This window comes from Schistocerca gregaria, chromosome 2 (assembly GCF_023897955.1).
Source record: "Schistocerca gregaria isolate iqSchGreg1 chromosome 2, iqSchGreg1.2, whole genome shotgun sequence".
Taxonomy (NCBI): Eukaryota; Metazoa; Arthropoda; class Insecta; order Orthoptera; family Acrididae; genus Schistocerca; species Schistocerca gregaria.
In genome coordinates this window covers 426,355,818-426,419,658 of record NC_064921.1, presented here as the reverse complement: position 1 = coordinate 426,419,658, position 63,841 = coordinate 426,355,818, and the positions used below count along the sequence as shown (strand labels likewise).

The following is a 63,841-nucleotide window of genomic DNA, read 5'->3' as shown; positions in this document are numbered from 1 at the left end:
ACAGAATTGCACTCGATGATTAAAGTCATCACCATGTAATTACTGATGTAGCGACACATGAAACGGGTGAAAGCGGTGACGATGCAGTATGCGCATGACACTACTTTGACTCAGTCCACCGGCTCTCGCATTGTCCCGTGTACTTATGTGTGGGTTCATGGCAACAGCAGTTAACACACCAACTACACCCGCTTCTCCTGTGACGGGCCTGTTACGGACCCGTTTGCGTGCTACGATCATACCTGTTGCATACAGTTGGCGGTAGATGTTTTGCAATGTGCGGCACGTTGGATGCTCTCTGTCCGGATACCGTTCTGCATACATCCTGCAAGCTTCAGCTGCATTTCGTCGACACTCACCATAGATAAGTATCATCTCCGCCTTTTCAGAGTTCGAATACACCATGGTCACAGTTCCTACAACACTACACTATCACAGACGTCTGGTAACACGGTGTACTACAGTTGGTCTGCGTCCGGAGACGAATGCAGAACAACAATAGCAGCAAGCGCTACATGCGGCCACTGCGACAGCTAAACCAAACCACAACAGTGCACTACAGCCACAATCGTAAACACGGTCGTCATCGTAAACATGTCCCTGCAGATGCTGCTCGCCGACCGTGGCCCGTGTTTGTTACAACACGCAACTGTACGTCGGAGGTTTCAAGCGGGACCTGTAGGTTACAATATCTTCGGATGTAATTAACAATTTACAATGCAACAAACTGCACTGATTACGTATTTGTTTATATGTTCAGATGTGCTAACAAAACTAACGTGGTTCCATTTAAAAACGTAGGTATGTGTTAAAAAACATACTTCTGTGCATTTTTGTGTGGTTTGTATTAAACAATTACGCTAGCCCCTCTCCTCACGTTAGGTCTGTGGAATCGGTTCGTCAGTATTTGATGTGGTTTACGAAATATATCCAGCAGTAACGTTAGGTGACTCCCCTTGTATATGATGAAGACTGCTTCTTGTGACCTTATATATTCGGACTCTGTTGTACCACACAATGGTGCAAACTGTTGCTTGCATGCTGTGATTATATATTCGTGTTACACGCTATCCACTGTGTTCGGATTTCTTAGCTTGTCCACCTAACTGAAACCCCATGTGGTTGACTGTTTTTCTATTAACTGTGTGGCTGTAAGTGTGATTGAAGCGCCCAAACTAGTCACTGATCGTTAGCGTTGTCCATTCCCAGTCACACCCAGCATACCTCAGTAAACCAATAATGAGATCAATTATTTTACTACAAAAATGGTTCAAATATCTCTGAGCACTATGGGACTTAACTTCTGAGGTCATCAGCCCCCTAGAACTTAGGACTACTTAAACCTAACTAACCTAAGGACATCACACACATCAATGCCCGAGGCAGGATTCGAACCTGCGACCGTAGCAGTCACGCGGTTCCGGACTGAGCGCCTAGAACCGCGAGACCACCGAGGCCGGCTTATTTTACTACAAATTTCACACTTGTTTGTTTAATGAATGTATTAAATTCGTTCCAGATTTTCCCTCCAGATCCCCGGCTCTGAGAGAATATAAGTGAATTACAAAATAAATGGAAACCCTGATGGTCATGCAAATGATTTCAGATCACCCAAACCATTGCTAGTCCTAGGCAAATCATCCCCCCCCCCCCGCCCCACCAGCCATCTCCCACCCCCTACCACCCAGACGCCGAGGCGTCCTTACACTTTGAATGTGGAGACTGATACTGGACAAAGTTCTGACTGAAAATAGGAATGCAATGTGTAAGGAAGCCGTTTACAACACGTTCCCTTCCCTGATTACTCTGCTCCATTGCATTATTCGTTCTGCTATTAACTGTGGTCCCATCACATACTGTGCTGATAGATGTGGTACTGTTAAATTTTATGGTGTCAACTGCAGTAATTTGATTACTGGGAGCGATCAGTGTAATGTTAAGACGAGCCATTAATCAGAGAACGTTAAGTGTTCACCCTCACATATGAGCTTACAACCTCTCAAAGGCTGTTTCCTACCAAAGCGAAGTAAAATCGTTGTATCACCTGTACACTACAACTGTTTTGTGGCTCTCTGCATAGGACCTTTTTGTCGGGTACTGCGTGTTTTGTGAAGCAGGCAGATATATATGATGTAATAATGATGTAATGCTGTTTTATGCAGCATCACCGTTTCGCAACATGAATTCATTTGCCACCACTCTGCCTCAACGCTTTACGTAAACTTCATCCCCTCCATGATCCCCTATCGCTCCCCCCCTCCCTCGCTGCGCAAATCCGCCTAGCAACGTGATGACCTCCACTATAAAAGCAGGTTGACACAAATCGGGCTGTGATTTTCACATGAGCAAATAACAGAATAAGGTCGTATTCTGTTATTTGCTCATGTGGACTTGAACGATCTATGCAGGTCTTGGAGTCACTCATCTCCATCTAGAAAGTATTTACTGAGGTTAACGAAGGCGATGTTGGTCTTATGTACTCGACGATGCCCCTTAGCTACACTGTCTAAAGGATCGTCCTAAGAAATACCGAATTAGGATCAGCCTGAAGATGCCTAAATAAGTTGAAACGCGTAGTTGATAAATAAAAAAACTAAAATTGCAAGCAAGACTGTTTTCTGCTAATAATACTAAACACTGGTTTTGCTGATTCATGCCACAGATGTACTGAAAGAGTTTCAACATCCCAAAGTTATTAAAATGCATGCAAATGGTCGCTTCGTTTCGTACGATTTTCAGGAAAACTGCTGCTGATATGCATCATGTTACTTTTCATTTCAGGATCTTACGAGTAGGCGATTATGTATTACATGTTTAATTGTTATACAGTGCTAACGTACTAGAATGACAAATATTATAATAGGTTTTGATCACTATGTTGTTTGATAATCGTCTTTCCGAGAAAAAATTTTACCTGTGGTCTTCAGAAAACTGCGTCATCGGTCCTCGCCCTCCGACGCTTCGCCCACTCTAGCTGTGGAGTAACGACGCAACGTCGTCCAGACTTTTACTAACATTTATCTCATGTACAAGGCTGTTCAAAATCGGTTACAATATTTATTCCTCTCAGATATTGGAACATGTTGCACAATATAGCGTAGCCAAAGGAAACTGTTTTCTGCAGCATCACCGTTTCACAACATAAATTCGTTTGCCGCCACTGTGCCTCAACGCGTTACGTAATCTTCATCCCCTCCATGATTCCCTATCGCCCCCCCCCCCCCCTCGCTGCGCAGATCCGCCTGGCAACGTGATGACCTCCACTACAAAAGCAGCACCTCGTTTATCAGGGCATCAGAATCCTACTGGCCTGCTCTAGCGCAAGAGACCACCTGCAAGACGCAGGGAGCGAAAAATCTTAAACTCAAATTTGCTGCTGACATTTTTTACATCTAAAGGTTAGTAGCACATGATGAAACACTTCTTAATTATATATTTACTACAACTAAATACAACGTTTTCTTAGGTGTGTTTTGTCTCTTCCTGCACTGATGTGTGAGTAGCACGATCGGAAAAACTCGGCTATATGGCTCGCGAAGGAATATTTTGAAATAGTGCTTAGTATTTTGGCTACGGGTTTATCCTTGACAATTTCGGCGAAAACGTGATGGGGGAAATAATTGTTGTGCCACTAATAATGCGATCATGGCCAGACGCTTTGTGGGAAATCGCTTAATAAGCATCTATATTAAATCCTACGTGTCGTTTTAGATTCATTTTACCTTATAAATAATCTCTAACTTACATTAGACACATGATCACCGAATTTAGAAGGTTTTAAGCATATTTAACTAAAATAACCTATTCCAATGTATGAGGAATAGCTCGTCTAAAATAAAGCGTTTTAGACGCTTTATCTGTCAGTGATTTACTCAGAGAGATGCAGGATTTAAATACTGAGCACTGTTCAGATAACACAGCAGCATCTTTTCTGTCAAAGTTATACTCGAAAATAGGTCTATAATCCAAACACTACGTGTATAAAGGAAACACTGTAAGTGTTTACTTTTGCAGTAAACATTATTAAAATGAAGTACTCTGTAATCATTATAATGTTTTACAAAATGACGACTGTGAAGTTAGATGGAGAGGCATTTGACAACAGAACTTAACTGCTTGCTCGATTGCACATGACATCCAAATTTAAGTGCGGGTGTAATGTTGGGCATGGTCATTAGTGAGAGCAGTATCCAGATTTGAATCGTTATTTCAGACAGTGCTGATAGTTCTCAAGGACGCACCATGAAATATTTAGGGATCTGAAAATACATTCATATGTCCGCATAAATGAGGCTGTGATATACTTATTACGATATAATTTGTTAAAGTTAATTTTAGTTACGTCACCCTGGGAAAGATGATTTGAGAGACGAATAGCAGTAATGGCCAGTAACGTTGGTCAAGGAGCTTTCCACCATCTAAAATTTGAAAATATATTTCGTTTCAAAGTCCAGTTAGAACTATTTTATACATTTAAAATAAAACAGGGTGTTTCAAAGAAAGTCATGTATTCCAAAATCAGGTAGTAGGTTACTGCAGTGACATGGCCGGAAGCCAATTCCCGACTATTGTGACTAATATTAAGTAATATTCGGTGGTGCAGTCTGTCTTACTGTTGCAGTTGATTTCACATGTTTGAATAATTGTAATTTTCAGGACATTGTTAGTGGTGCTCAAGTGAGTCAAAACAGTGCAGCAGTCTGCTACATCAGTCAATTTATGTTACACTGCAGATGCGTTACCTTAGCTGAACGACTTTGTTTTATGCAGTTCGCACATATCGTGCTGTAAACAGTTCAGTGGAGCACATTTGTTTTGTAAATAAAAAAGTCTTTTCTTGGTGTACTGTAATTTATTTCTCCCAGACGCGTTGCACCTTTTTTTACTCTAAGACATCTTGTTTTGATGTTGTTATTTTTACATTATCAAACAGTTCCCGTCGCGTTTTTATGTAAATAAGTAATTACTTACGTCTGTTGGCATTGCGATTCCTTCCATGTGGTCTCGAGATGGCAGGGAGTGCTGGTTGGCTGGCGGGGGGTTGGGGGGGCGGAGGGATACGGGGGAGAGGGTTGGTGATTTGAGTTGTAGAGTGTTGAATATGAATGTAATAGCTGTCAGAGAGTGTGGTTCAAAGCTTTCGTGGTCAGCTTATTTGAGTTTTCGTTTAAATGTTGTTTGGAGGGGTTCATGGACAAGTGAGTGAAAAGGTTGAAATGGCTCTGAGCACTATGGGACTCAACTGCTGCGGTCATTAGTCCCCTAGAACTTAGAACTACTTAAACCTAAGTAACCTATGGACGTCACACACATCCATGCCCGAGGCAGGATTCGAACCTGCGACCGTAGCAGTCGCACGGTTCTGCACTGCGCGCCTAGAACCGCTAGACCACCGCGGACGGCAGTGGAAAGGTGTTGGGTAGTATTATTATTAATATTATGATAACAATCTTTTTGGAGTGTTATTCTATTGTTTTATCTACTTGTGTATACAATGAATTATTTTTCATCTGTGCTTGATCATTCAGCAAAAAACTGAAGAAGCCTTAGAGTGGAAAAAAGGAGAAACGCGTCTGGGAGAAACAAATTGCGTGCAGTAAGAAAAGGCAGCTTTTTTTCACAAAAGAAATAATTCTGGGGTTGTTGCGGAGGATGGCAACGCGAACAAACTGATGGCCGTAATCGCGAGGTCCGTGAACTGTAGCCGGATGCCTCCTAGAACGCGCCAGGCTGTTGGCAGAAATGTACAGCACGTTCTTCCAGCGACTTGCACACAGTGGGTCATTCGCACCATGGACAATGGGCCATGTTAAGCCCCCCCCCCCCCCCCTACATTACGGGCGCCAGTGACGAAGGAGCAGGTATTTCGGTATGTAGGAGGTAATCCTCGAGCAAGTGTGCGAAGTACTGTAGCTGCTGTGCTGTCAGCCACGCCACTGCATGGTCTGGTCTGCACGTGCATGTGTTTTATCCCTGTCATATGCACTGCGTCCAATATCTCCGACCACCTGATCACAGTTTTGACAATGCCTTCTACAGCCGATTGCTGAAGATCCACCAGTTTAAAGCCTGCTTTTTATTTACAGATAAGGCAAGTTTCACAAGGTATTCTATAGTAATTATGCACATTTAGGCAGATGCAAAGCCTAGAGCAGTCGTGGAGATGAGGTATCACGTTCGATTCAGTATCAAAGTACGGGTAGGAATTGTGGGTGACAGAGTCATAGGGCCATACGATTTACGAAATACACTGAAGTGCAAAGACAAGGGACAGCGATGTGCACATATACATATAACGGTAGTATCGCTTGCACAAGCTATAAAAGCACAGTGCGTACGAAGAACTGTCATTTGTACTCAGGTAAGTCTTGTGAAAATGTTTCCGATATGATTATGGTCGCACGAAGGTACTTACCAGACTTTGAACGTGGAATGACAGTTGGAGCTAGACGGATGGAACATCCCATTTCGGAAATAGTTACGGAAGTCAGTATTCTGAGATCCACAGTGTCAAGCGTGTGCCGAGATTTCAAAATTCCATTCATTACTCTCATCGTGGACGAAGCAGTATCCGACGGTCTCAACTTAGCGAACTAGAGCAGATGCGTTTGCGTAGAGTTGTTAGTGCTGTCAGACAGTCAACACTGCGTGAAAAACCTCCGCAATCTCATAAGTTATTAATAAAATCATCAACAATTGCGCCAGAGGATTCCGCAATAAGAAATCACCCTAATTCAGCTAACGGTCTTCTAAAAAACGGCGGAAGAGCGGACAGACGTTCAGGGCACTCTCTTGCCCTTGAGGTGAGAAAACCGCCCCTAAACGAGGAAAAATCAGCAACGATCAACGGTATGAGGATGCAGAAGGCAATGGAAACTACTGCATTGAAGACACGTAACGTGTATCCAGATATCTACAAGACATCTGACCCGTAAATGAAAAAGTGTATGATGATCTCTGGATTGGCAAAAGATTTCATACTGGTCCCACATTCGGATCTCAGGGAGAGGACTGGCTAGAGGGACGTGACCGTGAGCAAAATATTGAATAACTAATGAAAGCACAGCGTTCTACGAGTCCTAGTGTGGAATAGCAGAGGTTTTAACGTGGTAGGAAACCTAGAAAATCTGAAAAGTGAAATGCTAACACTCAATGTAGATTAACTGCAGCCAGTGACCTTAAATGGCAAGAAGACAAGGACTTCTGGTCGGATGAGTACAGGGTAATACTAGCAGCTGCAGAAAATAGTATACAGGAGTAGCATTCGTTATGAATTGGAAAATAGGACAAAGAGTGAGTAAATGTGGACAATTCAGTGACTGGGTTCTTCTCATCAGAACTGACAGCAAACCAACCCCGACAGCGATAGATCAGGTACACATGGCGAAGCCGTGATTCGAAGATAAAGTGATAGAGAAAGTATTTTTCGATATTGAACGGGTGATTCAGTACCTAAAGGGTGATGAAAATCTATTAATGATGGAGGACAGGAATGCGTTTGTAGGGGAGTGGAAGAAAGGGTTATAAGAGAATATAGATTTTGTACTAGGAGTGAGACAGGAGAAAGGACGGCTTGAGTGGCCGAGCGGTTCTAGACGCTACAGTCAGGAACCGCGCTACCGCTACGGTCACAGGTTCGAATCCTGCCTCGGGCATGGATGTGTGTGATGACCTTAGGTTAGTTAGGTTTAAGTAGTTCTAAGTTCTAGGGGACTGATGACCTCAGAAGTCCCATAGTGCTCAGAGTCATTTGAAACATTTGAACAGGACAAAGACTAACTCAGCGTAAAAAAGCTGGTATTGACGAATACACAGTTCAAGAATCACATGAGGGTGAGGTATACTTGGAAAAGACAGGGAGATACGGGAGGATTTCAGTTAAAATACATCTTGGACACCCAGAGATTCTGAAATCAGATACTGGATTGTAAGGTGTACCGAGGAGCAGACATAAACTCAGTGATGAAGAGGAGGCTGAAGTTCAAGAAAGTAGGTAGGAAAAATCAGTGCCCATAGAAGTGGGATATGGAACTAGTGAGGAATGAGGATATACGATTGAATTTCTCTAGATACTGCAATAGGGAATAGCTCAGTAGGCAGTTCAGTTGAAAAGGAATAGATATCTCTATACATCGCAATCACATGAGCGTAAAAGAAGGTACAAAGAAGGTAACTGAGAAGAAACCATGGGTAAAACAAGGAACACTGCAGCTGATCGATGAAAGAAGGAAGTACAAAAACGAGCAGAGAAATTGAGAAATACAGACTACAAGTCGCTTAGGAATGATATAAATAGGAGTTGTGGGAAAGCTAAGGCAAAATGGCTGCAGGAAGAATGTGAAAAGATCCAAAAAGAAATTATTGTCGAAAGCAGTGACTCAGCATATCGAAAAATCAAAAGAAACTTCGATGAAATGAAACGCATTGGTGGTTTCCTTAAGAGTGTAATGGAAATTTCACTGTTAAATGCAGAGGAGAGGGCACATAGGTGGAGAGAGTACACAGAGGGCCTCCATGAGAGGTGTGACTTGTTTGATGACGTGATGGGAGAAGAAACAGGAGTCGATACAGAAGGAAGAGGAGATTCAGTGCAAACATCAGAATTTAAAAGGGCTTTGGGAGACTAAAGATCGAACTGGTCAAAGGAAAAGATAATATTTCATCAAAACTTCTAATATCATTGGGGTAATTCGCTATTATTCACGTTGGTGTATGAGCCTGGCGACATACTAGCTTACTTCCGGAAAAATATCATCCACACACAATTCTGAAGAGTGCAAGAGACGACAAATGGGAAAATTATTGCACAATCCGCTTCACAGCTCATGTATGCAACTTGCTGACAACAATAATATACATAATAATGGAAAAGAAAATTGAAGATCTGTTGGATGAAAGTGACTTTGGCTTTAGGAAACGTCTAGGTTCCAGAGAGGCAATTCTGACGTTGCGGTTGATAATGGAGGCAATACTGAAGATAATGAAGGCACTTTCATAGGATTTGTCGGCCTGGAAAAAGCATTCGATTATTTAAAATGGTGCAAGACGTTCGAACTTCTGAGAAATATCGGGGTTAAATGTAGGGAAAGGCGGTTAATATATTATATGCACAAAAACCAAATGATAACAATAAGAGTGGGAGAGGAAGAACGAAGTGCTGAAATTGAAAAGGGGGATGTAGTCTTTCTCCCCTTCTGTTCAACATATACATCGAAGAAGCAATGACGGAAATAAAGTGTTCAAGAGTGGGACTGAAATTTAGGTGTAGCATTTTAGTGATAAGATTCGGTGACGGCATTGCTATACTCTGTGTAAGTAACGAAGAATTGCAGGACCTGCTAAATGGAATGAAGAGTTTAATGGATACAGAATATGCACTGAGAGTAAATCGTCCAAAGATGAAAGTAATGAAAAGTGTCATAAAAGAGAACAGCGTGAAACCTAACATCAAGACTGGCGATGACGAAGTAGATGAATTTAAGGAATTCTGCTACCCAGGAAGCAAAACAGCTTGTGATTGTCGGTGCAAAGAGGACATAAAAAGCAGGCTATCACTGGCAAATAGGGTATTCTTGGCCAAGATAAGTGTAATAGTATCAAACACAGACCTTGATTTGAGGGAGAAGGTTCTGGTAATGTACGTTTTGGGCATGGTGGAACATCCCTTAAAACATTACGGAATAATTTCCGTGGTACTAGAGGGAGCCGTAGAGGGAAAAAACTGTAGAAGAAGACAGAGACCGGACTACATCAAGTAAATAATTGAGGATGTTGGTTGCAAGTACTACTCTGAGGTGAGAGTCTGGCACAGGAGAGGATTTCTTGGCGGTCGCATCAAACAAGCCAGAAGACTGATGTCTCAAGGGAAAAAATATCTGTAATTTACGAAGTTTCAGGTATTAGTTAAAGTCTAAGGTTTTGCCTTCCGTCTATCACGTGGACATAACATGAGGCACTCGGCGTCCGCGATGGCATGTTCCTATTGTGTGTGAGTGGCCGATGTTGGTTACTGCCTGTCGTACCTAACACCATGTCAAGTACAGACGGGATGCTGCAGTCAGTTGCGTCGGTAGCTCTTACCACTCCTAACGCTTGTGACACTTTCAGTGGCAGATGTCCGAGTTCCTCGATAATTAGTTCCTCCTGTTGCTTGCGGATCATTGTCTTTTCTTGATTTTCCTTCAACTTCGTTCTTGCACTTCTGATAAGTCGCAACTCGGTGCAAGGGACGTCCTGTCGGATGCCTCCTCTGCAATCTTTTGCGCTTCGCTGACTTTGCGTTCTATCTCATTTACTTTCTGTTTGATTGCTGGAGTTCCTCTACCTGTTCCGCTACTTTCGTAATTGTTGGTCCTTAAGTCTCTAATGCATCTGAAACTTTCTTATTAAATTCTGTCCCTTTCGTCTGGAAATCCTCGTTGGATTTTTGGGGTTCTTTTATGTCTTTAGTATTCTGATCCACGTGTTTCTGTGTCGCCTCAGTAAACGCATGTAACGTCGCCTCTATCCGCCTAGCAAGTTCCTCTTATGACATTTCGTGCTTCCTGTTGTGTTGGCAGAAGAGCCAACACCGTGTTACTACTGGGTGCCGAAATGCAGGCGTTTTAGCTCACGCAGGCTGGCGTGAGGAGGGAAGGACTATGCTGACGTCAGCTCTGGAACATGACAAGGAATTAGAATTCAGAAAGCGGACGTAATTAGTTTGATACTTAACTTTAATCCATTAATGATAAACGTCGCTCTTGACGGTACTTGATTCACAATATTATCTGTTCAGAATACATTCGTAGTAACTGAATATGGCGCAAATGACGTAGCTGAAGGCTATTCTAAACTGTCGGCTCTGCAAATGAGAGCGTATATAGGCAGAGAACCATGGCTAGCAAAGTCGGCTGTACAACTGGGGCCGGTGCTAGTGAGTCTCTCTAGACTAGACCTGCCGTGTGGCGACGCTCGGTCCGCAATCACTGATAGTGGCGACACGTGGATCCGACGTATACTAACGGACCGCGGCCGATTTAAAGGCTACCACCTAGCAAGTGTGGTGTCTGGCGATGACACCACACTTCCTATCTCTTTTCTCGTCTCGTTCTTTCTGTAACGTCGTAGTCTCCTCATTGTCAGCTGCGATTATCCGTAGTATGTTCACTGTGTTCTCGCCTCCGCATGTTACTCCTACCACTGGTGAAATCATCATCATTGGTTGGGACAAATGTGTTTCCATGCCCTGTGTGTTTTCTACATTACCGCCTATCTCGTCACCCTCATCACTCATTGTTGCTGCCTGATCCCGATTTGTATGCAACAAGGTACCTTCCACATTACTACTGTATTCACCTTGAAACTGCTCCCCATTTATAGTCCTACCTGCAGTTTCGCCTTCTTCCTCATGAACCAAACTTCTGAGTGTTCCCATATTTCAAGAGTATCTCGTCTGCCTTCTAGTACTCATTTGCTAAAAGATCCAATGCACCTGCATATTCGCATGCAGTGCAGTGCGCAGGAACACTCAATCGATTTATTACTGACATTGAAGAAGAAATACGAGAGAAAATGTGGACGGCACCCACAAGACGCTAGGAGAAAATGTACACAATAATGAAAAGCGATGCACTATTAACTAATGCAAAATATACCCCCCAAAATTTAAACACATTCATTAACAATTGCTTGCTCTAGTTCGTAATTCACCTGAGTACTCCATTCATATATTTACTTATTTGTGATTGAGACAAAATTGTATCTGATTATGAATCGAGGAAAGTAAGGTCGAATCCCATACCCTGACAGAAAAGAAATGGCAGGGACGCCGATTTAAGCCAAAAGCCAGGGGAGCTGTGAACACGATCTCTTCATCCTGAATCTATTACCCCACGTCATATAAAATGATACGTTGCTCACATGAAGGTAATAAGCTGTTTGAAAAAAATTAATTGCCGCACATGTCACCGTTATTTGACAAGTTCCAGAACTTGTCAGGGACCTCTTCCATTGATTTTGGATGGAGGACCCAGGCATTTCAGTTCAATAATTTACCTTAATGATTGCTGAATGATAGAGATGATCTGGTAAAATAATATTTATTCAAACCATATGCAAAAATAACTCAGGACTTAAAAAATGTGGAGTTTATAAAACAATTTGAGGATGAATTTACATAATTAGAGCATAACAATGATAAGAAAAAGAGTAGTCGTTAGGTGATAGCACATCTATGTAATTACACAAAAGAGGCATGAATACGAACAGAAACACACAACAAAACAATAAATATATGACGCATCACAAAGAAGCGCGAATAGGCGGGTGAGTTCCAAAGCGTTAATTCTCTTATGAAATAAAACATGCATGCTTACGAAAATAATCCCTTTTGAAGCAAGAATCAGGTCGCACAAAAACTTGCATACCCATGCACGAAGCGCGTAGTTAAAACCAGAGAAACAAAAAGATAGAAACCAGGAGCAAGCTCATCTACCCCTTCCCCCTTTTCGAAGGTGGGGGTGTGCACTGAAAATGCGATCTTACCTTAACCGCTACTGACGTGGTATTTCGCGGTGCGCCGAACTGCGGCTCGCGCTAATTCTTCCTGAGCTGAGCTGATGTGACTGCGAATGCCGGATCTTATCAAGCTCTTGATTACAGGTTGACGATGCGCGTATGTTCAAAGTAAGACTTCAAAGACTTGGCGGAGGGATGAAGTCCAGAAAAACACGTACAAGCGCAGAGTCCGTAGTAGCATCACCAAGTAGAGCTTCGAATCAGAATACTCATACAAATCCCAGAACCGACACTGACTGCCTGTCTCAGCTTTCCGTAGGCTTCCTTCAAACCTCGGAGAGGCACCTCGCACAATCTGCTTAAGCCTGTAGCAGAAAAGGCCTAAATGCTCTTCCATTATTGATCTGGAAGTCCGTTTCTTAGCTCTCACCATAATGTTAAAATGTGTCCGCGAATGAGATACCCGTATATGGAAACGCGAGACGAGTATCGGTGTATTCCCATGTACTGACCTGTTCGTCGGTAGTTCTGGGAACTTCACTGGGTGTTTACAAAGCGTTGGTGATGATGGTGTTTAGTTTGTGGGGCGCTGAACTGCGTGGTCATCAGCGCCCGTGCAAGGTCCCAATTTTTACACAGTTCATTTTGTTTTCACAATCCAATCTAGTCGCTCTCGCAAATGATGATGGTGATGATGAAATGATGAAGACAACACAAACACCTCTACATCTACATCTACATCTGCATCTACATCCATACTCCGCAAGCCACCTGACGGTGTGTGGCGGAGGGTACCCTGAGTACCTCTATCGGTTCTCCCTTCTATTCCAGTCTCGTATTGTACGTGGAAAGAAGGATTGTCGGTATGCTTCTGTGTGGGCTGTAATCTCTCTGATTTTATCCTCATGGTCTCTTCGCGAGATATACGTAGGAGGGAGCAATATACTGCTTGACTCTTCGGTGAAGGTATGTTCTCGGAGCTTTAACAAAAGCCCGTACCGAGCTACGGAGCGTCTCTCCTGCAGAGTCTTCCACTGACGTTTATCTGTCATCTCCGTAACGCTTTCGCGATTACTAAATGATCCTGTAACGAAGCGCGCTGCTCTCCGTTGGATCTTCTCTATCTCTTCTATCAACCCTATCTGGTGCGGATCCCACACTGCTGAGCAGTATTCAAGCAGTGGGCGAACGAGCGTACTGTAACATACTTCCTTTGTTGTCGGATTGCATTTCCTTAGGATTCTTCCAATGAATCTCAGTCTGGCATCTGCTTTACCGACGATCAACTTTATATGATCATTCCATTTTAAATCACTCCTAATGCGTACTCCCAGATAATTTATGGAATTATCTGCTTCCAGTTGCTGACCTGCTATTTTGTAGCTAAATGATAAGGGACCTATCTTTCTATGTATTCGCATCACATTACACTTGTCTACATTGAGATTCAATTGCCATTCCGTGCACCATGCGTCAATTCGCTGCAGATCCTCCTGCATTTCAATACAATTTTTCGTTGTTGCAACCTCTCGACACACCACAGCATCATCTGCAAAAAGCCTCAGTGAACTTCCGATGTCATCCACCAGGTCGTTTGTGTATATTGTGAATAGCAACGGTCCTATGACACTCCCCTGCGGCACACCTGAAATCACTCTTACTTCGGAAGACTTCTCTCCATTGAGAATAACATGCTGCGTTCTGTTATCTGGCAACTCCTCAATCCAATCACACAATTGATCTGATAGTCCGTATGCTCTTACTTTGTTCATTAAACGACTGTGGGGAACTGTGTCAAACGCCTTGCGGAAGTCAAGAAACACGGTATCTACCTGTGAACCCGTGTCTAAGGCCCTCTGAGTCTCGTGGACGAATAGCGCGAGCTGGGTTTCACACGACCGTCTTTTTCGAAACCCATGCTGATTCCTACAGAGTAGATTTCTAGTCTCCAGAAAAGACATTATACTCGAACATAATACGTGTTCCAAAATTCTACAACTGATCGACGTTAGGGATATTGGTCTATAGTTCTGCACATCTGTTCGACGTCCCTTCTTGAAAACGGGGATGACCTGTGCCCTTTTCCAATCCTTTGGAACGCTTCGCTCTTCTAGAGACCTACGGTACACCGCTGCAAAAAGGGGGACAAGTTCCTTCGCGTACTCTGTGTAAAATCGAACTGGTATCCCATCAGGACCAGCGGCCTTTCCTCTGTCGCCGGGCAGAGAAAATCCTCAATCTGGCCGGCAATCGAACCTAGGACTCCGTGATCCAGAGGAGGACCAGCTAGCCTCTAGACCACGAGCTCTGGACTTCGCAGAGCGTTCCCGTGGGATGAGAAATGTGCCGGCACAGCAGTGGCTACTACAGACAGAAGGATAGCGGCATGTGGTCGCCTCAGAGCTCCACCCAAAGGTTTCTAACAAGCAGAGTTCTCACGCCTTCCACCAATGGTTTTCTGTTCTGCTATAGCGGACACCAGTCTTCCTTTCAGAAGCTCATTATCTGAGGACGAACACCGAAAGGCTCATTTGACTGACCGCGCAGTCAGCTAGCGTACGAGCTATCTTCAGAGCGACTGCCAGCTGTTCCCAACGCTGTGAAATTTCCTCCTGTTTTCACCCGAGGGAAAAGGTGTTCACCTGGCGAAGACCAGATGCATTTAGTGGGAAACAGAGCTACTACTCGAATAAAATGTTACGTTAGGTACACAGAGGTGGTTAACCCACACTGTTACAAGCTACCGCTAACCACTCATACAAGTATGATCAGCGTGCTATATCAGTCAAAAGCTGACAACTAAAAACTGAATTTGGAAGTAAATGAAGCAAGAGAGTTTCGTAAGCAACTAGGGCAAAATGTTAGGAGAAAGACCTAAAACAAGCCACCGCCTCACTTTTTTATTTATGTGCTCATCTGCCTCATCTGCTTCTCAGAAAATATTTCCTTCCTTTCTTTAGTGTGGAATCCGAGGATTTTTGCAACAGATTGATTGGCAATACTGTTCCCTAACTGTAGATCATTACATCTTCTTCATTTCTGTTTAATATCTATGGCTGACATAATTTACACTTTGATCTATGCACTTTAGTCGTTGCCATTTTCTAGATATTTTCCATTGCCCATAAACTCTTCTTCCTTCCACTATGGTAAGAAATATATTATTTGTTATCTTACTGTTCCCTTTGGCCATCAGGATGCGCCCTAACACCGTGACTCAAGCGGATTACGTCTTTTCCTGTACTCAATTCCCAGAGTCGAAGTCTGACAGCCATGTAGTGCCACACTCCAAACTTATGCTTCAACAAATCATTCCCCATCTGTTAAACAGAAAAGATGGTGACCATAGACCTAAATTAAAGGAAATCATCCCCCATTTTATCATAGCTCTATCGATTCCACTTAACGAACACGGGCAGGTTACTGTGCCACATGGCCGGCCAGAGTGGCCGAGCGGTTCTAGGCGCTACAGTCTGAGGCCTCGCGACCGCTACTGTCGCAGGTTGGAATCCTGCCTCGGGCGTGGATATGTGTGATGTCCTTAGGTTAGTTACGTTTTAGCAGTTCTAACTTTTAGGGGACTGAAGACCTCAGAAGTTAAGTCCCGTAGTGCTCAGAGCCATTATTACTGTGCCACATGGTTTTCATATACTTTTCTTGCAAGCACTACAGGGTTCATTTGACTGTTGCAAAAAATCTGTATTGATTTATTGCATGGCGGTCATAATACATATGAAGGGTAGTAAGCTGTATTATAAATTTATCAGTACATTATTTCTATAATTTTCTTATCAAATTCTGAATAAGTTAAGATTCACTGAAGAAGGGGAAGGTTCATTGCGGTATGGATACATGAACGTGTTTGATGTCTATTTGGTTGTGGGTAGAGATTTTGCAGTGAAACTATGGTATCTTTCTGTTTAATGTCGTTAATGGCATCTGACAAAGCGTCTCATATGCTGTTCATCACAAGTATTTCCCAACACTTTTACGCAGATGGTCATTAGTCTTGTGACAACGGCGTTGCTGCAGTAGGTATACCGGTTCCCGTCCCATCACCGAGGTTAAGCGCTGTCAGGCGTGGCCGGAACATGGATGGGTGACCATCCGGGTCGCCATGTGATGTTGCCATTTTTCGGGGTGCATTCAGCCTCGTGATGCCAACTGAGGAGCTACTCGACCGAGCAGTAGCGGCTCCGGTCTGAGAAAACCGTCATAACGACTGGGAGAGCGGTGTGCTGACCACACGGCCCTCCTATTCGCATCCTCAGCTGAGGATAACACGGCGGTCGAATGGTCCCGGTGGGCCACTTGCGGCCTGAAGATGGAGTGCTTTATTAGTCTTGTACCAACTTTGAGCTAAATGAAATCTTATTACACTCCATAAAGAGTTGTCTGGCATGGTAAGTAAGGTGCGGGCTTCATATGGGCCATTTCAGTGGGTTGCAAATGTTGACAAATCACACCCAATCCAGCGATTCTGAAATTTTTCGTAAAGGGACTCAGGCACCTGAAGGCAAACGTATGCTGCTGCTCTGTACTACTGTAATCAAGAATGATATACGATGCCCTTCTTTTGGAGCTGAGGTTTAGCCATGTCTGCAACATGTGCAAAGACAAATTTCCCGTCACAAATCTTTCGAAAAAGTATAGTCCAAAAAGGTATCGTGGCGGCATTTTCAAAAATGGTTCAAATGGCTCTGAGCACTATGGGACTCAACTGCTGTGGTCATTAGTCCCCTAGAACTTAGAACTACTTAAACCTAACTAACCTAAGGACGTCACACACATCCATGCCCGAGGCAGGATTCGAACCTGCGACCGTAACAGTCGCACGGTTCCAGACTGCGCGCCTAGAACCGTGAGACACCGCGGAGCGGCATTTTGGCCCAATTATGACATGGGGAGTGTTCCCTTCTAACCTTTTCGTGTAATGATAATTTCCCTTAGATCAGAAAACTACTTTCCTCATGTGTGAACTACAATATATCGCACATTTATAATCAGAGAATAACAGTCATAAGTGAGGTGCCCCAATTAGAAACAGCGCCACCAAGGTCTTCATATTACTGCTTTAGGAAGTTATCAAATCATTCACAGACCCTATTTCACACCATTTCGTGCACATAAATCACACATTGTTGAACATTGTGCTTGAAATTCAGCTCTTCTTTTGTCACATGAATCACATTGCGATAGCTCAACTATTGAACTTTTTTCGAGATTGAAGTGTGATATTTCATCAGTATGAAAAACAGTGTCAAAATACTAATTATAGCCATTTCGTTTCTCACGAAAGATACCTTTCTGGTTCTGCAAACAACCCTGGCTAGTTAAAACTGAGACACACGCCGCTAAATGCTTCTCAACAGTGTATCTGTGTGTTCTCATATCAAACAGCAGCTATGGAACGTCAACTGATTGACTGCAGTACTCAATCGAAACAATGTAAAACAGATACCTTCCACCACTTTCAAAGTAGACATATGAATAAAATAGCTGTATATTTTCCAATAGTACGAAAGCAAGTGAGATGCGAAACTTCTGTGTGTGTGTGTGTGTGTGTGTGTGTGTGTGTGTGTGTGTGTGTGTGCGTCATTATGATTATCTACGTAGGCTGTGATACAATGTTGTATTCTGTCTACAGAACTGGTTCAGAGACGAGTTAACATCATGGAGTTATCAACTGATACCCGAGTTCCTCCACCCTCATGGATAAATCAAGATTTCATACTATCTGCCTTGAAGAAAGCAGAACGAAAGAAAATTACCATCGATTCGATGAATGTCCAGTACGCAAATGCTGAAGGAATGGGCTATGCAAGCTTGATGTTCAGACTAACTGTCTTTCTGAGATATGAAGACAATGAAGAGACACAGAAGAAAACCCTAATAGTGAAAACACTTCTTGAATCTGGTGGATTGAAGGACCTAGTAGAAAAATTAGATATATTCAAGACCGAGGCAGAGATGTTGCATGATATGATGCCACAGATCCATGAGAAATTGTCAGCGCTGGAGAAAGAGGAGTTCCGGCCGCTGGCAGCCAAGTGCTACCAATGGGGTCGGCAGCCCGCGACTTTTCTCGTGTTGGAGGACCTGTCAGCGGCTGGCTTCAAACTGGCTCAGGCTGGCCAACCGCTAAACCTCAAACACTGTGCGGTCGTGCTGCGGGCATACGCCCGGCTGCATGCTGCTTCAGCCTATGTGCTCAGCAAACAGCCCCATTACAAGGACAAATATAGTTTAAACCCGTTCACGGATGAAAGTTCATTGCAGCATCTGGCATCTCTAGCCACAAAGTATATAAATGGGTTAGCAAATGAGCTTGAAAAATGTCCTGGCTACGAACAATATTCAGAAAGATACAGGACATTTGCCAACCGCTTTATCGATGTTATATATGAAAGGATGGAGAAAATCAAGAAGCAAACAAAACTTCCAGTTCTGACTCACGGTGACTGCTGGAAGAACAACATGATGTTTAAGTACATGGATGAAGAAGTTTCAGAAGTACGGTTGGTTGATTTTCAGGTGAGAATGAACTTTTCTTGTTCAATAATATAACTCCTCATTTAATATTTTTGTTCAGTAATATAACTGATCATCTAACAAACAATATTTTGTAGTTTATTCGTAAAAGTGTCTGGGCAGAACACAACATAAAACACTTGGTTTGAAGTTTTGGCGAACATTGTTGTTGTATAGTAACTTACTCATTATGCAGTTGCCTACATGCATAGAGTTAATCCAGTGAGTTCAGTATTTTCCAGATTGTTGGATATAAGGTCCGCCAGTTACACAAAACCCCGTTTTTTTCAAAGTTCCCAAACATTTTTCAACATCTCTGTGTCATCGTCAGTGGGTTTCCGTTTTTCCGTTGGATATAAGGTCCGCCAGTTACACAAAACCCCGTTTTTTTCAAAGTTCCCAAACATTTTTCAACATCTCTGTGTCATCGTCAGTGGGTTTCCGTTTTACTTAATCTGTAATGTGAACATTTTTACTAAATGATTACAAAATTACGGAAACATTTAATTCAAACAACTATTTGTTTCTGTTAGTTAATATCTTTATATTCGGTTTGCATGGTTTTGCAGGACCACTTGCATATTATTTCGTACTGGTAGCTTGTCAACTGCAACCGAACGATGCTGATGAGAAATTCTGTTAGAAGTTAACCTATCATTTTATGCTTTAGGTAGTAATTTAGTTTGTCGTGATATTTCGAGAAAATATTCGTTTTTACTTACGTTTTTGTCTGGAAAGCCCTTTTTCCTCAGCATTCTGGTGAGGTGCTCTGAAGCACACGTAAATGTAACTCATATTTCCAGAAAATTTGGTCGTAAAAAGCACTTTACACTTCACCAAAACAGACTGTAATTGAGGTTATTGTGTATCCCAGCTCAGTCAGCGTTCATTTGTTCAGCGGTGAGTCTGGCGCCGTATTTCAATTTTGTTTACATTTTCCATAAATAATCTTTCTGTCTACACGTTTCAGGATACATCATCTTCTTGTATGAGATGAAATGTTATCATAACTAATGAAATTGCATTACGTATTCAAAACGGCAGCTTCAAACAATGCCGCTAATTACAGTTCCGCTGCGATCATACTCTACGCAATTGCTAAATCAGCTCGTAGTATATGTAATGTTCCACATTATATCCACAGAGTTTTTGTATCACGAGGCAGAGATAATCTCCCTCTCTCTCTCTCTCTCTCTCTCTCTCTCTCTCTCTCTCTCTTGCAGTGCTAATGAGTCTCTGATCCATATAGACTACTTGAGCGGTTACGCACAAGCATTTGCGTCAAAAGAGAAAAAGTAACAGAAAATGTGTGATATTAAAATTCCGTTCTTGGGAGCACCAAATTTAAATGTCAAATAAATTTGGTTGCTACCATTTTAAAAGTTGTTGTCGAATATTTTTAATTAACTGGGAATGAATGACTATTAACCGTGTTCATTTGAAAATAGACTAAAATTTGATACCTTAACCATCTGTACAGAATTTCTCTATATTAAGTTTAGGGTAACATGAGTTTACAGAAAACTACATTTGATACACGGTTGCTGACTTTCATGTGGAGAGGCTAATATCTCGCTCTACCACACTACCACTGAAGATCACACTAAATTCAGGTCTACCTATTAGGGAGCCGCATTACAGAGTAAAACCCCGGAATACAGATTTCAACGTTAACCTATTCGCGATATATGGTTAAAATGGATATTAAAATTTTGAAAATTACACACAGAAAAGAGGAAAGTGAAATAGCAAGTACAGTTCACCTTGGGTGTTTTAAAACGTTAAACTAATTTCGTTTGGTAAAGTGGTTAAGTTTTTAGATTCCTAATTGGCTTGAATAGACGGATTCGACAAAGCTCGATGGAGACAGATGGAGTTTATCGTCAGATGGATGGACGGATGCTGGAGGCTGCATGGAACTTTTGGAGGTTGATGTGGGACGAATCTTGCAGGAACCAGGAACCAGGTTGTAGGAAAATGGGATGATCTCGAAGCTCCCGACATCTGAGAGGACCAATAGGCCATGAAACTATTTTAAACAATGGATCAGTCGGAGATCTTTATCTTAGATCATGCGAACGAATGCGCTAGTAACACATTTCTCCATCGGATCGTTCATGAATTCAGGAGTTTCGGAAGAGGTATGGCCCACTGCAGTGTTCACTTCATAGGAATCGATTTTATCTATTTTTAAATAAATCTTACCAAAGTAAATCACTGCTTATGATCATTTCATTAAAAACGGGTGTGCTTCGGCAGTATGAAATTGGTAGATCATCCAGTAACTTTTTTAACTTATACCACTAACTCAACATATACTAATGTTTCATATGAGCCGACATTCAAGAAAGATAATACTTCATTTTAGGAGTCCTTCTCTCTACGCATCAATGTCGCATTATCATCCTTTATAGTAAGAGAAGAAAATTTTTGTATCTTCAAAATAAGTATTCTACTGGGAAATGCTTCCGACGAAGACTATACATCACCTTCTCTTCTTATCACTTTTATTCTTTCATCATACATTTTTCACTTAAACTCCTAAGCGTTATCAATTTCATTTCAGACCACGTCCGAATCTGCATTCACTTTAGAGCAGATAGATACATTATTTCCATTTACGTTTGTGATCATCTGAAATCAAATAAATCACACAAACATATATATATATATATATATATATATATATATATATATATATATATATATATATATATATATATATATATATATATGGGATTTCATCTTCCTGAAGGTAAAATTCATTAAGATCAGAAATCATCAAATCAATCCCAATCGACACCTTACATGCCAATCAAATTGCAACTGTACTAATTCGCAAGAATGTAGCCAAATTTAACTGTTCATTATCGATGATTCCTGCACTCCCTAAAATGTCACCATCATTAAAAATCTTAATATCTCCTTCGAGTAAGTTCAGTTAATTCAGGTACATGCATGAATCTGTGTGGATAAAACACATAGGCACATCCTAAATTAAAACATAAATAATTAAAATTCAGGATCACACAGCCATACAAATATATACAGGGTGAAAAGTATTTAAACCGACAAACTGTGTGAGATTGCAGGGGACATCGAAACAAAAAATTTTCCCTAGTGTCATTTTTTCCTATGAGGATTATTTAAACCTGTAGAGGTTGTATTACGCTCTTCAATTGTTAGAGGCAGTATTACGATCTCCAGCTGTTAGAGGGCGTATTACTCTCTTCAGTTGTAGACAACTGCTGTCCACGGGTGTAGTAGTGCATTGTCTCTGTTTACTAATGGATCGATACTCCTGGAGTGAGTACACTGATATGACTGGTGCGTACTACGTAGCGCACCACAACGGACTAGCTGCACAGCGGGTTTATCAACAACAATATCCTAATCGCCGTACCCCGCATCATATGGCCTTTGCTGCACTGCGTGACATTGGGTTATTTAGCAGATTACCTGTATAGGAACGCTGTCGCACGGTAAGAACGCTGCAATTTGAGGAAGCTGTCTTGCAGCATGTGGAGCGGGATCCTTAAATCAGCAATCGTGCAATTGCACGTAACATGGAGACGAATCATACGAATGTAAGAACAGTCCTTCGAGAGTAATTGTTACACCCATTTCACTTACAGTGTGTCCACAACCTGGAACCAGTTAGTTATCCACCCAGAGCACAATTTTCGCAGTGGTACCTCGAACAGTGTGAAATGCATCCTACATTAGCATCCTCTGTGTTGTTGGGATCTGTTTAATTTGGCCGTATCTGCTACCTATGGCATTAAATGGCAGGCACTATTACAATTTACTCGCCAGAGCATTGGCAGAATTGCTGTAAGACCTGCCGCCCCATACAAGACAACGCATGTGGTTCCAACGTGACGGGGCCCTGGCAGATTTCAGTCGTCGAGTGAGTCGATTCCTGGACCGACGGTTCCCAGAAATGTTGATTGGCAGAGGTTGTCCTGTACCATGGCCTGCTCGATCCCCAGATATGTCCCCTCTGGACTTTTTTTGTGTGGGGAGAGATGAGCAACCCTGTTTACGCAACTCCTGTTGCATCAGAAGAGGGTCTGGTTGCCCGGATAGTAGCAGCAGCAGGAACAATTCAGGATACTCCTGGGGTTTTTGCCCGTCTCAGATAGAACATGATCCGACTGTGTAACCTTTGTTTACGTGTCAATGGAGGCATTTTTGAAAATCTACTGTAATTGAAATTGGGTTGTGTTAATGTGTTGTCTCTTGGTCATAAGAAAATGGAAAAGTGTTTGTTGGTTTAATTAATTTGCCGCCAGAGAATTCTTCCTTTACCGGTTTAAATACTCCTCATAGGAAAAAATGACATTGGGACAAAATATTTGTTTTGATGTCCCCTACTACCTCCCAGAGTTTGTCGGTTTAAATACTTTTCACCCTCTATAAACTCTTTCTAAAAATAATTAACTTGGGTGTCACTAAAAAATTAATTAGTTACTTATTAGATAAACCTATCATTACTTCTCTGAAGTACCCACTATATGGTAGATAGTCTCTTACTAATAACCCTGATCTCACTATAAGTGCGTCATAGTCCAACGCCAAACACAATTACTATAAATTTAATCATAGTCCATCACTCCTCACTATGTAATTTCTAATTACTATGACTTTAATCATCATAGCCCTTTTCACAGGGTTAATCCATTCACATGACATTTTTTAATATCCTGATTCTGATACTGTCATCTGATTCGTAGAATTTCTGGATACGCCAGCAAATACGTATCAGGGTATGGAATCTTCACAATTACCAATGGTGTAGCTTATAATAATTGCCACTCCTTACTCTTTCTGGAAAGTAATGAGTATCACGGATGCGCTCGCAGCAATACTTTTCGCCGATCCTGAATCTGCATCCGTTTGCTGTCATATTACTCTTTGAAGGTCCTGGCTTTCTCGGTGAGATTAACTATAGCTTGTCTAATTTTCTCTTCCCAAGGTATGTCTGTATGTTCTGCCTTCAGAATTTTATCTGTCCGTAAATTTCTTTCCTTTCTTCTAAACATCAGGTCAGCAGGCGTGAAACTGATTGAGTCGTGAAGCAAGTTGTTCATAATTTCCTCTTCTACAGGTTTCTTAAGATGCCAGTGAACGGGATATAAGCTGTGACAGTATGTCCTATGTAGCATAACATCAATACGACAGACATATCTTTTCATAATTCCGGGTTTTCTTTAAAAGCAACCGAATGAGACAATAGGACGCTTGATAACTGTTGCTACTATTCATCAGTGAGGTGAATACATTACTTTAGTTTCTCGATTACTTGATCTGAAAGTGCAGATGCTTTAACTGTGTTCGGGGAAACGTTTTTCGGTGTTCACGTTTGGTGATGATCAGGCTTATGGGGGGGCGCATGGTAATACCGCTCACGTACTCCTTCTTTCCTTATGAAGTCAACCTCCAATAAAGCACCGTCGATCCAAAATTTCGTCTTCCCCGTTGAGAATTCGGCGTTTCTGTCCCTCACTTGTATGCTACTAATGCCCAGGATACAATCCACATCCATTTTTCAAGAATCAGGGACGTGCATGCAATTGCTTCATTCCCCAATTTCAATTTCAAATCTTAAGGCTCGTATAACTTTACAGTTCTCCACTGGAAAGTTAGTAGTTTTTCTTTTCGTAACAGCTTTTCGTAAAAGGCGCTCGCTATCACCTTAGCCGGTGTCTAAAGCTACAGTGACTGATATTCCCTCGATTGTAAAAAGGATTTCCAACACTGGCACGGGAGAATTAAGGATGCCACACAAACATCCTCACATAATTACTCAGATAATTCCTTTCCATCGATGTATCGTAGCGCCAGCAACGGCAGGTCGTAGCCCTTGTTCGATCCCTGAACGCGTCACTGGGGCACGAGGCAGTCACGATTAGTTTGTTGGACGCGCTTCACTGCCATTACTTGCGTCGTCTGTTATCTCCGTCATTATTGGTGTCTACATGTGCCAATCTCCTGGTGCAGACTGCTGCCGATTTTGTCTTTGCTGTTGCCGAAAGTTATTGTTCGAAACCTGCCTAGTTGACAGTTGGTGGTTACTAGGTTGAACTGGATTGTACCTCCGATCGTCTCTGTTAAATTTGTTTCGGGGCCGTCGGAAGTCACAACCATTACCAGTGTTGATCTTCTAGCTATTATTCGGATTACCATTTGGTACACTGCTTGGATTTGCTTTATCCATTTGAATGGTTCTTTGCACATTACCACCATTTATGCGGCCAGCTGGTGAGTGATAGACATCAGTGTTCGCATCACTGTAACCGTTATTCGATCTTGACATGGACTTCATGTCTTCTTGCATCAGGTAGATCGAATTTAATACAAATACAAATTCCTTCAAATTCTCGTCTGAAACATTAACTAGCTGATTTCTGACACTGGCCGATAGTTCAAAAAGATGTCGAGCTTGCAGCCGGTCGTCGTAAACTTCATTGCATGATATTTCGGCTGGACAACTGCCAGCCATCTTCAGGTGATCCCAACGCAGACTGACGAAGACTTTTTTGTTCCTTTATTGTTATTTAAACACCTTTACATAGGAGGGCTGGAAGCAGCATCCTACGGTGCTCTTCAGCCACAGGTTTGACAATGAAAAAATATGGCGCGATACGAAGCCGTTCACACTCGACGAAAAACACACTAAAAACTGTCGGCACAGCGCACAAACACTGACGACTTCGACGGCGGCGAAGAACATTAAACACAAACACAATGGCACACACACGAGAAACTGATGGCAATGATCTAGAGCGTGCAAATGTCCACGTAACGTGTGCGAGTCTGGGGACCTGCCCAGAGGGAAGAAGGGGATGGGGGAAGGAGAGGGGAGAGCAAAGATGCCAGTGACAGAGGAGATGGTAGGAAGAATGGAGGTATGGGGTAGGGGAAGCACAGAGGAGGAGTGGGGAGAAAGGGAGTAGGGGGGGAAAGGGAGAGAGAAGGGAGAGAGGGTGCCCATAGGAACAAGCACAGGAAGAGGGAGGGAGGATCAAAGTTAGTAGGAAGGGTAGATGGAGGGGAGGAGGGCATCATCAGGGAGGGGGAGCTGGCGGAAGCCACCTTGGGAGTGGGTATGGAGAGTGGAAGATGGAGAGCAGGTGGGATGTGCAAATACAGATGCGGCAGTGGATGGGGGCGAGAGAGGATAGGACAGACTAGCGGGTGAGGTGGATCGAGTTTACGGGAGGTGTAGAGCATCCGTATCCGTTCGTCGAAAAGGAGGAGGTGGGGGAACGACGAAGACGTTCCCCGCTCCAGCTTATATAGTGCACTGATAGTACTGCCATGCATGCGTTGCAATTGCAGAGACAAAAGGGCCACACCGCCCAGGGGCAGTGCCCTTGCTGGTGGAACTGCAGTACTCAGCTGCTGTCGGTATTGTCGCTGGCCACAGCTATCGAAGTCTTCTGGCGTCTTCGTCTCGAGCAAATTTCGGAGATGGCGGGATTCGATGCATTATTCAATTAGTAACCACTGCCACACTTCATTAGATATCCTGCAATGCGTAGTTCAACTGATTCTTTGATAATTGAGTCCCAAAAAGTTGTTGAAGTGGCCAAAATCGAAGTTTTGTAGTACTCCATTGAGTGTCCATTGAGTGTCCATTAACTGCTTGATCGACTCCTCCAAATACTGGTCTGCCTTCCATCGCCTTACTGGTTCCCTTTCTGCTCCCCACCACCCCGTTCTCCATAACGATCGCCCCCTTCCTGACAACCTCAGTAAGGCCAACCACTTCACTTCCCACCTTTCCAAGGTCTTCTCCATCCCAGATGATCGCCACTTTGATTATTCTCTTTTCCCCACAATCACAGAACGTGCCGATACCTCGGTCGCTCCACTAGCTCTTAGCCTCCAGTACTTGGGGCAACACTCCCATCACAACACAAGACATTAAACTTTTCCTCTGGTCCACACGCAATACAGACCCTGGTCACAACTGTGTCACCTACTGCCACCTTCGAGGAAAGCCCCTGTTTATTCCTGACTGTCCTTGCCCATCTCTATAACGTCATCCTCTCTACTGGCTTCTACCCTGACCTGTGGAAGACCTCCTGCATCCTCTTATTCCTCAAACCCAACAAGCCACCTTCTGCTGCCTCTTCCTATTGTCCCATCTGTCTCACCTCCGTCTTCAGTAAGGTCTTCGAATGCATCCTCTCCCACCGTATCCATCAGCACCTTACTCAACACCACCTCCTCCCCCTTACCCAGTGTGGCTTCCAACCCTCCTTCTCCACTGAAGACCAACTCCTTAATGTTGTTCACCTTCTGTCCCTCCAGCTCCACTCCCGTCGCTCTGCCATTTTTATTTCCCTTGACCTCCAAAATGCCTATGACCCTGTATGGCATCCCGGTCTCCTCTTTAAATTCCAAACCTACGCCCTGCCTATTAATTTTGTCCGTCTGGTCGCCTCCTTCCTCTCGCACCATCCCTCCTAAGTCATCCTCCACAACACCAATCTTTTTGTCCCACTGCTGGCGTCCCCCAGGGCTCTGTCCTCTCCCCTCTCCTTTATCTGTTGTATACGGCTGATATGCCCAAGCCACCCCCACTAGTCCATCTTTTCCAGTATGCTGATGACACTGCCTACCTGGTTCTCTATCCTACCCTTCAACAGTCCCAACGTACTCTCCAAACCCACCTTCACCAGCTCACCACTTGGTGTAACCAGTGGTTCCTTCACCTCAACCCCTCCAAAACCCAGGCAATCGTCATGGGCCGCACCACTCACTCCTTTCGTCTCCATGATTTCTACATCACCCTTTATGGTCTTCCCATCCAGCTCACCCCCACCCTGAGTACCTTGGCTTCACCCTCGATAGACACCTAACCTGTATCCCTCATCTCCAGACCATCCAGCACAAAGCCCATTCCCGCCTCCGCCTTCTGAAATTCCTGTCCGGCCGGACATGGGGTTGCATCCTTCTACCATCCTCCACACCTACAAATCCCTCATCCGTCCTATCCTCTTTTATGCCAGCATTGCCCGGATCTCCGCCCCCCACCCGCTTTTACAAGGCCCTTCAAATCCTTGAACGCCATGCACTCCACCTTGCCTTCCGTATGCACCTTCCTTCCCCCACACAGCTCCTGTATGAATTGATTCCCTTCCCCCACCTCTTCCTGTTCCTCCAACATCTCCACATCCTTTACATTGTCTGCAGGCTTGATCCCCCCACCCTCTGGTTTCCTCCTTCGTCTCCACCCCATGCTCATTGCCAAACCTCTATCGCTGTATCCCTCCCTCTCTCCACCTCCACACACTCCATCTTCTGCATCAGGGCAATTTCCAGTGCGTCCCCCTCCTGGATGATGAACTTCGCCGTGACATCTACCCTTCCTTCCAAGTATATCCTGGCCCTTGCCACCCCCCTCCCCAGGGCCCCCTTTTTCCTCTCCCCACCTTCTCTCAGAGCGGATTTTTCCCCTTTCCCCCCTGAGACCCTGCAGTCCCTCCTTGCCTCTTTCCTTCCCACATCCTTCCCTACCTAGCCATCTTCAGTGCGCCCCTCGCCCTTCTCCCCCCTCTCTTCCCATCCCTCTCTTCTTCTGGTCTCCCTCATCTCCTTGCACCTGGCAGATACTCCGTTTTGATCATTGTCAGTATGCCACGTCAGTGTTGTGTTTACTGCTGTTTCTCCTGTGCATCAAGAGGTGTGATTTTCATTGTGTGCTGCCTTGAGGTTCGCTGTCAGTGTTTGTTATGTGCTGCGCCATCCGTTGGTTCTTTTATGCTCCAGTCATACTGTGCCTAGTGTTCTTTTAATTGTCGCAGTGTGTGGTTTTTCTGTGTGCACTACTTATTTATGGCTTTTATCTCCATTTTACAGTCGCCCTTTTTTTGTCTATTGCCTTCCATGATGTTCCCCCTTTTTTATATCTATGTTCACCATATTCTCTCTTTTGTATATTTTTAATTGTCTTCTATTGTTTGTTTCTATGTCTTTCGGCTGAAGAGCAGCGCATATGCTGCTGCCTGCCCACCCTGATGGGGAATTGAAATACAATAAAGGAAAAAAATTTAAAAAAACGTCTTTTTCAGTCCTCGTTCGGCTCACCTGAAGACGGCTGGCAGTTGTCCATCCGAAATATCGTGCAATGAACTTTATGACGACCGGCTGAAAAGCCGAAATCTTTTTGAACAGTTGATTCGCCGGGAAAATTTCAAGTTTTTCACTGGCCGATAATCTATCTTTTAATATTCTCAATAGATTCTGTTGTGATAATAGATCGTCCTAGTAGCGACAGTTATTAACAAATATTCGAAGTACTTTCTTAATGCCCCTCGCTTAAATGAGAACTGTTCAGGGTAAAATACTTCTTGATGTAACGGGTAGAATAATTCTTGATGCCACTTTTGTTGAATTCCGCGCGACCAATACTTTACTGAGAATGTCGGTTCATATTTATAGTGCCCATAGGGCACCGTCTTGAATACAACCTGATACATAGCTTATCTTTTGTGCATCAGTCCAGTTCCTTGGCAAAGCAACATCTGAATATTCTCACGAACACCAAGGAATTTATCGTCCTCCTAGAGGTATTAAATACCTGAAATTTGCAGATACTCGAGCATTTTCTCTTCGATATTAGGTGTAGAATGCATGTACTGGCCTGTAGCGGCTTCTGGTGGCCTGTATGGGGCCCTGTATTATGGCGAATACATATTTAGATTTCTAGATAACTGGATGCGTCGCCCAAAGTTTGTTGTCGTGGAGCTTGATGTACCTACTGTTCACCGCCCCTCGAAGCTCTTCTAACTTTCCTTTGGTCATCTTAATAGATTTCTCGACTTGCTCCTTCTAATACTTTCTTAAAGAAATTCATCCGGGCATAAGGTTGAGACAGCAGATTTTACACCATATGTTACTGCCTCGTTGAGCTGCTGTTCCTTCACCTTTGCCCAGTTCTCGGTCTCCTCCTTTTAAGTACCTCAAAATTTTTTCTTTGATGTCACCTTCCTGTTCTGAGGAAAGATCTTGCACTGTTTTTCTGAGGCTAGCCACCGTTTCTTCTACCTAATTCTATCGATTCATAATTTCATTGAGACAATCATCTATCACTTCGATCTCTATCGGAAATTTGTCTTGAGCCTGTCTCAACTCTAATAACTCATTCGATATGGCGTCGTGCATTTCGATAAGATAAGGCATCTTTTCTTGCATTGAGTTTTGATTCTGCACCATCAGTGGTATCAAGTCAACCTGTGTCTAGATTTCAGACTGCGCCTGCGGCATGTTATCTACTTGAGTTTTCATATTTTTTGGCGCTTGTACCATGGTGGACTGTGCCTGCACTATACAAGACATATTAACAAATAGCAAACTAAGCTTTTGCGTAATTGGAGTGAAGGGATCAATCGCAGATACTGAGCATTTAGCTAGATCCTGCACAGCAGGTGACAGCATTTCGCTTTCTTGTTGCGGTCGCATTTTAAACTGCGCGAATCAAAACCATGAGATGTTGCCAACTGTTTCGTAATCTCTACTTTTCTTATTAACTCACACAGTAAACTGAGTCACTATTTCACACGCACTTGAAATCCGGTAGCACTTCACAAACTACCGCTACAGAAGTTTGTATACATAATTATGGCGAAAATGGGTAGAAGAGCTCCAGTGTCCTTGCCACTTCTGCTCACCACAAGACTCAAGTTGATAGCATAAAAGACGCCGAAAGAGAACTGGTTAGAGGTCCTGCCTTTATATGTAGTTTTCCGTCGAATTTCTGGTCTGAAATTCGCATGTGTCGGACCTGCGTAGTCTGCAGTACCCATTCCGTCATGGCGTAAAATAAATTTTGAATTGACGTAACGAATTCCTCATTTGCAGAAAAATTTTTCTTGCTCTTTTATATCGTCTCTTTTTCGACCAACGTTAGTTATTTTGCTGTCCAATAGTGTTACTTTGCTGCCTAAATAGCAAAACTAATTTACCGTTTTTGGTGTATCATTCGCTGAACTAATTCCCACAGCATCGTTTGAATTTATTCGACAACAGTCCATTTTTTTAAACGTGCAGCTTATAATATCCTTTGAATACGCTATTCATTCTATTCAACTTCTCTGAAAGTCATTAGCTGTCTCTGGCAGAATGTCATTGGCCAACCACCAAGTTCTTTTTTCTTCTTCCTGGACTGTAATTACCCTTCAAATTCCTTCTTAGCTTCTTCCACATGTCGCTCTGTGTACAGATGGAATAACATTGGGGATAGGCTAGAACCCTGTGTGACTCCCTTCTGAACTTTTGTTCCGTTTTATAGCTCTAATCTGTTTTCTGTGCAAATTGTGCTAACTCCATTCTCCCTGTGTTTCAGTCCACATAGTCAAAAGCTTTCTTTAAATTTGCAAGTGATATAATTGTAGGTTTCCCGTTATTCAATCTGTCTTCCAAGACAAGTTGTAGTGTCAGTATTGCCTCGTGTGATCCTGCAGTTCTTGGGAACCCAAATTGATCGACCCTAAAGTCAGTTTCTACCATTTCATTCTTTCTACTGTAAATACTTCTCGCCAATATTTCGCAACCACGACTTATTAAACTGATAGCCGGCAACTACAGTTTTTTGTACTACATTCTTCCCTGAATCTGAGGGTATTTCCACTGTCTCCCACATCTAGCACACAAAATGGAATTGTCTTGGGACTGGCTCTTCCAAGCGTATCTGCAGTTCTGACGGAACGTCATCTACTTCAGGTGCCTTGCTCCAAGTCAGGTCTCTCAGTGCTTTGTCAAATTCTTCTCTGAGTGTCATACCTCACATCTCATCTTCATCTACTACCTTTTCCCTTTGTACATAATTGCCTTCATTTCCATTACTTAGACCCTCTACATATTCCATGCTGGTGGAACAACCCTGTTTGAAGATCCAGGTAAAGACACACACCGTCCAGCTCTGATACATACAGCATCGTATTATGTCACCTACAGAGCCGTGTTCTGGTTTTAGAATACTACTTCAGTAATTAATGCGTATTTGATCGTGTCAACAATTATTGAATGACCTGCTTAGAACTTTATTTTCCATTTTGCATTAGCACAAGTTAGCATTATCATAAGAAGTTGACAAATATTTTGTACTGCATGATGAAGTTAACATCCTACCATTCAACGTTTGACTGTGTTAGTGGGATGCTGAAAGCACAATAGCACGTGTTTCTTATCTAGTTGAATGTTTATTACTACTGTTCAGTATGCTATTTCATAGAAGTACCACGTAGATTTCATTGTGACACCATGAAGACAAATATTTCGCAGAGAAACATTAAGTTAATACTCAAGCATGGGGTCCCTATAACGTGTGCCTGGCTATGAGGCTGCGTAGTCGAAAGACCAGCAATCCTCGTCCCTTACCTATAAAATGTGTATTACTACTGTTCAGTGTGCTGTTTGGTAAAATGTATCAACAGCTCCACCTTCTCAGAGGTTTTTGTTCGAGGTTTGCATTTGGCGTTTATGCACGCTCGAATTACTAGCTGCCTGTAGTTCTACGAAAGTTCAGCAGATTTTAGTACAGCCGCTCCTTCTGTGTGTAGAAATTGCAGTCTATCTCACTGACGCTCACTCGAGCGTATACGGCTCGAAAAATCTGACCATCTAAGTTAGCTACTCGATCGCTGCTCAGTCACCCGCTGTAGGGCCATGGCACGTGAATGTCACACTAATAAGAGTGTGAAAGCGAAAATTGATTCGAAAGAATATACACTGAATGCGGAAGGTAATGGTCGTAGCACTGATGAGCAGAAATTTGCAGTAGATACTGATGAACTACTGACGTGAACTCGATACAGACAAGCTTCAGGCGGGAAACGGGAACTATGTGGAACAACTTGTTTAGAATGCTACGTGTATAGTTATACACTAAGGAAACATCAAGGAAAAGATAGCCAAGAAAAATGTCTCTGAAAATCTTATTGGTTATGATAACAACCTTGAAAAAGAACTCACGACAGAAGTGATCGAAGGCGAGATTTATCCTACTGTTCAGTTTGTATGGTAATGTAGCATAAGCCCCTACTAAAACAGTGCCTGAAGATACAAAGTCACGTTTAAATTACTGTAGATTCAATTTTCTTGTCTAAACGTACTGTGTTCCAGAAAATGAAAACTATACTTAATTGCAGAACGACTGTTTCACTGTCATTGGTATTTGACAGCACAGTTCAACTGTCGCATTATCGTCTGTTAACTATAGATACTACGAGCACCAAAAGTGCGGTATTGCCGTCTCGTAGAGAGGAGAGTCTATTCGGACATTGGCCTGAACAATAGCATTCCTGTGGCCGCCATTCAGATTATTAAAAATGATGTCTATCTGTGCAAAAAATGAGATGTTAAATACTGTGCTTCAAACTTGTGTTGAAATATCTCTTCCACATAGGCTAAAAGAAAATTATAGCGTGATAGCTATCTTATCCTATTTTTGTGATATCTGCAAATATTTATTTTGCATCATTGATAGAATGTCAGCTACATTCACCAGTCAAAAAAACCTATTCCCTGTTTTTGGTGTGTCTTGACTAAGGACTATGTCAAGAACAATCAACTGATGTGGTTGACTAGTGCTGATCCCAATTGGATAGGCCGGCCGCAGTGGCCGAGCGGTTCCAGGCGCTACGGTCGCAGGTTCGAATCCTGCCTCGGGCACGGACGTGTGCGCTGTCCTTAGGTTAGTTACGTTTAAGTAGTTCTAGGGGACTGATGACCTCAGAAGTTAAGTCCCATAGTGCTCAGAGCCATTTGAACCAAATGGATAGTGGTCACGATGACAATCCACTTGAGAGGTGGAAGCGTAACTGTAGTCTATTTCTCAAGCCATCTAATTTAATGAGAAGAATGTTTTCTTTTGTATCCTCAAAAGCAACTAGCGATAAATATTTCAGTCTGCAGAGAACCTTAACCTTGACAAATGAAGTAGACTTGACCTGAAACGAGTAGAGGATATCCTGTCAGTTTATTGTAATTACAACGCTAACAGAGAATAGTTAGGGGACAATTCTAATTTCTTATGTGGTAAAAGTCACACATATAATTTTGTATCAATAAAGGAGATAGTCTTATAAACAAAACAGCAAGATTATTTTTCATTTCGAGACCGACCATCATTACAAAAGTTCATTCTAAGTATTCCTGTCAAACTTCGTGTTTCCAAGTTTTTGAGATATTTTTGAAGCAGCTATTTTCTTTTATTGACAATAATGATATCGCGATTACACACTACTTTGCAGGAATACACTTTTACTGCATAACTCAACTGCTGCAAGAACCGTTCCATCATCTAGTCGGAGTATGTCAGAAGTAACACCAACATGCATACACACAGAGCAGCCAGCGCACCAAACTGGGCTACCTGCGCCCTCCCCAAGCCGCAGAACTTCGTTCAACTATAGCCTGCCCCCTCTGAGTAGTCACACTCGCCAAGTCAAACCGTAGTGTGCTAGAGCGAATTTGACCGAGCAGACTGTCCCATTTGCAGACTTCTAGTTTTTGTTACTCATATGGACAATCTTCATTTATCACATCAACAAAAAGAATTTGTAGGAGGTTGTCATTTCAATCATATTCCTATGCTAAATGCATTGCAAGCATGACAACATGTATGAATGAGATTTGATTAAAACATCGTTTTGCAAGCATAAGAAGTTCATCACTGCAAATATAAGATATTATGAGTGCCAACATTATTGAGCTAATTCTTGTCGGCAAGTGCTGTGTAAGCTGTAATTTAGATAAGCAATAGTATTCATGACATCTCGTGGAAATCGGGTTTTCTGCCGGATATCAGCGTCTTCCAAACACGATATTTCGACGTCATTACTTGACGTCTTCATTAGGTGTTCCCTGAGACTGGCTGCTTGCTCGCTCGCTCGCTGTAAAACGCTGGCTACATATGCCAGGTGTAGGGGCAGGTTAAGCAGCGGGGCTGCTGTTCCTGCAGTGACATCTTCAGGGTGCGGTTTGTCCTAACGGAGTGAGCTGTCCTCGCTAGGCGTCAGTCATTGTGACGCCATATTGTTTTCCGACATCGGGCTGTGAGAGAAATTACTCTCGCAGTAGGTCTGGCCATCGAGTCGTTGGCCTGTGGTGGACCTGGCGGCCCAGACCACGAATCAGGCGACTGGCAGAGTGTTCTGCATTGCTGTAGAACACTCTTGCGATTTGCTGGAAGCGATCCCGTAGGAAAGGGATGCCCGCTTCCTCATTGAGCAGCCTTGCTGGGTAGCGAGGTGGCTTGTGGAGCGCAAGTCGCAGTGCCCTATTTTGCACGCGTTGGAGCGTCGCAATGTGCGTCGCTGCCGCGTTACCCCACACCACGGCCGCATGTTCCAGTACCGGTCGGACGAGGGACAGATACATGGTGAGGCCGTGGCGTGGAGGAAGCGTCGATGAAGGATTGAGCAGTGTGTAAAGCGCACGAAGGCGCCCCACTGCCCGCTCTCTGACGTCGTGGACGTGTGGCAGCCACGTCAGGAGTCTGTCCAACGTCACCCCGAGATATTTGCCGGTCCGCAACCATGAGATGGGGCCCCCCATGATCGTGACCGGCGGTAGGTCCGGTGTCAGCCTCCTTCTGCTAAAGATGACAGCCTGGCTCTTCGCAGCGTTGAACTTAAGGCGCCATTTCGTGGACCAGGCACCCAGGACTTCACATCCGAGCTCGAGGCGGCGGCGCATCTCGGCCGCGTTCATGCTGCGGGTGAACAACGCCGTGTCGTCAGCATAGAGTGCCAACTCCACGCGTGCCACCCGCGGGGCGTCGGCGGTGTACAGGGAGTACAGCAGGGGACCGAGGACCGACCCCTGGGGCACTCCCGCCCGAATCTGCAGGTCGGTTGAAGTGCCCTCATCAGCTCGTACGTGGAATGTGCGCCCCGAGAGATACGAGCGCAGCAGGACCACGTGCGACGTCGGTAGCCCGTGCACAAAAAGTTTGTACACGAGGCCGTCGTGCAACACGCAGTCGAAGGCTTTGGAGACGTCGAGAAGTACCGCCCCTAGGTACTCCCGCGTCTCCAGCGCTCGCATCGCCTGCTCCACGAGGCGCAACAGCTGCTGCGTGGTAGAGTGGCCCCGCCGGAAACCAAACTGCTCTTCGGGAAGGAGTTGCTCCTCTGTCACGATGCGCAGCAGCCGCTCCACGTACAGCCTCTCAAACACTTTTGAGAGGGACGGGAGCAGACTGATCGGCCTATAGTGCGCTGCCTGACGCGGATCCTTGCCGCTCTTGGGGATGGCAACCACTTCCGCATGTTTCCATGCGGAAGGGAAGGTCCCAGTGCGGAGGATGCTGTTAAAGATGTCCGCCAGAGATTGGTGTACCTCCGGCGGTATCATCCTCAACAGGTGGTTGGTGACACCATCCGTGCCACCCGCCTTCCTCAGGTTGAGGCGACGGAGCTGCAGTTCCACTTCCTTGGGTGTGATCTCTTCGATCGAATCGTCTTCCTCCCTTGCAGCGAGGAAGACCGGCAGGCGATCCTCCATCAGACGAACATGATAGGGATCGATCACACCATCAACGGGACGAAAATTTTCCGCGAACGTGTCCGCGAGGGTGCTGGCTTTAGCATCTGGCTCGCAGACAACGTCCGCGCCCGTATAAAGAGGCGCGACTCGCTGGCGACGACGAAGGAAGCGCTTGGCGGTCCGCCAAGCACTACCATCCGTCGTAGTTAGGATGGCCACCAAGCCCGCCCAGTCCCGATTCCGATGTTCATCGATGGCTGCCCGAATCTCGCGTCGCGCCCTGTTGAGGCGGCGCTTCGTTTGTGGCTGCCGTGTGAGCTGCCACTCCCGGAAGAGGCGATTCTTGTTTGTTATCGCCTCCAGGATATGCGGCGGGAGTTGGCGCTACATCTCTCGCGGCCGTTCCGGCCGCCTGGGGGTGGCCGCCGCCGCCGCTGCTAGTGTGTGCCGCGTGAAGAAGGCTAACGCTTCTTCAGCCCCATGCACAGCGGGATCTGGCGCGCCCTCGAGGCGGGCAAGGACCTCGTCACGGAAGCGCGTCTCGTCGATGCCACGGAAGTTGCGGCGTCGGACGGCAGAGAGAGGTGATCGGACGACATGGCACATCTAACGGAGGCTGAGGTGAAGTGCCCAACACCTTTGAGAACGGCGATGTCGAGCACATCTGACCGGCCGCGATGGGGGAAGACAGTGTGATCATAAGGCCCCAGTACTATCGCGCCATGCCGCTGTGTGGCGCGAAGGAGTCGGCGGCCGCTGGCATTGGTATCGCGTGTGCTTGGCATTCAAGTCACCCGCAATGAAGACTTTCCTGCGCAGAGCCAGCAGGGCGTCGACGTCAGCCTCCTGAAGCAGTCCCCTCGGCGGCCTGTAGGCCGCAACGAAGGTGATGACCCCTGCCGTCGTGGTGACAGCCACCCCAGTGGCCTCCACTGCAGTGAGGGGCGGAAGCTGAACGTCATGGTGCTTGAGGGACGCCTTGATATAAATAGCCGTCCCCCGCCATGCCTCAACCTGTCGGTGCGGTAGCACCGATAGTTGGCCACCTTGACATGTGTTCCCGGCTTCAGGAAGGTCTCGCACACGAGGCAGATGTCAATTGCCTCGTCGCGCAAGAACTCCCTGAATTCCCCTTGCTGGGGGACCAAACTGTTTGCGTTGAAGGTGCAGACGGTGAGGCCATGGATGTGGCGATTATCCATGACGCGGCGGAGTTGCAACGCCGGCCTGAAGGGCCGACGTGACCGCGGTGACGAGCACCGGACCTGCTCGAGCAGCTGGCTCAACGACCGCAAGAGCGAACAGAGCTCGGCTGCGTCGGTGGCCAAGGGGGCGGTGTTGGCCGCTGGGACGGCCTCCGCCACTGGGGTGGCCGGTTGCGGCTACTCCGTAGTAGACGACTGCCGCGGAGCGTCGGCAGCCGGTTGCGGTGCAGCACGAGGTGCCGTCCTCTGCTGCGGCAGTGTGTCATAGGCAGTCCGATGTGCAGCGGCAGGGGTGGCCCGGCCCGCACGCCGGCGACGCCTGCGCGGGGCGGCAACCCGCGCGCTCAGCTTGGGCGCGGGGGTGGCCTCCCCCCCGGGCGAAGCCGGGGATTTCGTGACCGGTTGCTTCGTCTCGCCCGCCACCAGTTCCGAACGTCGGGCGGTGGCGGCTGATGGTCCGCACTTGGTGGCGGCAGCAAAGCTGGTGGACGGGTGCACCTTACGAGAAGGAGCAGCCCCTCCGCTCCGGTGGTTTCGGCCCCTTTTAAAGGCCGAACAGCCTCTGTAGCTGGCAACGTGCGCGCCGACGCAGTTGCAGCACGTCGGCTTTTCTTCCTTGGCAAGCCCGCAAGACTTGCTCTCGTGCTGTCCCACGCACTTGACGCAGCGGGGCAACATAGAGCAGTAGCGGGATACATGGTCGAGCCTCTGGCAGGAAAAGCACTGGGCCCTCTTGCCTTTATCTCGGAGAGGTTCCACCGCGACCCTGACCCGGCCGACCCGCTGCACCTGGAAAATCTTCCGATTTTCCAGGTTGTCGACAAGGACAACCAGGTACAGCGGCGTGCGCGGGGACTTCATCAGTCCGGTGGACCGGACTCCGAAGCCCATGTCCTCGAGTTCTTCTCGAAGATAGTTCGCACCAAACTTGAGGGGAAGGTGGCGAAACACCACCTTCAGAAGTTTGAGCGGCTCAGAGGGGTGCGTGTAGCACGGGAGGCCATCTCTGCAGATGGTGTCCATCACCGCGCGGTACTCCTCGTTGGAGAACACCGTGACCTTGTAGAGGTCACGGCCAGCGGTCGTGACAGTGGCGGACGTGGCCACCCTGTCTAGTTTTTGCTGGAACTCCTTGTACCCGCCCGCCCATTGGATGACGATGGGCGGCGGCTTCTTTTGGGCCAACACAGGAGGCGCGGCGCCATCTTCCATCGCGTCCACGCTGGCGCCTGCGAACGCGTTGGCGGTCGGCAGCGGCGTCGATTGCTGCAGTGCAGCAGCCCTGGCAGCATGCCTCCTGGGAGTGGCGACAAAACCATCCTCGTCCGGCTGCCGGTAGGTGGCAGGTGGACGAGTGGGCCGCCGCGTCTTCGTCGGTCTCGGCGAGGCGGCGCTCGCGGAGGAGCCCGCGATAGTCGTACCAGACTCCGTGGTGGAAGGGCGGGAAGCCCTCGAGGCCTTCTTCCGCGGCCTCGCTGTGTCAGACGTCTGAGAGGGAGTGTCGGAATCGTCGTGCGTCACAGCCCGGCGCTTTCTGGGCGCACTGGCAGCGTCTCACGGCGCTCTGACTCGGCAATCGCCTCAGCCAAATTTGCGTCAGGCAGATCGATGTCCACCATCTCGGTGGCCGCAGCTAGCGTAGCCACGGGCTCTTCTTGTGTCTCGGGGACCAGGGGTGCAACCGGGGGCACATCGACCTCTTCAGTGGTCGAGGCCAGCGGCGCAACTCCCGGCGAGGCCGCCACCGCCGGGACCGCACTCGCGCGATGCGACCGGTGGGGCTCTCTGTGGCACACCCGGCACTTGCTGCCTCGTGTACGGTAGAGTGGCAGCCTTCTGAATGTTACAGAAGGCGAGTATATCCGCCTCGTCGTCCTTTCGACCAGGGTAGGAGCCCCCATGTGCGAGTTCGTTCATAAGAATGAACACTCGATCACGAGAGAGCGCATCAGAATCCGAAGAGTCAATCCTGTCATTGTCAGTTGTTGTAAGCCAGTTCGTCATAAGTGGGGGGCCGGATGGGGCCGCCCCATGATCAGCTCAGTCGCCTGAGCTGGCCCCGACGGACGGCGATCCGCCACACCCTTCGCAAGTAAAGCAACTTCTCTCAACGACATCTCGAACAGCACTGTGCGTGTACGTGTGGCTGCTTGCTAATAAGGATGGGGCCCCTCCACGCCCGCACCAACGTGGTGACCAAACCAAAAGTTCTACTGTCACCTCCGTAAGCATGTTAGTTTTGAATCAGGCGTCACAGGATGCAGGCTGTGATGTTGTCCATGCGTCTGGGTAAGATTACTCATTTACATGGTCTGGACCGGGTCGCATATTTATGCCTGCCCGGTGCCTGGTGTTCTGTTTGCCGTTCCCTAGTCGGTCCGCGCCCGCTAGTCGCGCTATCCTGCCGCTCTAGGTGTTCTCTATTCCGTCCGCGCCCGCTCTGGCCGTCTCCAACTGCGGTCGTGGCCTCCTGGTGTTCCCTTCTCGGTCCGCACCCGCGAGTGGCTCTCCAATGCCGCTCTGGACGTTCCCTATTCCGTGCGCTCCCGCTCTGGCCGTCTCCGACTGCGGCTGAGGCTTCCTGGTGTTCCCTTCTTGGTTCATGCCCGCAGTGTGCGGATGTCTGAGGCTCGTTGTTGGTGTTGGAAACATATTTTCTCCGGCATTGCTTCAGCAGTTCAAATGACAGGTTCCATGCAGTGCTTAGCTGGTATCCTGCTTCCCGGTTAATCAAGTTTTGTGCCATCTTTTTCTGTATAGATTCAGTGATGACACTATCCCAGAACCTGGGGGTCTGTACCATGACCTTGGTGTTCTCATAATCCATGGAATGTTCCAATTCTAGGCAGTGTTCTGCTACTGCTGATTTTGTGGCCTGCCTTAGCCTGGTATGTCGCTGGTGTTCCTTACATCTGATTTCCACCATTCTAGTCGTTTGGCCAATGTAGGACATACCGCATTCACAAGGAATATTGTAAATGCCAGGCTTCCTTAAGCCCAGGTCATCTTTGACTGTTCCAAGTAAAGCCCTGATTTTGCTAGGTGGGCAGAAGACACTCTTGATGTTATGTTTAATTAGTATTCTGCTGATTTTGGCAGAGACAGGCCCGGCATACGGTAAAAATGCCAGTTTCTTGATTTCTTCTTCTTGCTCGTTCTCCGGTGTACCCTGACGTCAGGTGGGATGTAGAGCTCTGCGGATGTCCCTGGATGAGAATCCGTTGTTAGCAAACACTTTTTGAAGATCAAGTTCCCCTGCCAGGCTGTCAGTGTCAGACAGTGTCTGGGCTCGGTGTACGAGTGTTCTAAGCACCCCGGTCTTTTGTGCTGGGTGGTGGCAGCTGTCGGCCTGTAGGTAGAGATCTGTGTGTGTTGGCTTTCGGTACATACTGTGGCTGAAGGTGCCATCCGCCTTCTTCTTCACCAGGACATCCAGAAACGGAAGCTGACCATCCTTTTCTAGCTCCATGGTGAATTTAATAATCGAATGCCTTGAGTTCAGGTGGTCCAGGAAGTCTTCCAGTTTCTCGCGACCGTGTGGCCAAATGACAAATGTGTCATCAACGTATCTCGGGAAGCATGTTGGCTGGTAAGTGGCAGTTGTAAGAGCCTCGTCCTCAAACTTCTCCATAAACAGGTTGGCCACTACTGGTGACAAGGTGCTACCCATCGCCACCCCTTCAGTCTGTTCATAGAACTGACCTCCACAAAGGAAGTAAGTCGATGTTAGAATATGCTTAAACAGATCCAGCACAGCTCCATCAAACTTCTCACTGATTAAGTCATCCGGCAGAAAACCCGATTTCCACGAGATGTCATCAAATCGCCGGTAAAGTCTAAGAAATTACAATAGTATTCATATGTGTTTTGCTTTTCTTTTCACTTCGAGTCACTTGTCTTTTGGCTATGTCAGATCAATAACTTCTTAAAAGATTGTGCTCTGTCTCTCTCGCAATAGTTCTTCATTCTATCTGATCTCTTCTTTCTTTTCTCCTCTTAGTTTTGTCTTTGGTCATGGTCTTGGCTGTACCATTCTTAACATGACTTCGGTAATCTGGAGCTCTCACAAATCCTTTCCCATTCCTTAAACGAATTGGCCTAGCCTATTTATTTTATTTATTTTTTTTTTGTAAAAGAAGTCAAAGATTTGTTTAGTCAGTCTGTCGGGATTCATTCGAAGTATGTGTCCATAAAAATCAATCCTGCATTTCCTCATGGTTTCTGTCAGTCTTTCCGACTTTGCATAGAGGGCTTCATTTCTACAGGAAACTTGTTCGTTATTTTGGAATTTGGGACCCATGATCTTCCTCAAAATTTTCCTCTCCTTGATTTCCAATTTCTCCTTTTCTCTTTCCCCCCCCCCCCCCCCTCACAGCACTCCGTATTCTAGTCGTCTAGCGTATGATAACGTCCTCTCTGAATTAGACTTTGCTTTGGGTGTTTATATACAGACAGAGTTGCACAGTGCTGCAGTCATTAGCTTTATCGCTTCACATCAATCTGTTATCCACACTTCCTGCTGTCGAGGTGGCGAGTGCGTATCTGTGTCTCTCTGGACCTCACACTAAATTATTAGCACCGTGATGGAATAACAATGTCCCGAGTCTGGGTCACTTTCCGTTCTACCTCTTCAGAATGGATAAATAGTTTCCTGGTGGCTTTTAGCGCTAGCTACTTTCTATACTGCCGTTATATATACAGGATGGTCAACTGATAATGACCGGGCTACATATCTCACAAAATGAGCATCAAACGAAAAAACTACAAAGAACGAAACTTGTCTAACTTGAAGGGGGAAACCAGATGGCGCTATGGTTGGCCCACTAGGTGGCGCTGCCATAGGTCAAACGGATATCTACTGCGTTTTTTTAAATAGGAACCCCCATTTTTATTACATATTCATGTAGTACCCAACGAAATATGAATTATATCGTTGGACCACTTTTTTCGCTTTGTGATAATGGCGCTGTTATAGTCACAAACATATGGCTCACAATTTTAGACGAACATTTGATAACAGGTAGTTTTTTTTAAAATTAAAGTACAGAACTTAGGTACGGTTGAACATTTTATTTCGGTTGTTCCAACGTGATATAAGTACCTTTGTGAACTTATCATTTCCGAGAACGCATGCTGTTATAGCGTGATTACCTGTAAATACCGCAGTAATGCAATAAATGCTCAAAATGATGTCCTTCAGCCTCAATGCATTTGCCAATACTTGTAACGACATTCCTCTCTACAGCGAGTAGTTCGCCGTCCGTAATGTTCGCGCATGCACTGACAGTGCGCTGACGTATGTCGTCAGGCGTTGTCGGTGGATCACGATAGCAAATGCCCTTCAACTTTCCCCACAGAAAGAAATCCCGGGACGCCAGATCTGGTGAACGTACGGGTCATGACATGAAGTTTCGACGACCAATCCACCTGTCAGTAAATATGCTATTCAACACCGCTTCAACCGCATGCGAGCTATGTGCCGGACATCCATCATGTTGGAAGTACACCACTATTCCGTTATGCAGTGAAACATCTTGTAGTAACATCGGTAGAGCATTACGTAGGAAATCAGCATACATTGCACTATTTAGATTGCCATCGATAAACTGGGGGCCAATTATCCTTCCTCCCATAATGCCGCACCATACGTTAACCCGCCAAGGTCGCTGATGTTCCACTTGTCCAGCCATCGTGGATTTTCCGTTTCACAATAGTGCATATTATGAAGGTTGCGTTACAGCTGTTGGTGAATGACGATTCGTCGGTAAACAGAACGCGTGCAAAAAATTCTGTCATCGTCCCGTAATTTCTCTTGTGCCCAGTGGCAGAACCGTATACGACGTTCAAAGTCGTCGCCATGCAATTCCTGGAGCATAGAAATATGGCACGGGTGCAATCGATGTTGATATATAGCATTCTCAACACCGACGTTTTTGAGACTCCCGATTCTCGTGCAATTTTCATGCTACTGATATGCGGATTAGCCGCGACAGCAGCTAAAATACCTACTTCGGCATCAACATTTGTTGCAGGTTGTGGCTGACGTTTCACATGTGGCTGAACACTTCCTGTTTTCTTAAGTAACGTAACTATCCAACGAACTATCCGGACACTTGGATGATGTCGTCCAGGATACCTAGAAGCATACATAGCACACGCCCGTTGGGCATTTTGATCACAATAGCCATACATCAACACGATATCGACCCTTTCCGCAATTGGTAAACGGTCCATTTCAACACGGATAATGTATCACGAAGCAAATACCGTCCGCTTGGCGGAATGTTACGTGATACCACGTACTTATACGTTTGTGACTTACTGTGGTCGGCCGGGGCGGCCGAGCGGTTCTAGGTGCTACAGTCTGGAACCGCGAGACCGCTACGGTCGCAGGTTCGAGTCCTGCCTCGGGCATGGATGTGTGTGATGTCCTTATGTTAGTTAGGTTTAAGTAGTCCTAAGTTCTAGGGGACTGATGACCTCAGAAGTTAAGTCCCATAGTGCTCAGAACCATTTGAAGCATTTAAACTCTTACTGCGCCATCTATCACAAATGGAAAAAAGTGGTCCAACTACAAACATTCATATTTCTTTACGTACTACACGTATATGTAATAAAAAATGGGGGTTCCTATTTTAAAAAAAACGCAGTTGATATCTGTTTGACCTATGGCAGCGCCAACTAGCGGACCAACCATAGAGACATCCTGTTTCCCCCTCCAAGCTAGACGAGTTTCTTTTTTTGTAGTTTTTTCGTTTGATGATTATTTCATGAGATATTTTGCCCAGTTATTATGATGGACCACCCTGTATATCACTCGATAAGATCTCTGGAAGCAAATTCCATCATACAGGTTCGAGTAGCAGCATGATACACAGTTATAATACGTCATAAAATTGCATCACGACCTCTGCAGGGAAAGGGGAACGCAAAGTACGTTAGTTCTGTAGTGAATGACGAAACAGTTTTCAGACTTCACGACAAATGGCTCGGGGTACACTTGCTAGTAGTCTGTATCCTCTCCATGTTTCTTCTTCTAGACCTGACACATCCTTCTGTTTGGCAGGGCAGAACACTAGGTTCCCACTAACACTCCACATCTACATATACATTTATACTCCGTAAGCCACCCAACGGTGTGTGGCGGAGGGCACTTTACGTGCCTCTGTCATTACCTCCCTTTCCTGTTCCAGTCGTGTTTGGTTCGCGGGAAGAACGACTGCCGGAAAGCCTTCGTGCGCGATCGAATCTCTCTAATTTTATATTCGTGATCTCCACGGGTGGTATAAGTAGGGGGAAGTAATATATTCGATACCTCATCCAGAAACGCACCCTCTCGAAACCTGGACAGCAAGCTACACCGCGATGCAGAGCGCCTCTCTTGCAAAGTATGCCACTTGAGTTTGCTAAATATCTCCGTAACGCCATCACGCTTTCGAAATAAACCTGTGACGAGACGTGCCGCTCTTCTTTGGATCTTCTCTATCTCCTCTCTCAACCCGACCTGGTACGGATCCCACACTGATGAGCAGTACTCCACTGTAACTACTCCCTCTTTCACTTGTTTGTCTATAAACGGGCTACGAGCTCTCAGAGATCTTCCACACCTCTTCATTTGAAATCAGCTTTCACTGTTTGATATTAATAACTTACAGTAGCTGAAGTTGAAACGTAGTTCCAAAACTTCTACGCTCTGTACTTGTGAGAGTCCACGTACTCCGTAGAAATTTACCAATAACTGACTGTTTGGTGGCATTACAGTGTTCATCAGCAACCAGCCCGGCCTCGGACCTGCTGTACTTCCTGTACTCGAGCGCCAGCGAAGACGTCCACCGGCACCACATGGAGGACCTGCTGCGCGAGTACCACAGCAGGCTGGTGGGTCTGCTGCAGGGTCTGGGACTGGAACAGCAGGCGGAGGCCTTCACCTTCGAGGAGCTGAAGAAGGAAATGGACCACTGCTTAGTAATCGGCGTTTTCTTGAGTTCCTTGAGTGGAATGGTCCTCACTTCCGAGAAACACGGCGCAGAGTATGCAAAAGCATTCAACGATCATGAGAACTTAGATGACGCTGTCCATAAGTCATTTAGAAATCCGTATACATTGTCCTACTTGAAATACCTTGCGCCACTTTTCGTTAGCAAAGGAATTTTATGATCATATTGAAAACTCTTGGTTTCTTTTTAAAAGCATAGGATCTATTCGTCGACATCGCTGAAAGAGATGCCATGAGAGCTAATCGTCGAATCATCGTCACTTACAAAAGGCAACTTCATTAGCGACCAGCACAATTCGCTGACATATCTGAATAACGTAATTACAGTACGTCACCGCTAGTAAACTTCGCTAAGATGTGTGTGTATCCGATTTACATTCTCTCGAAGTATATCTGTGACAGAGCGTTTCCTATAGTTCATACTTAACAAGTGACTGCCAATTTTCGTAGGATAAACTGAAACTAGTGTATATCTGCACTGCTTCACGACGACCTCGATCTGTTCTACTTACATAAAACTAAAACAAATAAAAGATGATTAATAGAAATAATTTATGTGGATTGTATTTAAAGCATGTATCTTCACTGCTTCCTGATGAGATTCATCTTTTCTACTTACAACACAATTAACACTAATGAACGTGTACGAATAGAAATATTTAGTGCGGATTGTACTTACAGAAATGTAGCGAAATCTTGATCCTTTTGTTATCCCATTTTTAAACAAATGACAATAGAGGTGAGCGTTTCGACCAAAACACTTACATGGATATACAGGTCAACTGACAAACCGCAGAGGTTACTGAGACAAGGCTGCTGAGTGGTACGACATACGGAGGGTATGGGCTCCGTTAGTAAACAGTTTCCTTCCACGAGAGACTGAAAGAAACCATCGGCACAATATTTCTTGCACATATCATTGTGACTATCTTATACTATGAACTAGTAATAATTAGTATCCATAAATCTGTCCAACTTTAGGTGGCATCGAGACATTACACCTTCTATATTTGGATGACACTTGATGTACGGTACAGGTTTTTGTATATTGCTCCAGTTTTCGGTGTGATTTTCGTATCATAGTTCTATCTCGTACAGAAAATAAAAGGCCGAATCTCCCCTTTTACATGCATGGGAAGAGCCTTATTTACGAATATATAGTGGACATTCTTAAAAATTTGATACAGCGGATGAATGTATAAATGAATCACAAATATTGTTCGAGTATTTGTAATAGTCCATGGTTCGTTACTAAACGGTTTGTCATGACCATGCGGGTAATTTTCTGAACAGCTGTTTTCTGTAAACACTTCTTCAGGCCAACATAACAGAAAATTCTATATGTTCCCAAGAGTATTGCAATGGTAGCATGCGAATGTCCACATTATTGCATTCTTGCATTTTTTTTGGTCAGTTTGGTAATCTGACACTCTATGTAGGGCTTCCCAGGGGAGGGAACACAAGTAATATGTCAGTGGTTTGTGTTTGATAGTAATATTAATGTATTGTATCCCCAAACACAGTACTTACACTATCATCAAATTCCTTCACAACGTGAGTCTGGCGTTGGTAGGCTTCTACCAGGGATGTTCAATAAGCGTTGCAAACACACTTTTTTCTGCAAGAAAATTGCGTTATTCAGGATTCCAATACACCATTCATTACCAATTCTTTTGGTTACAAAATTCTATTCTTAAATACAGTCTCTTTCAATGCGACAGCCTTACTCCACCTTACTGGGAGGGCCAGCATGCCCGGGTAGTACCACTGTACTGTTCGACGTCAGAGTCGACATTTTGCTACCTCAGTAAGCTCCCCATCATCAACCTACTGCTTCCTGTGGAGTGAATCCTGCATCGGGCAAAAGAGACGCAAGACGAATGGTGCGACATCTGGGCTGCAGGCACACGACTTTCAGCACCCCAACTGGTGTACGAGTGCGTCAGAACTACCAACAGAGACGTCCTGTTGAGCAGCGAGGTGATTGACTGTAATCCGTCAAGCATGTCATCTTAAAGTATTCGTGAATTCCAACACTGAAGGAGTCTGTGGCCGCTGGCAAGCAGAAGATCAGACACAACTGCGCGAACTTTAATTCACCAGCAGCCGTGTAACTGAGCTGTCATTTAATTTAATTTTGACTACCACTTTCAACATTCCGCTATGTCATCACAAGGCACCATATGCATCGCTAAAAAAGCAAGCGATATTGTCTTACAGTTCCATATATTCCTGGACGTCGTGAATTCAATACTGCATCTCAAATGCTTCATTCGGAGACCTGATTGGAATCAAGTATCAAGTATCTGAAAGAGACCTGGTGGGATATATATATATACATATTCGGAGACCTGACTGGAATCAAGTATCGTGATCGACCGACATCTCTAGGGATGCTGAAAGACAACATCCGACGCCAATGCCTCACCATAGCTCCGGGCATGCTTTACAGTGCTGCTCAGAACGTTATTCCTTTACTACAGCTATCGTTAAGGAATGATGGTGGACATATTGGGCATTTCCTATAAAGAACATCTGGCTGACAAGAATGCCTAAAGGTTAAACACAAGGCTGTAGAGGCATGCATGTTTAGATGAAAGATAGATGACACCTGTAGGAGAATTAAAGAAATCTTTGGAGAATAGATAAGCACCTGTATAAAATTACGACCTCAGGTAACAAGCCAATAGTAAACAAAGAAGATAAAGTTGAAAGATGGAACGGCTGTACAGAAGCAACGAACTTGAAGACAATATTACAGAAAGAAAAAGAAGTATTTGAAGGTGAGATGTGAAGAATTTGGTAAACTACTGAAAACCCTAAGTATAAACCACGCTCCGAGAATTGATACTGTTATGATCTGTAACAAAACTGCATTGACACATGCTACACGCCTAAGTGTAAACATACTCTTCCTTGACTGTCAGGAGGTGGATCTCATTTGTACATGTATACCGTTTTCTGCATGTCAGAAGTTCTCTGTGATCTTTACAGACGATTGTTTCTGGTAAATATTAGGTCATTCAGTCTGCGTTCAGTGGTAGTGCATGGCTTCAGTCAGCGTGAACCCAAAGGATTACCCACGAGCCTCTGCACTGCCATAACTAGCATCTTCATTCCCACACAGTGTATCTTCCTCATCTCATCTCACTCTATTGCTGGTGCTACAAAATAAATTCAATGGATATTGATATGATTTCACTAATAGTCCACTTCCACTCTTGACATCATTATTGTTGGCATGCATAGCATCTCTTCAGCAAATTTGCGTATGGTGATAGTAATTATTGCCATGACAAGTGGAGGTCAATAAAGAGGGAATCCTCAAAGTTTCTGCAATTCAATTGAAGAAATGAAACATCAGAACATTAGTAGGTGCAGTCATGTCATGTCGAAAGTTCCAAGAGGCCTGTCGTGAAGGAGGTTTCTGTACACAGATAGGTTCCAACGCTAGAAAACTGTAGCGAAGTACAGAAATATCTGCAGAGGATCGACTCTTGGTGCAAAATGTGGAAATTGATCCAAACTGTAAAGAAATGCGATTACACAAACAGAAAAATTTCGGAACAATCACTGGGAGCAGTTACTTCCATAAACACCTGATGGTGTGCGTACAGAGCAATTTGAAATGGAACTCTCAAGTAAAATTCTTTACCGCAATGGTAACACCGGTTGAAGTCAGATCACCGAAGTTAAGCACTGTCGGGCTGGGCTCGCACTTGGATGGGTGACCATCCGAGCTGCCGAGCTCAGTTGGCAAGCAGGATGTTGTCAGCCCTTTTGAGGCAAACTGAGAAGCTACTTGATTGATAAGTAACGGCTCCGGTCTCGTAAACTGACATGTGGCTGGGAGAGCGGTATGCTGACCACATGCCCGTCCACATCCATATCTAGAGTCGGCTGTGGGCTGAAGATGACACGGTCGGTGCCGTTGGGCTTTCCAAGGCCTGTTCTGACGGAGTTTAGAGAAATAAAATGAATCGCAAGTAAAACGATGCCGGACTGATATTCACTGGAAGAATCCACAGGAAAGGCAATCTATCAACAAAGAAAGTAGCTTACAAAATCAAAGACCAGTACGTGAATGTTGTTCGTCAGTCTGGGGTATGTATCTGATAGGGTTGATAGACGAAATGGAAAAGATCCAAAGAAGGGCAACACCTTTCATTTCAGGATCATTTAGTAAGTGCGAAATCATCACGGAGATGCTCAGAAAACTCCAGTGGCAGACACTTCAAGGGAGGTGCTCTGCATCATGGTATGGTCCACTGTTAAGGTTCCAAGAGTGTATATTCATAGATGAGTCAACCAATATATAGGTTGCTCCTGCGTACAGCTCTCGAAGAAACATGAAGAAAAAATCAGAGAGAAATGAGCCCCACACAGAGGCACACCAGTCTTTGTTATTCCTGCAAACTATATTCGATTGGAACACGAAAAAGGGGGAGTGAACTGGTACACAAAGTATCCTTAGTCACACAGTGTAAGGTCGCTTGCGGCGTGTAGATATAGATGTGGAAATATCATACATATAGGTAAAACGCTCACACTGTCATCTCATATTAGTTCAGATAAGTACATTTCTAACTGCATACATTAAACTACGTCCCTCTCCCCTACATACCAACTTAACTAAGCTACACTTACGCTCCTAAATTCAACAATTGAATGGCCCCAAAAGTACTGACTAACTCCTTTTATGGTTCATGACATGGCACATAACATAATAAATAAAATCGAAGATAACAAAATCTGCAAAATATGTGTGAAATTGATAATTATTGTAACACTTGTAACCTCCCCACAATAAAATAATATGAATAATATTCACATTTAGTGTAACCTTCCAACAGAAAAATTCCTAAACCTCCCAACAGTAACATATAATTATGTCGTTCACATTCAGTATAGCCTACCAACAGAAAAATTGCGTAACCTATCAATAATAAAATGTGACTAATCTATCAATAAAATATTGTCGCTCACTTACAAACATTCAATAATGACTGTGAATTTAAACTGGTAGATTTAGGACGTCAGCAGGGCTGCGTCATGGCCCTGAAAATTCATTCTGAACAAATTGAAAAATCTTACCACATTTAGGTCGCCGGATAACGCGTATATATCTGCTCCTGTATGATTTTTTTCTGGCGCAGCTCAGTGCAATGCTGGCCGATAGATTTGTCATGTATACAAGAAACAACTGATTTTTCTTTTCAATAATCGGGATGACCAAGGATTGGAGAGATTAGTAGATTCTTTAAATCGAAATGATTGAGTGTCAAAACTTACTTTTTATGAGAAAGATTATTAATAAGGGATTTTTTTTAAACATTTACATGGGACTTGATATAACATTACTACATATGCGAGAGGCTGCTTTTACCTTATACTACAACGCTCAGGCTCCGCCATCGCTCCACCACGACCGGTCCAGCCAACACGACACACACGACTGCTCGGTAGCAACTACTTACTCCATCTGCTACACAGTTCATACTGCAGTCAACACTGCTCTTTGGTCTCAGATTCTCTTATAGCTTACATATCGCAGGTAGCGCGTGAGCAAATCCATCGAAATTACATCTGCTCGAGTGCGCTAGCAACAAATTCCTTAATCATGGACCTCTTACATAACCCTCCACTGGTGGGGGGGGGGGGGGGGGAAATTTGTCAGGGATGGTGAGTCAATTTTACTTGCCATGAGCAACAAATTTTTCTATAGTCTATTTAATTAGCTAAGTCTACAATCACAGAGTATATACATTACTGATAAGTTCAGACCATATTAAGAAATGAAATACAGTGCACGCGCACTGAGTTCAGAACATATTAAGAGATGACAATATGTATACGCAATGAGAACAAAATATATTAACAAATGAAATTAAGTAAGTGCACACACACTTTATAAGCCTTTGGAATTTTATTACAAGAATTTAAAAGCACTATATAAGTCTTTACCATATTACAAGAACTAGGAAAGGAATCGGAAGGATTGCATCATGGTTGTAGCACAGTAGGTTGCACGTAGCTGCGCTGAAAGTCCACGTCTTTGTACAGAAGCACAACAACAAGTGAAACAATCTGAATTTCTCTTCCCTGAAGTATTTATCAGTGTAGCCAAGACACTGAAATGTTGTATTAATATTGTATGTTATCATTTTGGTAGTACATTAGGTACACCAAACAGTAGGACCATAATGACATCTCCATCGTTCATGGTGGTGGACAGCTTGATATGTCAACACCACACTCTTGTAGAATCCATACTTTTACATCAACAGAGAATTAGAGCAAAAACTAAATATAGTGCTCCATGATCATGAGGATGGACAGGACATACGGATATTGCAGTAATTGCCGGTAATTATGTCAGAAGGTGAAGGATACATTACGTCTTATGCTAGTCATCATAGAATTACACTAGTGTGTCAACAGACCTGAATAATTATTGGCACTCATTGGCTAGTTATTAAACATTTATGTGCTATGTATGGAGTATTAGAAAACATTATTCATAAGTCATCTAATTACAGAACTTATTGGCATCGCATTTATGCATTAGTCATCTTACAACAGTAATCATTGGCTTTCCATTTATGCATAAGTCATCTCATTACAGTCATTATTGGCATCATGTCATCTCATTACAGTTTATAGTAATCATTGGCATCATAAGTCATCTCATGACAGTAATCATCCGTATTATTCAGAAGTCATCATTCAAAACAAGAGTTATTGCGTGTAGCATCAAGGTGCTAGTGTCTATATATATGATATCATGCAAATGACATATGACAGATTTAAAATGTAAGACATTGTAACTGTTACTCAAGATCTGTAGTCCAATAATACGCAGATATAATGGATTCAAGATATCAGAGAAATTTGCATTATATTTAGGACTAGAAATATATCTTAAACTAGTAGCATTATTTAGTTGTATACTGGTTATAGTTGAGACTGATAATAAAAAATTTTGTGCCAGCAATGCATTGTGTTGGGATTGATAATTGCTGTGCCATGAAAATATTTGCTTTTGACTTATTGCTCGAAATAAGGATTAATAACGTCATTCGTCATGAGTCAGCTATAGCAAGGTTATGAAACAAGTAGAGCATATGTGACCACATTCATGAATGATACACACAAATGGGTAAAAAAATGCAAGTATTAGATCAGGTTTCATAACTAAGTGTTTATAGCATATTAATATCATAAAAAGCTTCTCCTGGAAAAAATACAAAATGGATTATTGAGCTGAAAGAAGAAATGCATATTATGCTGAAAAGCAGTGAACTTCGAATTAACAGGTAATGAAACGTGTACTTAATATGTATGTACTCTAGTTGTCTTTCCCAAAAACATTCAGTCATTATACTATGCGACATAAGACAGACTGTCAAAAAGAACTGCAACAAATACTTAAATAACTATATAGCATCTCTTAATTAATACAAACTATATAAACCTTATCATTATCCTCATCTACAAAGAAAAACTTCGTTATTCATATTATCATATTCTTCATATAACTATTCATCATCATTTATTATCATCTGCAAATAATAGACACTTCATTATGCATATTCATATTATCATTTACTTCATACAACTATTCATTACTTCCTATAGTATAGAGTTTGCTACTTCTAGCATATTTCATCACTAACATGTGTAGTTCTGTCTGACAGCCTGCATTAACCGCCTCGTATTCTGAAAGAAAAGTAATTAGTCAAAACTGCTATCATACGATGTATATAGTATAGCCTTAATTTGAGGAAGAAATTTCTGAGGATTTACGTCTGGAGTACAGCATTGTATGGTAGTGAAACATGGACTGTGGGAAAACCGGAACAGAAGAGAATCGAAGCATTTGAGATGTGGTGCTATAGACGAATGTTGAAAATTAGGTGGACTGATAAGGTAAGGAATGAGGTGGCTCTACGCAGAATCGGAGAGGAAAGGAATATGTGGAAAACACTGATAAGGAGAAGGGACAGGATGATAGGACATCTGCTAAGACATGAAGGAATGACTTCCATGGTAATAGAGGGAGCTGTAGAGGGCAAAAACTGTAAAGGAAGACAGAGATTGGAATACGTCAAGCAAATAATTGAGGACGTAGGTTGCAAGTGCTACTCTGAGATGAAGAGGTTAGCACAGGAAAGGAATTCGTGGCGGGCCGCATCAAACCGGTCAGTAGACTGATGACAAAAAAAAAAAATCATACATACACGAAAAAATGTGCACGGTCTGATGTGTAACGACAAGAAAAGCGACCTGCTAACCCTTATTTTGCCGGACACTTGCCAAGAAAAAATATAATCATCATCAGTAAGTGGTCATATAAATTCTGGAAATGGCATTACTGTGTGATAAATCGTAAAGTGTGTTCATTCAATAAAGGGTGCAATATTGGAAATATGGCGATTGCCCTTGCTTTTTCTGGTTCTCAAAGTTTCGACGTGTACTACATTGGAGTGAGGAATGCTGCGAATTCTATACAGACCTGCGTATAGAAGCTCAAATTTACTGCATCTACTTTTTCCTCTGTTGGATAAATAGTGTGTGCGTACTAATATCTTCTGTCCTATGTGAAAGTCACGGCGTATACAAACCTGTTTTTGCCGTCTTCTCCGGCGCTGTGCGGCACGCTTGGTGTTGTTGAGTGCAATGTTAATTATTTCATGGTGGCGCAGTCGACGAGTTGTAGGAAAAGATACTAATTCTTTAAGTTTGTTAGGTGGTTCAAGATTTTTTAATATAACAGTCGGAGATAGCATAGTAGATTCATTTGGTATGGAGTTAATTTCTTCCTGTAATGAGAGTATGTGTATGTCCCAGTCAATATGTTTTTATGGCAGTATATTCTACATAGTTTACCAATTTCTTTCATCAGTCGTTCACAAGGGTTCGAAGAAGCGTGATACTTGGATATACAGATCGGAGAAATGTTTCTAGTTCGTAACATACAGGTCCATATAGCAGATCGAAATTGCGGTCCATTGTCGGAAATTCCTTTCAATACATGCCCTATATGAAATAAAAAATCTTTTACAAATGCATTCGAAATAGTTTTAGCAGTAGCTTTGCGTAACGGAGCGAAGGTAACAAATTTCGAAGTGAGTTTAACAGCGACAAAGATGTAGCAAAAACCTCTATTAGTTCTGAGAATCGGTCCAGAAATGTCTACAGCGGCCATGTGTCTCAATTTAACGGATACAATGGGATGTAACGGAGGAATATGTGAAGTGGTGTCTGATTTAGCTTTCTGGCAGATTTTACATGACGCTAAAAGTCATCGAATACGTTTTTCCATGTTCGCAAAATAACAGTTCTGTCTCAGTATAAGAACACATTTTCTGGCTCCATAATGTGCGTAACTTAAATGAGTATACCAAATTAATTTGTTAACAAGTTCTTCAGGAATACACAATAACTAATTGTTGCTGTCAGGGCGAGAGCGGCGAAACAGAATGTTATTGCGTACAGTTTAATGGTTTCTAATGGTAACATTATTCTTATCTTGATAAAGGCGTTTAATTTCTTTCCACACGTTGTCTTTGCTCTTCTCTTGTGCTATGTCTCGTAATGACGATGAAATGAAATTTTCGAATGCGACTTGTTGAATATACATGACGCTAGAATTTGCTTGGCAGAAGTTGGTTGCGATGTCTTGCTGATTGTTGCTGAGAGAGCGGCATAGTGCGTCTGCTACAATGTTTTGTGTACCGGGAATGTGAATAATTGTAAAATTAAATTCCTGTAAGTAAAGTTTCCATCTGCTTAACCTGTCGTGTGTAAATTTTGCAGAAAGTAAAAACTGTATAGCTCTATGATCTGTTTAAACGGTAGTATGTCTTCCATAAAGAAAATGCCTAAATCTCGTAAATGCCCATACAACACATAATGTTTCAAGTTCTGAGACAGAATAATTGCGTTCAGCAGGTGACAGAATGTGACTTGAAAAGGCGATGTTTTTAATTACTGTAGTACCGTCTTCTTCAATTTCCTGAAAAATGTGTACTCCTAAAGCGGTGTTAGAACTGTCGGGGGCAATGGAAAAATTTCTAGTAAGATCTCGGTGTGATAAAAGAGGTGCATTCAATAATGCACGTTTCAGGTTAACAAACTCAGAATGTACTTGTCTATCCCAGGGCCAAATAGCGCTTTTACCCGTCAGTTGGCATAATCTAGGGGTGTCTAAAGCATAGTAATGAATAAATTTACGGAAAAAGTTAATTAATCCCAAAAAGCCACGTAGTTGTTTCTTCGTCGTTGGAACAGTAATGTCACGTAAAGCTTGAAGTTTTTCCGGGTCAAGCGCAATGCCTTCTGCTGAAATTACATCGCCAAAGAATTTTATAGAAGTTGGCCAAAGTGCGATTTGCTAAGATTAACTGTAAGTCCTTGTGCACGAAAAGTTTGCAACAGTTGTTCAGGAATCAAATTGTGTTCAGATCAGTTAGCTTCTGCGATAAGGATGTCGTCTACATATCTTGTGATTCTGTCTTTTAATTCTGTCGAAAGTATAGTATTCAAACCGCGAGTAAACGCTGCTGAAGAAATTGTTAAACCGAACGGTAATTTACAAAATTGATAACAGTCACCAAATCAGAGAAATGCTATGTACTTTCTGCAGTTCGGATGAAGCTGAATTTGCCAAAATCCCGATTACAGATCTAATGTGGAATAAAGAGCGGTACCATGAAATTTCTGTAGAAGTTCTTCTAGTGTCTGTGGGCGATCTGTTTTCCAGTACAAGCCGAAGTGAACCATCCTTTTTCTTAACAATGTGGAGCGGGTTTATGTACGGACTAACTGCCGGTTCAATAATTCCTTGGTCAAGCATAGCTTGCAATTCTTTCCTCGCTTGTTCTCTGTGAATATATGGAATGGGATAATGTTTGGCTTTAAACGTGTCGTGCTGTTTAACTTGAAATTCATACATGAAACTGGACATAGTACCAGGAATTTTGTCAAAAACTGAAGCTTGCTGTAAAAGAATTTTGGGCAGTTGCTTACGTTCGTCGTCTGTATTTGCGCTGCTCTGTTTAACTTTATCAGAAATCATTTGCATAACGTCATAGTTGGCTTCGTCTGGTGTATTGTAGTTATGAATACACGTATCGGTGACCAATGTGGAATGACAGTCTACGTTACGTGATGCAGAAATGACCTCTGTCCGATTAATTGTTTGTTCTTCTGCAGATAAAGAGTGCTGAAATTCTAATGCCAGTTGTTCATTTTCATCCTTTAACATTAAATATGAACTTTGAAAGTCAATAATTGCCTAGTGTTGTACCAAAAAATTCGTACCTAAAATAACGTCTGTTGTCAGTAGGGGAACAATCCAAAAATTTGAGTGGAACGTATGACCTGCAATACAAAACGATAAGTGTGTCTGTAATTTTGCATCTACTCCTTTACCAGATACTGCACCTTTTACTTTAGTTTTGCCTAATGGTAACGTAGGAATAATATTCTCTTTGTTACATTCGTTAAAGGTTTCTTCATTTATAACTGACATAGGTGATCCAGAATCGATTACTGCTGAAAATGTGGATGATCCTATCTTTACTTCAGTGACAGGGTGGGAAATGGTTTTCTTAATAACTTGTTTTTCATGCAAAAGAGTGTCTCGGATGTCGTCAAAAGTAATAACATTTTCGTGAACGAGAGTCTGTGTGTCAAAAGTATTGCTTACGTTGCTGGAAGATTCTATCTGTACTGTATCTAGTCAAATTCTTTCTGACGTGCTGTTATTTGCGGGAGGATGCTGTGGCATCTCGACTATTTGTACTGTTCTGTTATTTCTTCCTGACGTATTAGGTTCGGGATTATACCGACTGTCTGGTTCATTCATAATAATCTGTTGTTGTGGATGATTCTGCTGCTGGTAAGATCGACTGTTACGCAGAAAACAGTGGTCATTACTTTTACGTCTGTCATAATAATCATTGCTATACGGGGCGTTGCGATAGGAATTGAAATGATGGGTTTTCTGTACTTACTGATTTCCTTGTTGCTGTGTGGTACTATTTGGTGGAGCCGAAGCTATACGTGTAGGCGGCGAAACATTAAAGCTTGGTTGACCTTGCAAACCACATTGTTGGTTAGGTATGTTAATCGGCTGGTTTTGTTGCTGTTGTGGGGAAAAGCCTCTATTGTTACCAAAATGTGTTTCCTGTGGCTGATAATTTTGACGATACTGATAATTAAAATTTTGTCTGTAATTAAAGTTCTGGTGGTTATCATTCCTGGAGCGTTTATTACCTTTGCTTTTGAAATAGAGTGGCTAATCGTAATTACTGTATGTTGGTTGGCCTTGGTTATGATGTGAAAAATTTTTGTTTATGAAAGAATAATCTGACTGCTGAACTTCCAAAAGCTGTAACAGATCTCTAAATGCCGAAATATTTTCTTTCTGCTGTCCTATTAAAAGTGATACTCTTAACGATCGTGGCAATTTAGATATACATAACTGGATAAGTGCTGATACACTGTATGGTTCACTTAAGTATTGGTTTTGTTGTACCATGTGTTCAAAAAATTGCGTGACAGTGGGAAAATTTGAGTTCTCGTAATTCGGTAAGCTAATTAATTGATCCTTGATTCCGCGCTGTGTCGTCTTCGACCAATACGCTGACAGAAAAGCATTCTGAAATTCTTCTACCGAATAACATTGCCTCGCGATCGGTCTCATACGAGTTACCGGTTCGCCTTCCAAAAAACTGCAAATAAATTCAAGTTTGTGTGTTACGGGCCAAGTTGGTGGAAGAGAAAAGCTAAATTGTTGTATCCAATCCAAAGGGTGAATCTGTGTTCTGTCATTTTTCAATACCTTAAATTTCCTAACGGATAGAAAGTGATTGTAATCAAAATTATCGTCTCTGAATGTCTGAACAGGAACAGGATTGTATGATAATCTGTTTGTTTGTATCTATTCAGAATCTAAGTCACATACTCGCTGTAAATTACCTAAATTATACTGGCTGTGAGAGTATGAGAAATGTTCGGAAAGTGGTGTATGCTGTGACGTGTTAAAGGCTGTAACATTTTTCATTTCAGTCATTTCTTGCTGTAAAGATGACAATTTTCTACGCAATGTATTACTGGACGAACTTATCTCACTGACTGTGTGCTGTAAATTTTGGAATTCGGGTGTTTGATTGAAAGAAATTGGTGACGTAACGTCTGATTTGATATCATTGTTATTTTCGATAACGTCAATACGACTGGCCAATTCATCAAATTTTTCAGTCAGCGCTTTTACCTGATCGTCATGTTTAGTGTCACAAACATTAATTTGTTTTTGGATTTTACGGGTGGTTTTGTTCAATTTCTTAACGTCTGCTTTAATAGCATCGGGATCCTGTATTAATTCCAACTGTTCAAGTCTGCTGGTCATTGTCTGAAAGTCTACTGTGTGAGTGTCTGCTTTTGTTTTAAGAGTGGAGATTTCATCACGCAATTCAGTGTTCAGCTGTTTTTCATCTGATACTGTAGCAACATTGTTGTCTACGTATGTTTCTGCCTTCGTAAACATTTTACACTTATCTTCCTGTCTCTGTGCAGTAATTGTTTCCATGACTTGTTTCTTTACTTTGTTCTGTTCCTGTATGAATTTACGGTAACGCGTTTCACAGTTTTGTAGGTGGTGATTAAAACGTTCGTCAATTAGGCTGTTTTGTTGTTCAGATTTCTTGTTGAAAGTTCTGTGAAAGTTCTGCTGACATTAATTTAAACTCGTCGCGTAACTGTGTTGCGTTTTCAGAACATTGTTTAGCGACTGCACTAATTTCATCTCTACGTAATTTCGTTGTGGCTGCATGTGTATTGCGTATCTCTTCACTATTATTCCTGGCACAGGCCTTAATTTCCTCACGAAGTTGCTTTTTAGTTTCACTACATTGCTCCGCAACGGCTTTAATCTGTTCACTAAGCTGTTTGAAATTGTTGTCTTGTTTTTCATTCGACTGTTTGGAATTGTTGTCTAGTTTTTCATTAAGTTGTTTGTTCGATTCATTAAGGTTGTAGTGTTTTTCATTGAGTTGTAGTAATAATGCCATAACTTGATCCAACCCAAAATTAGCGACTCCATTTTCTGTGCTGTGTGATTATGTATTTGTATATGTCACGTTTTGTGTAACTATTTCGTCATTGTCTGATTCATGAAAAGGTTTGCTAATCGGATGTGCTCTGTTGGTCACTACACCGGAATCAAATAAATCTGAAATATTTTGAGTACATTGTTCACCTTCGTTAAAAACATTTGCAAATCAGGTGTTTCAAATAGGGCAGCGTTCATTGTAACGTAATGTGCCGCGTCATCAATTGTTACATTTAATCTGGACATAATTGAATTTGTATGTTCACCGTTAGGATCAAAATCAATACTAGTGACCGGCACGCACTGATTATCTGTAATTAGAGGATTATCACTATTACACTGATTGTCGCTAGTATGATCGGTCAAATGTTTCGAGTCAGCTTTTTCACTCACTGCACATCGCGATGTACTGTTAGCAGTTTTTCGCGGCATTTTAACAAATCAAAGTTAAGCGCAAAATGAAACAAAGACAAAGCAAAAATGGAACAAATACAAATACAACAAAGAGCAATAAATTGCCATGATCTGTGAAAGAAAGCGTGACTAATTATTAAAGGCGTTGCGCCAGATGCAAACTGCATTTAATATTAAGTAAATAAGAGCAGATATATAACTGAGTACTACTCAGAAATTTACAAAAATACGATCCTGGCCGGTTGTCGACAAGTGTAGCCTCCCCAAAATAAAATAATATGAATAATATTAACATTTAGTGTAACCTCCCAACAGAAAAATTCCTAAACTTCCCAATAGTAACATATAATTATGTCGTTCACATTCAGTATAACTTACCAAAATCAAAAATTGCGTAACCTACCAATAATAAAATGTGACTAATCTATCAATAAAATATTGTCGCCCACTTATAAACTTCCATTAATGACTGTGAATTTAAACTGGTAAATTTAGGACGTCGGCAGTGCTGCGTCATGGCCCTGAAAATTCATTCTGAATAAATTGAGAAATCTTACCTCAATTAGGTCGCCGGATAACGCGTATATATCTGCTCCTATATGATTTTTTTTCTGGCGCAGCTCAGTGCAATGCTGGCCGATAGATTTGTCATGTATACAAGAAACAACTGATTTTTCTTTTCAATAATCGGAATGACCAAGGATTGGAGAAATTAGTAAATTCTTTAAATTGAAATGAATGATTGTCAAAACTTACTTTTTATGAGAAAGATTATTATTAAGGGACTTTTTTAAAACATTGACATGGGACTTGATATAACAATACTACATATGTGCGAGGCTGCTTTTACCTTATACTACAACGCTCAGGCACCGCCATCGCTCCACCACGACCGGTCCAGCCAACACGACACACACGACTGCTCGGTAGCAACTACTTACTCCATCTGCTACACAGTTCCTACTGCAGTCAACACTGCTCTTTGGTCTCAGATTTTCTTATAGCTTACATATCGCAGGTAGCGCGTGTGCAATCCATCGAAATTACATCTGCTCGAGTGCGCCAGCAACCAATTCCTTAATCATGGACCGCTTACACTCTGTCATTTGCTTACATCAGCAATAGATTACTTTGGATCATAGTGTTTCCCTTTAATATTTCTTTATCCACCACATCATAGACGCTATATTTACTATCAGTGTTATACATAATCTAATCTCTCAGGATTGATTATCTGTAAAACGCTATCCATGTTAAACACCTGATGGGTCGCATGATCTCACGCTTTGTTAATCTCCTTTTATCCTCGGATTAGATAAAAGTGTAAAACAATGGTTAACATCCTGAAACTCAGTCAAATTTTATTCTTCATTAAACAGAAATATAAATATGTAATACTCTCTAAACCATATCAAGATTATTGAAAGTAGGTATATGTATATACAGCAAATATGGACCAGGAAGCACATATCAAAATCATTAGTGGTAAGTACATATATATAACAAACCTGGACCAAGAAGCACACAGCAAGAACGTCAAAAGATCAAATAATAGATAACTGTTCGGTAAATAACTAAGTAAATCAAGCAGCTAAGGGAAAAAGACATCATTATTACACCATTAACTTCAAGTCATGTTAATACTTATCATAAAAACACTAAGACATTACTTATCATAAAAACATTATCAGCTCACTCACATGTGTGATCACCAATGGACAACTACATACTCATACACTCACAGTCTGACATTTTGATCTTCCTTTTTTTATTCAAAAATCACAACATTAAATTCAACATAAATGTCAACAAACAGTCAAAAATAGCCCACTTAACTATTGAAAATACTCGCAGAACCTCATCATTACTCATTATGTCATAACATACATATTTACATATCTTTAAATTGTCTTTCATTTTTAAAATCATCATGTAGGGCACTTGCCTTACTTCAAACAGGAGGTGATTAGCTATTTATTAATACTCATCTTCAAGTGCTCCTTGTATTATGGTCTCCATAATCTACTCACTGGCTAGTGGTGGAGAACTTTCAAGTAATGCAACAGTTCATATAATCTCATAATGCTACCTCAACTGAAATGAAAAAAAATTAAAGGATTGTGTGATACTGAGGGCCGGGAGGCTCCATCCAAGGAAGCTCGGTCGCTAAGTTGTGAGTCTTATTTCAGGTGACGCCACATTGGGTGACTTGCGTGCTGGTGATGATGAGATGATGATGAGGGCAACTTAACACCCTGTCCAATAGCGGAAAAACTACACGGTAGGGAAACACATAACCACTCATCTAAGCAGGTGGATCTTCAACTGAAAAATCATACATCATTAGACTCTTTTCATCCAAGGTGTGTAAAAATCAAATTTCCGTTACAGTCCAAATGGGACAATATGTTACTTCATCAAGAGAGGCTACCCATTCCCTATCTCGTTTCCCTAAAGCTACCATTATACCTATGACCCGCCACAAATTCCTCTCTAGTGACAACCTCTTCATCTCAGAGTTGTTGTTGTTGTTGTTGTGGTCTTCAGTCCTGAGACTGGTTTGATGTAGCTCTCCATGCTACTCTATCCTGTGCAAGCTTCTTCATCTCCCAGTACTTGCTGCAACCTACATCCTTCTGAATCTGCTTAGTGTATTCATCTCTTGGTCTCCCTCTACGAATTTTACCCTCCACGCTGCCCTCCAATGCTAAATTTGTGATCCCTAGATGCCTCAAAACATGTCCTACCAACCGGTCCCTTCTTTTTGTCAAGTTGTGCCACAAACTCCTCTTCTCCCCAATTCTATTCAATACCTCCTCATAAGTTATGTGATCTACCCATCAAATCTTCAGCATTCTTCTGTAGCACCACATTTCGAAAGCTTCTATTCTCTTCTTTTCCAAACTAATTATTGTCCATGTTTCACTTCCATACATGGTTACACTCCCTACAAATACTTTCAGAAACGACTTCCTGACCATTAAATCTATACTCGATGTTAACAAATTTCCCTTCTTCAGTCATCATAGATTTCCTCAATTTCTTCTTCATCTGCTAAGCTAGTTGGCATATAAACTTGTACTACTGTAGTAGGCGTGGGCTTTGTGTCTATCTTGGCCACAATAATGCGTTCACTATGCTGTTTGTAGCAGCTTACCCGCACTCCTATTTTTTTATTCATAATTAAACCTACTCCTGCATTACCCCTATTTGATTTTGTATTTATAACACTGTATTCACCTGACCAAAAGTCTTGTTCCTCATGCCACCGAACTTCACTAATTCCCACTATATCTAACTTTAACCTATCCATTTCCCTTTGTAAATTTTCTAACCTACCTGCCCGATTAAGGGATCTGACATTCCACGCTCCGATCCGTAGAACGCCAGTTTTTCTTTCTTCTGATAACGACGTCCTCTTGGGTAGTCCCCGCCCGGAGATCCGAATGGGGGACTATTTTACCCGCGGAATATTTTACCCAAGAGGACATCATCATTTAATCATACAGTATCTCAGAGTAGCACTTACAAGCTACGTTCTCAATTATTTGGTATATATATTCAAAACTCTGA

The 63,841-nt window shown here is 43.3% G+C and overlaps 1 protein-coding gene across 1 annotated transcript; it reads left to right on the top strand.

Annotated features, from left to right (window-relative positions):
- The first annotated feature begins 3,262 nt into the window (after window positions 1-3,262).
- Window positions 3,263-46,219, top strand: LOC126324071 (uncharacterized). The gene is made up of 3 exons (XM_049994932.1): window positions 3,263-3,398; window positions 18,146-19,032; window positions 45,501-46,219. The coding sequence occupies exons 2-3, from the start codon at window positions 18,172-18,174 to the stop codon at window positions 45,894-45,896; spliced, it is 1,257 nt and encodes a 418-aa protein (XP_049850889.1). The 5' UTR covers window positions 3,263-3,398; window positions 18,146-18,171; the 3' UTR covers window positions 45,897-46,219.
- Window positions 46,220-63,841: the final 17,622 nt, after the last annotated feature.

Coding starts and splice junctions, on each gene's coding strand:
- LOC126324071 (XM_049994932.1), top strand. CDS start 18,172: ATGGAGTTATCAACTGATACCCGAGTTCCTCCACCCTCATGGATAAAT. Junction 19,033..45,500: donor TACGGTTGGTTGATTTTCAG/GTGAGAATGAAC, acceptor GTGGCATTACAG/TGTTCATCAGCAACCAGCCC.